Source organism: Vombatus ursinus, unplaced genomic scaffold (genome assembly GCF_900497805.2).
Source record: "Vombatus ursinus unplaced genomic scaffold, bare-nosed wombat genome assembly UNPS02014779.1, whole genome shotgun sequence".
Lineage (NCBI taxonomy): Eukaryota > Metazoa > Chordata > Mammalia > Diprotodontia > Vombatidae > Vombatus > Vombatus ursinus.
In genome coordinates this window covers 32,869,137-32,941,225 of record NW_020954557.1, presented here as the reverse complement: position 1 = coordinate 32,941,225, position 72,089 = coordinate 32,869,137, and the positions used below count along the sequence as shown (strand labels likewise).

The following is a 72,089-nucleotide window of genomic DNA, read 5'->3' as shown; positions in this document are numbered from 1 at the left end:
TGAATTCCCTGTAAAGTTTCTTCAAAGGCAATTCTAATCGATAAAAATGAATCTTGCCAAGGCAGAATCAAATGAATGATAGTATTTGTTATACCTACTACAATGGTATTACTTATAGCCACATTAGAGTAAATTACAGTCAGTCAGTCCATTCATAAGACAATAAACAAAGAGGTCAATGAATTTGCAGAGCCATTGCCTAATCCGATGCTTTAACACATTAAGGAGCCATGTTCAATCCATTAATAAGCATTTATTAAGTGCCTACTATGCGTAAAGTACAGAGCTAATGCTGAGAATATAAAGACAAAAATAAAATAGTATCAGACATCAAGAAGCTCACATTTGAAAGAGGGTAATAATGACAATAATAATACTAGCTAACCTTTTTATAGCACTTACTATGTGCTTGGCACTGTGCTGAGGACTTTACAAATTATCTCATTTGCTCTTCCCAATAACCCTGGGAGTTAAGTGCTATTATTACCCCCATTTTACAGATGAGGAAAGTGAGGCTAACAAAGGTTAAATGACTTGCCTAGGGTCACATAGCTAGTAATTGTCTGAAGCTGGATTTAAATTAATTTGTAATTCTCTTATTGCTTGTGATTTGTAGCATTTTTATATGGTTGGTTTTTTTGTTTTGTTTTGTTTTATTTCCATATTAGCCATGTTGATTAATGAAAGAAAGTTGAAAAAGAAATTAAGTGAAAAAGTACGCTTCAATCTATACTCAGAGTTCATCAGTTCTCTCTTTAGAGGCATTTTTCATGTGGAGTCCTTTGTTGCTTCCAACTCTGCCACACCTCTCAAATCTGTCCCCACTCTCTATTCCTATACCTTCTATTTTGTGCCAGTTTGGTTTAAGGGCAAGCACTGGCAGTCATAGTATAGAAAATGTGCTACTTTTAACCACACACACATACACACACACACACACACACACACACACACACATCCTTCAGAGATCTATGATTTTGCTGGTGTAGGTACTCCCTCCACTGACACAGATCACAACTTACTTGGGAGATGATCTTCAAGAGTTATTTTGTCTGAAAAATCCACTTCCCTGTAGCCAGTGGTTAATGAGCTTGGTGATGCTGGTCCTCAGATGACAGGGGCACAATCCATCACTGGTCCCATATTCAAGGTCTCTCAGTCTTGGTAACATCAGAGAGTCTGCTCTTTTGACTCGAAAGCCCAGGATCCTCTTTATTGAAAAAGTTATTTTTAGGTCTTTTCTCACTCTACACATTTGTGTTGCTTAGATCTCCTCAAGGCCTAGGAGTAGTAGTCAACTAAGTACTTGGCAAATGGAAAATTTATACCTTACATCTATTTTAGATGATTACTGGGAAAGGGGGTGGAAGGCTAAAAAATGGGTTTCAGTTGAACTGTATTATCTTTGTTCTAGATTTATTCTCAAATGTATAGCAGAGACTCTCTATGACAGTCTTCTGCAGATGTTGCATTTTAGCTTGGATGTGACTCTGGATGTCTCACAGGCTGTTTCAGCCAAAGTATCTGAGTGAGAACAACTGCTGCTTTTTTGCACAATATAGAATGAAAAAAAAAATCTATTAGCACATCAATGTCCTAATTAGCCCATGTTGGAAACCCACTGATGTCTCAATCCTCTCCATATCTAAATTCCCCAAGCCTACCAATCACACTGATGGGCTTCTGGCCAAAAGTATCATGCCAGTGTTGCCATCTTATATAAAAAACTTCTGCTTGGAAAAAAAAAAGTACACAGCTTAGATGTAATGTGTTGTCCATTGCTACTAAAGGGGCTACGCGAAGGGTATACCCCAAGGTCACTGTGCTGGAGGGCTTTTTTGGTACTTTTGTACTTCTGTGATCCCCATCTCCTCACTACTCTGTGAGTATATCAACCTTCACAAAAACACAGATAAATACTAAATATATGTTCTAGAATTGTCTCAGAATATATGCGTGTGATTTGTCTTAGCAACCTAAGGAAATAATTATTCTGCCCCAAGTGAACAGTCATATCCTTGGCTCCTTGAAGGCAAGGACTTTGCTTTTGCATTTGTATCTCTACTGCTCAACACAATACATTTCCTTCCTTCCTTCCTTTCTTCCTTCCTTCCCTCCTCCTGATAAAAATAATCAATAATTAACAACAATAATAGCTAGTCTATTGCCTGCTATTTACTGATTGCTTTACAAATATTATCTCATTTGATACAACAACAATGGAAGCTAAGTACTGTTATTATCCCCATTTTACAACTGAGGAAACTGAGGTAAATGGATATCACATGACTTGCCTAAAATCACACAGCTTATAAACGTCTGAGGTAGAATTTGAACTTCAAGGCTTGCTGACTCTATGTCCACTACTCTGTTCACTTCATCAGCTAGCTGCCTCTATGAAATTCCTGCATCCTCACATAGTTCAGATGCTTTAAGCTCAGAGGTCATTTTTGTTTATTTTTAGTTTTCAACATTTACTTCCACAAGATTTTTAGTTCCAAATTTTCACCCCATCTCGCTCTCCCCCCACCCCAAGATGGCATGCATTCTGAATACCCCTTCCCCTAGTCTGCCTTCCCTTCTATCTCTCCCCCCCTTCTCTTATCCCCTTCCCCTTCAATTTTCCTGTAGGGCAGGATGGATTTCTGTACCCCATTTCCTGTATTTCTTATTTCCCAGTTGCATGTGAAAACATTTTTTTAAACATGTGTTTTTAAAACTTTGAGTTCCAAATTTTCTCCCTTCCTCCCTCCCCACCCTCATTGATGAGGCAAGCAACTAAATATAGGTTATATATGTGCAGTTACGCAAAACACTTCCATAGTAGACATGCTGTGAAAAACTAACTCTATTTCCCTTAATCCTATCCTACCCCCCATTTATTCTATTCTTTCTTTTGACTCTGACACTCCTCAGAAGTACTTGCTTCTGATTACCCCCTTTCCCAGTCTGCCCTCCTCGCTAACATCCCACTACTCTCTTGTCCCTTCCCCCCCCCCATTTTCCTGTAGGGTAAGACAGATTTCCATACCCAATTGAGTGTGTATGTTATTCCCTCCTTAAGTCAAATTCTATGAGAATAAGATTCACTCATTCCCTCTTACCTTCCCCCATTTCCCCTCCACTGTAAGAGCCTTTTCTTTTCTGTTTTTTTTTGTGAGATAATTCTCAGTTCTACCTCTCCCTTTCTCCTTCTCCTAGTATAATCCTCTCTCACCCCTTAATTTTATTCTCCAGATATGACCCCTTCATCTTCAACTTACCCTGTGCCCTCTATCTATCTATCTATCTGTCTATATCTATATATACGTGCATATAATTTTTCCCCCTCCAACTACCCTAATACTGCAAAGGTCTTATGAGTTACAAATATCATCTTTCCATGCAGGAATGTAAAGAGTTCAACCATAGTAAGTCTGTTATGATTTTCTTTTTCCAGTTTACCTCCTCATGTTCCACTTGAGTCTTGTATTTGAAGATCAAATTTTCTATTCAGCTCTGGTCTTTTCATCAAGAATGCCTGAAAGTCCTCTATTTCACTGAATGACCATTTTATCCCCTAAAGGATTATACTCAGTTTTGCTGGGTAGGTGATTCTTGGTTGTAATCCTATCTCTTTTGCCCTCTGTAATATTATATTTCATGCCCTGCTGTCCCTTAATGTAGAAGCAGCTAAATCTTGTGTTATCCTGATTGTGTTTCCACAATACCTGAATTGTTTCTTTCTGGCTGCTTGTAATATTTTCTCCTTGACCTGGGAACTCTGGAATTTAGCTACAATATTCCTAGGAGTTTTCCTTTGGGGATCTCTTTCAGGTGGTGATCAGTGGATTCTTTCAATTTCCATTTTGCCCTCTGGTTCTAGAATATCAAGGCAGTTTTCCTTGATAATTTCTTGAAAGATGATGTCTAGGTTCTTTTTTTGATCATGGCTTTCAGATAGTCCAATAATTTTTAAATTCTCTTTCCTGGATCTATTTTCCAGGTCAGTTGTTTTTCCAATGAGATATTTCACATTGTTTTCTAATTTTTCATTCTTTTGGATTTGTTTTACAGCGTCTTGATTTCTCATAAAGTCACTAGCTTCCAATTGCTCTATTCTAATTTCTTCAGTAATCTTTTGGACTTCCTTTTCCATTTGGTCAATTTTGTTTTTTAGGGCATTCTTCTCCTCATTGTCTTTTTGGACCTCTTTTGCCATTTGGGTTAGGCTATTTTTTAAGGTGTTATTTTCTTCAGTATTTTTTTGGGTCTCCTTTAGCAAGCTGTTGACTTGTTTTTCATGATTTTCTTGCAAAACTCTCAGTTTTTCCTCTACTTCTCTTACTTGCTTCTCAAAATCCCTTTTGAGCTCTTCCAAGGCCTGGGACTGATTCGTATTTTTCTTGGAGGCTTTGGATGTAGGAGCTTTGGCTTTGTTGTCTTTTTCTGGTTGTATGTTTTGATCTTCTTTGTCACCAAAGTAAGATAATATAGTCTGACTCTTTTTGCACTGCTTACTCATGATCCCAGCCAATTACCTGAGTTTTAAACTCTTTGTTAAGGTAAAAGTCTGCTTCCAATGTGAAGAGTGTACTGTCCCAAGCTTCGGGGGTTTGTACAGCTGTTTTCAGAGGTACTTCTAGGGACCTTTAAATTTTTAGTTCTTCCAAGGGGGTATGATAAGGGGTGAGGTATTTCCTCTCCACAGTCACAACAAGCTCCACCACACCAGCATTCCTCCTCGCCCCAGGACTGACCCTCAGAACTGTGACCCAGATCCAAGCACTGGCAAAGCAGGAGATTCCTGCCTCAGCGCCAGCAAAGAGATTCCTGCAATCCCCCTCTGATCAGCCACTCGATTCCCCCTCAGTCTGTGGGCCGGAAGCTCAGGAAAATGCCGGGGGGCTGAGACCTAGCTCCTTCTCTCCCGGCAGTCCCAGACTTTTCCCACTGACCTTCTAAATTGTCTTTGGCGTTCGTGGGTTGAGAAGCCTGGAAACCACCACAGCTGCCCGCTATTCAGTCCTCTGAAGCCTACTCCAGGGTCACTGCGGCCTGCAGCCCACGCAGAACTGCACTCCTCTCCCTGCCCAGCGCGATATACCTTTCTGATCAACCATCCAGGCTGTCTTGGGCTGAAAATTTGTATCACTCTGTCTTCTTGTGGGTTCTGCTGCTTTAGATTTTGTTTGGAGCCATTTTTTATAGGTATTTGGAGGGGTTTTGGGGGAGAGCTCGAGCAAGTCACTGCTTTCCCTCCTCTCTCAGAGGTCATTTTTGAACGAACGTTGAAGAACCTTTGATTCACTGAAAAACAGAACCAGCCTCAGCAGTGGTCTAGTGGCAAATCAGGCAGAAGGAAGAACAATGAATCAGAGGTGATAAGCAGGACTTCCTGCATTGAGCAGGACCCATAGTGGGTGAGGACAGTTGGACAGTAAGAATGTCGAGGTTGGAGCAAAATTTACAACAGAGACAAGATTAGGAAACCGGTTCTGTCAGGGATCAAGGCTCCCATTGGACCTGGAAATGGTGCCAATACAAGTGTATTCCCATTGTAGAATGTCAGTATCCTTAGACTATGAAATAGGATGGATTTAGTTGGGGTAAAATATAGGATAAAAGGAGAAGAAATGAAAGAAGTAGAGAGGATAGTAAAATATATACAAAGAAGAGGCTGAGAATCCAGAAAGTATATAAACATATGGATGATATAAGGATCAGGTTAACAAAGTTAACCCAGTGAACCAAAAATTAGTGAAATGCATAAAACTTGATAGCAGTTAATTTTCTGTCTATTAAGAAGTGAAACTAATTTCCTCACCAGAATTAAGGGTGTTGGTTTTCCAAAGCCTTCTTTAAATTTGTCCTGTAGTTTAAAAACAGAGAGGAATTCCATGAAATTAGTTTGGTGTTTCCTTCGTTAAAGGCCCACAGACTTCTTCCTGTTCCTTAAGAATAAAAAAAGTCTTTTACAGTTTTTATTGACAGCATTATAATGGATATGTAATGGCTTCTTGTAAAAAAAAATTAGTCTATAAATTGGCCTTTTGTGGCGTTTATTGACCCATGACATTGGAATATGTATTTGCACCATTATAATGGTTTCTCTTCTACTGTGTCTAAAATTAGTGAATTAAGACTTCCTTAAATATGTACCAATGCAGCAGAATAAATTTTTTTCTATGACAATGAATTTTTATGACCTCTTTGGTCCATTCCAATAACTCTTATTCTAATGGTATTTTTTGAAACCGTTTCAAAACTCTTTCAATTATAGCAAATCATGCAAAGTGTCACCTTTAACTTAAAAAAATGTTTTTGGAGAGACTTTAGCTCGAGAGCTATTAAAAAAATAAGTAAAACAAAACAACCTGTGGACTGACCTTTAACCTGTTGTTCTTTTCATTTAAGATTACTCTATTAATATACTTGACCATGAATTGTTTGATTAGCATGCATGTTTCATACCTTAACATCTTGGCCAAATGATTCCCATCAGCTGGAATCCACTTGCTTTTGTCTCCTAACAATTTGTAATTAGGTTTGCATTAGTTTTCTGTTTTGTTTTGAAACTTAGTTTCAAAAAGCACCTCCTTCAGGCTATGAAAACAACTTTTGATTGTGATTAAATACTAAATCCTATTAAATTGCATGACACTGTGTTTGTACTTTAAAGGCAGCATTAAAATAGTTAAGGATTAGTATCATGCTTTGGTGAAAAAAGTTATGCAAGCAGCATGGATACTACTTTAATCATTTAAAAATAATGACTAAGAAAAAAAAACTGAAGGCTCTGGGGCTCTGTATGTGGAGAAAGGAAAGACTATTCTGCTTTGTTCTTAACTACAGCAGGAAATATGTGTTTGTTTGTTTTGACCCTAGTGCTTCCATACCCAGATTAGCTTTCAAACATAGGCATTTTCATTCCCTTCACCTCCAATAATTGTTACCATGGCTAGTGGAAAGGGATAGTTTGCAGGGTGACCAGGAAGAGTATTCGCATACCTAGTATTTGATGCTATTGTTGTTGTTCAGTAGTTTCAGTCATGCCTGACTCTTTGTGACCCCATTTGGGATTTTATTGGCAAACATACTGGAGTAGTTTGCCATTTCCTTCTCCAGCTCATTTTACAAAGAAGAAAACTGAGGCAAACAAGGTAAAGTGATTTGCCCAGGGTCACACAGCTAGTAAGTGTCTGAGGCTACATTTAAACTCAGGTCTTCCTGACTCTAGGCCCAGAGCTCTATCCACTGTACCACCTAATTGCACCTAGTATTTGATGATGGGGCTGATATTCTAGTATTTTCTGTTCTGAAAAAGGAAATCCAGGTGGACCGTTACTTAGCTATTATGTAGACTATCACCGTTATATAAGATCTTTCTTCAAAGTGTAGCAACAATCAAATGTTCTAGTGGAACCGGTGGTGAGGGTAACCTTAAGGATGTCTGAGGTCCTGTGTTGAGAACTCCAGGCTTATCACTATTATTGTTATTATTATTATTATTTCCCATCTATTAGATGCCAAAAAATCACAGAAAATGTCTAGATAGTCTGTGCTTTCTTTCCAGTTCTTTGTTCTCAGGTACTCCTGAAAGTATAAATAAGATACTTGGTTGGTCAATAAGAAATCCTAGATATGTAGTCACAGCTACCTTTATACTGGGGAATTCTTTTGACTATAGGAAGAGTAATATTTGCTCTAGAGAGGAATGAATAAGAAAAGAAAGCCAAAAAAAAAAAAAATCAAACCACTATTTTATATACATGCCTACAGGCTACTAAATACCCAGAGTTCTTCAAGCCATTTGCATAGAATTATTGCTTATTCATTATAAGAAATGATTTTTTAAAATTCCCTGCCTTTATACTTTCCTTCCCCTTTGGGTTTCTATTGTATGGGGTGCTTTGCTGGGATGTGCTTACTTTAATCAGCCTAAAAACAGATTTAAAGGATTATATGTTGAATTTAAATAAGACTTTAAAAAAAGTTTATTGGTCATTGTCTTATCTTTATATAAGTATTCAATCAGTCAAAAGGAGTGGATTTTTAGATTTAAACCTTTCATAAATTATAGGCTTTGATTTTAAAAGAAATAATAGAATTACTAACTCCCTTATGTAATTTATCAATTTTCTACCCTAATATTAAGTGGAAGCCTCTCATTTTGAGCTCTAGCCTTCTGTTTCTTACCTGTGTGAAATAGGTATGCTTTCCAGTTAGATGTAATAAAGGAAAGGATTGTAGTTCACAGAAGGCAACAGAAAGAAATTGTTTACCAGGACCAAATCCAAAGTCTGGCAGTTATACTGATCTCTTCCCTTTTTGTCCACCTTTGGATTTGCCAAGTCTTATTCACTTTGGCTTTATTTTAAAATGCATTACTGGTGAGTGAGGAAAGGTTTGTACTGTGTTTTCAATGACTCACTCAAAAATGTCTCCATTTAAATGATAAATTTCCCTATTCAGAAAACAGATATTTTTCTTTTTGTTTTAAGATGGGGATGAAGAGAGGGAGGGAAAGGAATGAAGGAGAGAGCAAGAGAAATGCATCAGAAGAAATCAGTTTTTATTTATTATCAGTTTTTTAATTTATTCAGACTTGGGGGATATACAATAAGTATTATTAATTAGATTGTGAACTCGAGGGCAGAAACTATCTTTTGCCTCTTTTTGTATCCCTACTCCCAGTACCTGGCACATAGTAATAAAAGTTTATTGATCAATTAATTCATTAAATGAAACTTCATTTTCTTGAATTTTTACTGAAGTCCCACCTTGATGCTTCTGAAGTCTGGAGATGATCCTTGGTCCCTCTTTTTTTTTCTTGGAAGTAAAAATAGTATGCTTTAATCTGTATTAGACACCATCAGTTCTTTCTCTGGGGATGGATAGCATTTTTCACCAACTTCAACTCTGAAGTGCTTCAGAGTTGTCTTGGATCGTTGTACTGCTGAGAATAGCTAATTCATTCACAGCTGATCATTTTACAATACTGCTGATACTTTGTACACAGTACATTTCACTTGGCATCAGCCTGTGCAAGTCTTCCCAGGTTTTTCTGAGATCATCCTGCTCATCATTTCTTATAGTACAATAGTATTCCATTCCCCAGTTGATGGGCATCCCCTCAATTTCTCATTTGTTGCCCCCAGAAAAAGTTGCTATAAGTATTTTACTACATATAGGTCCTCTTCCTTTTTGTTTTTTATCTTTTTTGGGATACAGACCTAGTAGTGGTATTGCTAGGTCAAAGGGTATGCATAGTTTTATAGCCCTTTGGATGACCCTTGGTTCTTGAAGGCTATAACAACTAAGAACAAACTCTGGAAGGATCTATCAAAAAAGAATGCTTTACTGTATAATTCTCAAAATTTACTATACCTCTCATCTAATGGCATACCAGGCATATTTCTTTTATTTTAATCACAGCAACTCTTAAAACTATCAACTAAAGAAATAGAGTAGTTATTATTATTCTCATTTTACCAATGAGGAAACTGAGTGTGAAGGGACTTGCCCAGGGTCACACAGGTAGTAAATGTTTGAGGCAAGATTTGAACTCAGGTCTTTCTGACTCCAGGCCTAGTGCTGTGTCTACTGGACCATCTAGCTGCCTCTAATTTTAAAAATAATAATAATAATAGTAATTGGTACGTTATAGTAATCATGTATGAGGCAGCATAGTCCAATGCAAAGAACAGTGGAGTCCAAGGACCTGAATTTGAATTCCTTTTCTGTAACTTTGAGCAAGTCATTTGACTTCTGCAACCTTTATTTGAATTCCTTTATCTGTGTAATTAGGGACTTGAATTAAACACTCTCTAAGGTCTTTTTCATCTAATTCTATGGTGATATGATTTCTAGAATAATCCAAGATATCTATCCTGCTTTTATGGAAGATTTCAAAGCTACCAATGAGAACCTAGTATAGCTCTTCATTACCTATTTGTTTAAATATGCATAACTTTATGGATATGTTTAAATATGCTTTCTAATATGCTTAAATTGTCTTAACTTTCTGCTTAAGAGGATGCCATTTGTTATATTTATAATGACTGCAAAACCAAAACTATTCCTGTTAAATAATACTGCTTTATTTCATTGTGGATGAGGTTTACTCTTAACCTGTTGCTCAGAAACACCACAATATTCAGCCACATGAAAAAAGAAGTGTATTCTCAACAAGGTTTCAATAGTACTTCAGGAAATTTAGTACCAGGAAGAAAACAAAAAAATGATAATATGTTAATTGCTAAAATGAACAGTGAAAAATGACAGCTCAAGTCATTTAAAAGCTTAAAATCAAAATGTGCTAGAGTTTAAGACCAACTTATGCAGAGCATTCAAGTGATTGGTATATTGGGAATTGGTATGTGTGTATGTATGTATATATATCGATCTATATGTGTGTGTGTATATGTATACATGTGTGTATATATACATATATACACATATTATATATATATACATATATATACATACATACACACACACACACACACACATATACACATTGTTGTTGTGTTTGTCCTTTGCTCTCGAAGAGGACCATGACATTAGGGAAATGATGGCATGACTTGCAATTGACTTTGATTTGAGGGAGGGAGGGCTGTGCAAGGTCACCAGCCTCACTTTCTCCTCCAGAACTATCTGGGACCAATGGCCAAATATTCATCAGGATGACTGAAGATGGCCCAGGATGCAATGGGACACCTTAGCCCTTTTAAGCTAAGGTCTTTTCAGGTTCTCACTTTGAGTGAGGTAACACCCATTCAGTGAGTAGGCCAGACACACACACACACACACACACACACACACACACACACCAATCAAGGGATTGGTATATTGGGGATTGGTTTATCAGGAAATAGCATGAACAAAGTCACAAAATGGAAATCAGTAAGTATGTACTATGTTGAAAAAACAGTTGGGGTCTGTTTGCAGTGGTAGTGGAGGAAACAAATTCGGAAGGAATGGGAAATACTGCTGGATAGGTCATGCAGGTAAAATTTGGAAGTGAAGTGTGCCTTCAGTAACCCATCTTACTTTCTAGTGTCCCCCACCATCATCTTCTTTCCCTGAAAAAAAAAATACATATGTATATATATACATCTCTCCCTCTTGGTGTTTAAATGACTCTAGAGTAATTCAATAACTTGATTCAACATTAATTTATCAACTTCCTACTGCTTGTAAGGCACTGTGCTAGGTGCTGGGGTTACAAAATCAAGCTGAAAAATAGTCCCTGTCCTTAAGGAGATCACATTTTGCTAACAGAATATAATACTTAAATATATAAGTAAATTAAAAAAATAATTTGAAGAGAGAAAACACTAACAGCTAGGGGCATCAGGAAAGGCTTCCTGTAGGACTTGACACATGGGATAAGACTTTGTTGTTGTTGTTTCAGTCATGTCCAATTCTTTGTGACCCCATTTGGGGTTTTCTTGGCTAGGATAATGGAGTGATTTGCCATTTTCTTCTCCAGCTAATTTTACACATGAGGAACTGAGGCAAACAAGGTTAAGTGACTTGCTTAAGGTCACACAGTTAGTAAGTTTCTGAGGCCAAATTTGAATTCAGGTCCTCCTGACTCCAGGTCTGGGACTCTATTAGCTGCCCTAAGCCAAGCCTTAGTAGAAGATAAAGATTCTAAGAGGTGGCAGTGATAAAATGTATTCCAGGCATGCAGGACAACTTGTGCAAAGATATAGAGACTGAATAAGGAGTTCTGGGAATAGCAATATAATGCACATTATGCATAAAAGGGAGTAATGTGAAATCATTCTCCAAAGGAGGTTGGAGCTAGACATCAAACGACTTTAAATGACAAGGTAAGTTGGTTTTGTCTTAGATACAATAGAGAACCAGTGAAAGTTCTTGAAAAGGAAAGTAACAAAGGTAGATCTACTTACTAGGAAGATGATTTTGGCAGCTCTTTGAAGGATGGTTGAGAAACTGAAGACAGTAATACAGGTGAGAGGTGATGAGAGTATAAACTATGGTGGTGGTCATGTGAGTAGAGATGGGGATGAATGGGATATTCATGATATTTTGGAGGCAAAATCCAAAAGACTTAGCAGCTAATTGGATATGTCCTGGTGAGACACAGTACCCAAGAAGGCCAACAAGATTTAAAACTAAAGTGGCTATTTAGATGGTAGTACCTTTAGTTTGGAAGAGAAGCTTAGGGATGAAGATAAGTTCTACTTGGGGCATATTGACTTTGTCTATTGGACATCTACAGCTGAAAATATCTAGCAAGCAGTTGATGGTGTGGAACTGGAATTTAGGAAAGAAATTAGGTCTGAGTATCTCAGATATAGTCTATATAGAAAGTTGGTCACCAACCAAGTTGGCCAACAGAAAATGCTCATATTGACCAAACCAAAGGTGTTTGAAGCTAGGATTTGTCTAGGATTGATTTGAGGTGGGAGAAATTGCAACTTGGAAAACTAGGTTAGAAACTATTTAAATAATTCACAGATGAGGTTTTAAGACCTCATTATATTCTACATGTGGTATTCTACACAAAGCCATGTTCTTATAAATTCTCTTAAGAACTAAGATTTCCTTTTACTTTCTATAGAACTAAATTTGACTGATTTATATAATTAAATTTAAGTACTCAAACTTAGGAACTTAATATATTCCCAATTGTATTGAGTCACTGTTATCATGATTTTTTAAAAATTTTCCTATTAAGAGTATATTTATGGAAAACATTAATTTTAATTAAAAATGATAACAAATGTTACATCTTGTTCTTCAGAAGCTAGTCACTGGATAAGTAGAAAAGTTTGAAAATACTTATCAGGTTACTTGTAAAGTTTAGGGGAATGGAGTTGCTTTTACATTGTATCTGCTTCTAGATCAGCAGCTGACAGTACTTTTGTAATCTGTTTTGCTTATTCCAGCAAAAATATATACTTAAGAATCTTTACAGTAAACATGGCATCCTCCTTGCTCCCTTCACCAACCCTGTCTCCTTCTTTCCTTGTTCAATGGTTGCACTGACTGTAACACAGAAAGTAGCCAGGATAGTGGAGAACAACCAACCAAGACATATCTCCACCCTCATCTCCCCAAGCATGGAATTAGCGCTACCGAAAGGACTTCAGGTTTAGAAAATGTGACAATGGCCAAATGTCACCTGTGTACCACTCTCTGTCTTCTCCGTGTTAAGTTAACAATATAGTGTTGGGACTATCGAGATGACAAAGTCAGGCATTTTAAGAACCCTAAACTGTTGGGGGGGTTTCCACATAGAGAGGAGCGCTTCATTTTCCTGTGTAAAATGGATTATGAATTTGTTAGAGAGGGAGGGCAGGTAGAAGATGCTTGTTTCCCCGACCCCACCTCCCACCCCCTAATCCCAGTGGGGTGTGAAAGCGCCCTGAATCCCAGGTGCGGTAAGGGGGCAAAGCACCCTAGGTTTGGAGTTGGAAAGCTTGGCTGGATTCCTGGCTCTGCCGTTTGCAAGGAGGCGAAACCTTGGAGAAGTTATTTAAAAATCCCCGGGCCTCAGTTTCCTCTTTTGTAAAAATAAGGAAGGGGGTGCACGAGATGAGCTCGAAGTCCAGGGCAGCCTTTCTGCCAGCTTTGTAGCCAACACCCTGGAAGTGGAATGTCAGTGCGAGTGTCCAGACGGCGGCCGCGGGAGGGACAGCGCCTCCCGCCCTTCCCGCTCAGCACCACCCCTCGGCGCACGCGCGCGCGCTTTTATAGGGGGCCGGAAAGGGGCGTGGAGACGCCGGGGAGGGACGCGCTGACGCCAGGTCCGCGGCTGCGGCGGCCACAGCAACATCTGCTGCAGTCCCGGGGCCGCGCGAGCCTCGCTCGCAGCCGCCGCGTCAGCCGGGGAGGGGGGGGGCGGGGGGTGGTCCGCGGGGGCTGGGGCGGTGCAGCTGTTTTGAAGTCGAGCTCCGGGCTCTCGCCTCCGCCGGCTTCATGTGAAACTTCTCCTGCCCGCCCCCTCCCTCCCCCCGCCCCTCCCTCCTCTCTCTCTCCCTCCCTCCCCAGTCCCCTCCTCCGCCTCCTCCTCCGCCTCCTCCTCCCGCTCCTTCTCCTCCCCCTCCCGGCCCGCGCTGACAGCAGGGCCGGGGGCTCCCCCGCCGCGCTGTCTTTGCCAGGTTGACGGCGGAGGGGCGGGGGCCGCTCAGCCCGAGCCCCCGGAGCCCCCGGCGCGCCCCGGGCCGGGATGGAGAAGCCCTCGGCGGTGGCGGCGTCTGGCTCGGAGGAGGAGGTGCTGGAGTGGCAAGTGGCGAGCCGAAAGAGGAAGGCCTGGGCCAAGTGCCGGGACTCCTGGCAGGCGTCGGAGACGGAGGAGCTCTCCACCGAAGCCACGCAGGAGGACGACGACGAGGACGAGCCGGACCTGGCCGGGGACAAGCTGCCCCCGGCTGCGGAAAGAGGTCAGTCCGTCTGTCGGCCGGGCCGCTAGTCTGTTTGTCTGTGGGTCTGTCCGTCCGTCCGTCCGCCCGTCCGTCCGTGCATCCATCCATCCATTCGTCCGTCCGCCTCCAGGCAGGGACTTTCATTTCTGCCGGGGGGGGGCAGCTTGGGAGTAACGATCCAACACTTTGAATTCAGCCCCCCCAACACCCCCCCACACCCCCATCCCAAGACTGTGAGGCTATCCTTGATTGATAAGGTTCGTACCAAGAAAGGGGTGGTGGGGGGGAAGCTTAAAAAAAAATTATTTTGCAACTTCAAATGTTTCGATTGCCCTCTGTGACCAAGGAGTATTCAAAGTAAACAAAAGTCAAGTTAGAGACTTCTAGCCTGGGAGATGGAGAGCTGATTTTCTTCTTCTTCTTCTTCTTTTTTTTCTCTCAATGCTTCATTTTGATGCGCAGCTTATCGTGTCTAAATATGACCAGTTTGGGACTTCCTCATTGGATGGAAAGTATTTTAGTACTAATGGTCTGCCTCCCCAACTCTTTGTTTCGTAGGAAACGTTCCAAATGAAAAGATCGCTATATGGCTCAAAGATTGTCGGTAAGTCACTTTTAATGAGAAAGAAAGAACACCCAAGGGACTGTATGCTTGCCCATTTTCGCTTGATTCTTCTCAACTTTGAGTCAAAGCAGCCATGACTGATTTTTGTAAGTTGTTACTTTTCCATTTTGCTTGTTTGTAGCAACTTAAAGATAACATGGTGGAATCTTTATGTATCTCTTGTGTTGATTTTTAAAAGAACTGTTGCTTTATTCGAAAGAAGCTTTACAATTTAGATGTTTTTTCACGAGATCAGTGATGCAAACTTGAATATGTTTCCTTCAATATATACTGGAGCAGATGATAGTTAAACTTCTGTGCCTCCACTATGTTTTGGAAACTCATTAGAACAAGTTTCTTCTTGTAGTTTTATATTTGGAGCATGAATTTATTCATGTCACTGGCACTGAAAGAAAATAGCACCTTGAAGGCATTTGGTGCTCTGCAGTAATTTAATTACACTCTTCTGCAATAGTGAAAAATGTTTTGATAAGGTATATAAGGTGAAGCACATTTGTTAGTAAATTTGGCTCCTGTAAAGTTTGCTTTTTTTACATTTTAATTATTTTGCAGGTTACTTGCTTATTATGAAGGTTTAGTGAACCTTTAGCTTCAGAGCACCAATTAGGCCTTGTTTCAATGATCATTTTAATATTTCCAGCTCAGGCAGCTGATGACGTTTTCTTAAAATAGCTCATCCTTTGAGAATGTCCTCTTCAGTTTATTTTTCTTCCTTAAAGGCAGATGAAATCCTGACATTTTTGATACCATTTTTGATAAATCCCTTAGAATCTCTAAGCACTTTTTAACTATGACATTTAATTCAAAAAAAGCAAGATTTTGTGATTCAGTCATAGAATCTACAGTTAGGTACTTTAAAGATCATTTAATCCAATCTCTGTCAGTAGGGAAATTGTGCCTGGTTATAAGGTGATTTCATTTGTCTTCCACCTGCTTAAATTGATAGTGAAGCTCTAATTTGTTTAATAGTGTTAATGCTCAGTTGATATTTTATATGTTTGGGTGGAAGATTTGTGTAAGTATATTTAGTGATTCTTGAGGAAAAGACCATGAAATTCAGTGGGTCAGATTTTATTCACCTCTGATCATGACTATAATTGTTTTGGATAATGATGTTTTCTTACTTGTTTAGGTTTTTGAAATATTCAGTCTCCTCTTTTAATTACAGGATTGTTATTTCTTGTATTTTTTTTTAGAACCTCAAAGATATTTTAGCTTTTAAAAGAATATTGTTAAATTTTATTGCTTGAACTCGTGTGTGTATAGAAAATGTATTTCTTTGGTAAGAGCAAGAAAAGAAATTATACCTTGTTAACTATGATTTGCAGAGTTGAAGCATTTGTAGGTAGGATATGATTACATAGGAAGTAAGAGTCAATATTTTTGGTTTTTAAATTGCAGCCTTTAAAATAGGTGCAACTGAAAAGTGTTTCTAGTAATATGTATTTACCTGCCTTGGACTAGTTAGTATGTTAAGTGTGCCATTCATTCTATACTGATTTTTAGTCTTTCTTTCCTCTTAGATCTCATTCTTCTTCCTTGCAATCACACCTATTGGGTACAGATGTGACATTCTTTTTTACTTGTGAGAGCTATAAAAGACAAGAAGTTTCTCCAAAGTTGGCATACTGTCACAGATTTAGCTGCCTAGAGGTCTTAAAGTAGAATGTCTTGGAGAGAATAAATTTTGAGGTAGCGTCTCAAAATGAATTTTTGTTTTTTTTCCCTGAGTGGACTGTGTGTAATCTAGCACTATGAAGCCAAATAATATAGTATTTGAATATAGTATTTTTATTTTATATGTTCTATAAAATCTTGTTTGAAACTGATCTCTATTGTATTCTGCTAGAATTTTCAAAACAGACACTTCATAAGTCCTATCTTTATTTTAATTACTATTTTATTCTTTGTGGGAAGGGGAAGCAAGAGTTGTTCAGATTTGACATAAACTGGCTAAATTGTCATTTAAAAGAAAAAGCCTTTTCCCCTCCAAGGATTTTTTTTTGGGGGGGTGGTCCTTAATCCTTGCTTGCCATAGAAGTCAAAGAGGGTTTGTGGAAGACTGTCAATTATGCTGAGTTTTTTTTTTTGTTTTTTGTTTTTTTTTTTTTTTGCTATTTACTGTTAGGTGCTTGTAACAGTACTGGCATCCATAGAAATAATTGCCTAAACTAAAAAAGTGAGCATAGGGAAAAATTCTAATTGTTAAAACAAACCACACACAATTAGGTGTTTTAACATGTAAGAAAAATCTTAGTTCTCAAAAGTTTTATTGAGATATACCCTATAAGTAACTTTATTTTTACAAATTGTTTAACACAATTAAGTTTGCTTGATCTGTATTCTGATATACCTAACATTTTGAGGTTTAATTGTTATTTTGATAAGATTTTTTTTCTCTTCAGCTGACGTTGTTAGATTTATAGCCACTCTATAAATTGCTCCAAAAGAACAACTTTCATGGTAAAAGTTGTGTTGCAAAGCAAACCACAAATCTCATGCTATGATTTACTTTTGAAATGTTCCATACTGATTTTAAGTGGAAAAATATTTTTCTTTTTCAAAAAAGAAATTTCCAGTTCATCTGGCTTTAACAAACTAAGACAATACATTCTTATGAACAGAAATCATATTAGCAATGGTTAGTTGTGTGTAGATTTTAATGTTAATATCCAAGATTTTTGACACACATTTTTAAAATAGTCTTTCAGTTATTTGTTCCTACCTTATATTGAAGCCTGAACTTTAGAAGCTTTAACAGATTTTTTTGTAGTCATTCTTGAAGTCTAACAGATATGAAAAAGTGTGGGAGGTTTTTTTTTTTGGTGGGGGAGGGGGGAAGACAGGGATTCATAAAATGTTAGACCTAGAAAAACAAATGAAATTAAGAAAATTGCTACTCGTTTACAAGTAGTGTCAGATTTTCTTTAAGTTTCTGACATAAATAATTTTGATTTACTTCAACTCTGATTTTTTTATTTTAGGAGGGCTAGTCTAATATTTTAAAAAGAATGTCAAGTTATGTCAGTAATATAGTTCTTGCTCTTGATTGATGGCAGTTGAACCAGTCTTAGTGAACTGTTTTCACAATAAATAATTTGTTAATTCTTTGAGTATTACTCTCGTAATCAGTTTTCATTACCTGTGTATGTTCTGGGAAGAGTGTGAAACTGTGGTTTTAAACTTGTCATATTGCCTGTTAAGCAAGGATGTAAGAATTAAGACAGTTATGTGTGTTATGTGGTTTCAGAACACCTTTGGGAGCGTCACTAGATGAGCAGAGCAATATTACACTGAAAGGTAAGAAAAGTAACTTGTCAGTATCATTTTAAAAATGTGATATCTGCTGTATTTTATTTTGGATTAAAAGCATATATTTAAGTCAAATTCAGATGTATAAAATTTGCTGATGCAGATAGAAAGTTTTCCTTATCATCATCAGACTAAATGAGAAGAACTTATCCTATTTTAACCCATAAAAGCAATTATTTCATGAAACTTGCCTCTTTTGCATTTATAAGTCTTAGTTTTCTGATATAATTACATTTGGTAGGAATTTAACAGTAGTAAGAAGTGTTTGTGTTGAGTGAACTGGGTAACCCTTGATATAATAATTAAAGATTTCTTTGCTTATACTTAACTTGCCACACCTGAAAACTTACCACCTGTGCAAAACTGAACTTTAAAGTTCAAAGTACAAGAATGTTCAGGTAGTTGCAGAGCTAATAAAAAGCACTTATAGTATCAGGAGATCTAGTTTGAACTCCTGGGTTTTAATATGAGAGGTTAGGAAGAATGACTGCTCCAGGATCTGGTTTTCAATGAAACTCCTAGATATGTTATCTAATTAAACCTCATCAAAAATAACAGGTTTAAATAGCTTGTAGGTAGGTTTGTGAAAATTTAATGTGGGCACAAATTATTATTTTAAATTGTTTACTTTTTTTTTTTTTTGCTTTTTAAAGCCATTCACTATGTGATTTCAATAGTGATAGCTGAATAGTTTCAGGGTCTGAAATATTTCATTTTATTTTACAAAATATTTTGCTTGGTTACATTTGTTATATTAACTGTAAATATTTAACCAGAATATCATCTCGCTATTTGGAAAAGAAAACACAATACTAAGTTTTCTGAGTTCTCAAATGTTAATTTTCAGGTGTGCTTGTGAAAAATGGAGGAAGTTTTGAAGATGACCTGTCTTTGGGAGCTGAGGGTATGTTTGCAAGAATTATGTGGTTTGAATGCAATACATATGCTTTTAAATAAAATACATCATCCAATATTTACTTAATGGCAAGGAAATTGAATTTACTTTAAAGTTGGCTATCCAATGAGCTAAATTTAGTTATATTAAAAACTACTTGGACTTATCTTCCAACATCTTTCCTGTGTGCTCAGATGTTCTAGTCATAGCATGTAGGATTAGTATTAGAAAGCTTGTGGAAAAGAAATTGAATTTTCTATATTCCTTCCTTGGGTACTGTGCTTAAATTTTGTATGGAAAGAATGTAGAAATAACTGAGAGAAGAGAAGGAAACTAAAATTGATATACTTTGAAAAAAACAAATTGAAGCTGATTTTAGTATGAAGTAAGCGAAGATCATGCTGGTAGCTGCTATTTGTCATTGGCTACTGTTTTCGTGATTTTTTAATTTTCTCCCTCTCCCTGCCCCTCCCTTTAAAAGATTATAGAACAAAGATGAACGGGACACATGCTATAGTTAGAAATTAACAATATGGAAACCAGTCATTTACTGTATTAGTTGTTTTAATAGTGCGCTAATGCCACAATTTTCAAATTGTTTCTTTGTTTTGAGAGCAAAACTTACTAGATTAAAAAAGTTTCGGTGTTTTAGGAGTAAATGCTTATTTTAGTGGACAAGTTAAAGTTGTTTTTAAGTTTTCTAGCTCCCTTTTTGCATTTTTTCAGGTCAAATATCACATTATTGATAGTAGCTATCATTATTATTATGTAATTACTTTTGTGCTGCTTACTTGAGGCTAAAGACAGTTATTCATAGTTTTAAATTGTTCTAAGGTTATAAAAACTATTACACTCATCCATGTAAGTAATACTTTTAATCTTTGTTTGATTTAAAATAATCTACCTAGGCTGGTGTGGTTTGAACTGTAAAGAGTGAGTACTGGAGAATAATTTCTAAAGATGTTATTTGAGTTACTTTTGTCAATATGTTCTGAAGTACTAATTTTTTCAGTGAACTTGAGTTTATTGCTTACCTCTCAGCAAATTAAAAGTTGTATAAAAAATCCTTTGTAAAAATGCATATTATTATTGAGAACAACATACTTTTGCCACTGGTTTTAGCAATTTCTCAGAATTGAATGATTTCATAAGGATCCAAAGTTATATATATTTTTTTAAATTTAACTCTTGTTCTCTTCATGCAAATATTTCCTTGGTTATATTAATAATGAAATGGCTAGACCAGAAATGGAAAATGAATAGTTAGCTGAAATGCATATTGCTAAGCATTATGTTTTATTAACTGTCTTATTTCACATGTGTGTAAAAATTTAAGAAACATGTAAAATAGCTATTTAATGAATGTTTGGTGAATTGAATCATATGTGATCATTTTTTTCTTATTGTGCAATCAAAGAGCTTTAGATTAAAAAAGAAATGTACTGTCAGAATCAATAGGACATGTATATTAATGTGTTATATAGGAAAAGTTGATTGCTTTAAGTGGGTAACTTTTTAGCCTTTAAGAAAAGGTATATTAGAAATATAAATGTTTTAGATTATACAAAGTAATGAGGGCTGGACAATCCCCTCCCCCTCCTTTTAGGCATTGTTTTTTATTTCTATTGTCAACAGTTTCTAATTAGCCCATTAGGGCTATTTTTAATATGTGCTGTATAATCATGTTCATTTATTCCAAATAATTATGTAAAGGCATTCAGTTTGTAGGAATTTTTCCTTCTTTTTTCAAACACTAAAATGGAATATATAAGAAACATATGACTCTCATCTTATCTCTGCATTATTCCTAATGGTATGCAGATTGCTAGCCAAGATGGGAATTTGGAATCTAGGGCACTGATGATCTTGTGGCTAATTTACTTTCATATGTACTATATGGTAGTAATCATGACGAGCAAACAGTTTTATGCACTTTTTTCCTCTCTGCAGCTAACCAACTACATGAAGGTGATGCTCAAACTGAACCCTGGTATGTGCTTTGTTTGGCTTTCTCTTATTAAACAATTTATCAGTAAAAGGCATTATGAAAGGTAAAGTTTCATGTAGTTTGTTTATATTCACAGCAGCAGTGTCTTGGCTAAGGAAAGACGACTTCAGTTCCATCAGAAGGGTAGAAGTATGAATTCTACTGGCTCTGGAAAAAGTAGTGGAACAGTATCAAGGTAACTCAATTATTTTAAAATCATGTGGAATTAAATTGTGTCACAGGTGTCCTCCCCTCCTGAATTGTCTTCCTAATATAACCAAATCAAATTCAAAATATTTCATTTTCCAGGGTCAGCAGACATTTATTCATTCATTCATTTATTTATTTATTTATTTATTTATTTATTTTGGTGAGGCAGTAGGGTTAAGTGACTTGCCCAGGGTCACACGGCTAATGAGTGTTATATGTCTGAGGCTGAATATGACCTCAGGTCCTCCAGGGCCAGTGCTCTATCCACTGTGCCACCAACAACAAGGACAACACAAATAACACCCTGTGGCACGCTGGTTGAATTGAGTTCTGAAGACTGGTTAACCTAGTTAACAGGGTAAAGCAGGGGTTCTTAGCCTTTTTGTGTTTGTCATGGACTGCTTTGGCAGTCTAGTGAAGCCTATGAACCCTTTCTCAGAATAAGAGTTTTATATAATTGAAGACCAAATTTCAGTTAAAATTTAAGCTTACAGACTCCTTGAAATCTATCTTTGGAGCCTTTGGGAATCATGGACCGTAGATTAAGCCCTGGTATAAAGGGAAGTAGGAATTTCATAGTAGAATAGGAGGGAATAGTGTGGAATAGACCACTCATCTGAAGCAGAATACTGAATTAACTTTACTAATTTGCTGAACCTTCAGCCAAACCCACATAATGATTTTTAAAATTAAACTAAACTGAAATTCTGCTAATCACACACATTTCTCATGAACCAATTTGAATTAGAATAAAAGCTATATACTTTCTAAAAAACTCTTGAACTGGAATTTTAGCATACTCTCTGATAACTTTGGTCTTTGTTTTCAAATCAGTTATTCTTTCTTCCCTGTTGTTCACAAAAACAAACCCCAGAATCTGAAATAGTTTTAGAAAGAAACTTATTAGATCGTTTTGGGGGGAGGGGGAGACAGAGCATGTGCAGAGCGAAAGAGCACATGAGCAAACGAGTTGGAAAGATGGGGTTGCTCCTCCCCCGATTCTAAAACGTTTCTATTATGTAGGATTTTGGCAAGTATACCTCCACGTGAATCATATGTGTGCAATTAAGCAGTTTTTGCCCAGAGGACAACTTGAAAGCAAGGTGGATTGAGATGGATATTAGAAAACAAAAACATTCAGTAAAATTTGGGCAAAACCAAAACACTAGCTTTGGTGGACTCTAAACAACTCCTGGGTGTGGTAACCTAAAACTGGAATGTTTTGGGTGGATCCAGAGCCTAGGGGAGTGCAAGATACCTTGTAGCCATCTCTAGCATTCCTAGACAGTTACTGGGATCAGGCAGCATTCTAGGTGCTGATCACATAAAGCTGGATTTAAACAGTATAATAATTTTTCTGAACAACATAATAAATCGTTTTTCCCATAGACCTTCAAAGGTGCTGTCTTGGATTATCAGTGGAAGCAGAGTGGAGGGATGATATGGGTTTCATTGAAACTACCTTTTTTATTATATCCTGTTGTCCATATCTCACTGCTTCCATTGCCTGAGCTGAATTGCTTAAAGGATTCAGGCCCCACCCTATCTTACTATATTTGTCCTTTGCTATCAGTACTGTCTCACTAGAATAGATGACCAAACCTGAAGGACAGCAAAAAAAGCTCTACATCTCTTGGCACCAGAATTCTTTTAAGTTTCATAGGCTGTTTTTATTTCCTTCCAAATGAAGAAATTTCTTCTATAACTTTACTTTCACTTTGCTTTCTCAAAACTTCCCTTCCCTTCCCACCTTGGGGGGGTTGGGGAGAGTGGGGAAAGCAGAGAAGGAACTCAACTGCATTTCGTTAGGGGAAATCCACTAAAATGATAAAGTCAATAAGGTAAGGATTGATTCATTTAGAATTGTGTTGATTGGTTATTTTTTAAGGGTATTTAGTCAATTCCTAACAAATTCCTTGACTCTTTGTTATGTAGTATGCAACATCAAGGACAATGCATGCTTAAAAACCGTTATTAACACCAAAACAGATAATGGCTTAAAGAGAGAATAGCTACAGGAAAAAATTATTTTTATTTTATTATACTTTTTATTTTTAAATCTTAGAAAAACAGGGATAGATTATATTAGTTTTTAACTTGTGTATCAAGTCAGTTTGAGATTTTTGTCTTGGCATTTTGTTTTATTTAACTTCTTCTCCCCTCCCCCCAAGTGTTTCAGAACTACTGGAACTTTATGAAGAAGATCCTGAAGAAATTCTTTACAATCTTGGATTTGGACGAGATGAACCAGATATTGCTTCTAAAATTCCATCGAGATTTTTTAATTCATCATCATTTGCCAGAGGGATAGATATTAAAGTATTTTTAAGTGCTCAAATGCAGCGGATGGAAGTAGAAAACCCAAATTTTGCTTTAACAAGTAAGTTTTTTTTTTAATGGAACAGGTTATGATTTAGCAATCAGAGTAAATAGTTGTTTAATTTTCTGAACATCCTCATTCTTCAGAAATAGTACTGCACATGCACTTGAATGAAATATTACCTTTATATTTAAAATCATAAATAATGGTTCGAGTAACTTTTTATTATCTCTAATAAAAAATTAATAGTCTAACTTATATTCCTATAATTAATTTCCAAACTCATTCTGTGTGTGTCTCTCAAAAATAAGGTTTACTTACAACCTGTATTGCTATTGCTAAGAATAATTTACTTGCAAGAAACTTACCAGTTGTACCTCAGATTCACCTGTTGTGTTTTAGTTCTGGAAATGAGAGGTAGGAAAGAGGGGCTGTTATAATCATTAGATGAAATCATAGTCTAAAATTTCAGCAGCTTTCCTTAATTATTTAAACGCATTGTCTTTGTGTTTCCTTATATGTTCTCTGAATATTTAATAGGAAAATAAAAATCTGCCAGGTGTACCCCACAAACATACACTCTATTGCCATTTTATGTTTACTTTGTTTTGTCATGTCAAAAACGGATAAATTCTGTGCTTTGTGCTAATACATTGTATTCATAAAGGTACAAATAGAAACTATATAAAACTCAGAAAAAAGAAAGGATTGAGAGTTTTTCTTATTTAATGTAACGTCACAAATTTAAATTTATTTTTGTCTTCATGTAGGTCGTTTTCGTCAAATTGAAGTGCTTACTACTGTGGCCAATGCTTTTTCTTCTTTATATTCTCAAGTCTCTGGAACTCCATTGCAGAGAATTGGTAGTATGTCTTCTGTGATCTCTAACAAGGAGACAGATGCCCCTCCACCTTTAACTCGAAGTAACACTGCAAGTCGATTAATGAAAACACTATCAAAACTGAACTTATGTGGGAATCAGCAAGCAGGAGAAAGTACCCCATCCCCAACTGCTGAAAAGGGAAAAATTTCAAGTGTTCCTTGGACTGAAGAAAATGGCATTAAAAGTGATCAAAAATCACCTAAAAATGTAAAAAAGAAAGATAGTTCACCTTTGTTGGCCACAGTGAAAGAAGAGGTATCTGGTAATCCAACAAACGTGGGTAGTGTTAACATTGAAAGATTTTCTGATAAAGTAAGTAGTAATTTAAGCCAAGGAACAGAAGATGATCAGAATAAGGAATCCCGAAGTCATGAAATTAGACAAGGTGAACAATCTGGCATTATAGACTCTAATTTCAATAGTGACTTCAACCTCTCCAGCAATGGAGAGATAGAAAGCAGCAGTGAGCTGAAAAATGTACATATATCCACACCAGATAAAGAACCATGTGTACCAATACCAAACCCATCAATAAAGAACATAATGATATCGCAAAAGGACTCCTTTGAGATGGAAGAGGTAAGTAGAAGAATACTGGAACTGTGTTCAAGTAAAGTGCAGTTTTGTTTTTTTTAGTCATTAATCCCTCGAATTCATATGAACCAAAGAGTTTATAAAATGAAATGTGGCTGATGAATGAAAAAAAAAAATTAAACCTTTCAGGTTTTGACAGTGTTGGTGTTAAAAAAAAAAATTCATCTTATTCATAAGAGTTTGCTGATGTAGGTGTGATTTTATGTACACGTATTTATATATATGTATTAGTATGAATGAAGACTCTGAGAACAGGTTTTGTTGGAGGTATAGGGAAACAGAACATGATAATATTGAGCGTTTGGAAAAAAGGTAAAGTATACATACAAAAGGAGAGACAATAGGCATTTAAAAATTTTACCTCAGTGGCACAGTGGATAGAGCACCAGCCTTGGAATCAGGAGGACCTGAGTTCAGATCCAGCCTCAGACACTTGACACTAGCTGTGTGACCCTGGGCAAGTCACTTAACCCTGATTGCCTCACCAAAAAAAGAAAAAAAATGTTTACCTTATAGTTCTGACTAGGGTTAATTATGTATCTAGTGTAGCAGAATTGGATATGACTTAAAGATTAATTTGATCTGATTTGATAAAGCTTAGATGAGCTTGCTTTGAACAGCAAGAACTAGTAACCTCTAAGTTACTGATAGAATGTAAATTCCTTGAGAGTAGAAGCGGTTTATTTTTGTCTTTGTATTCCTAGCACAATGCCTCAAGTGTAGCAGCATTAATAAATGCTTGTTGATTAATGATTTCTTGCTCTTTGGAAAGCTTTATTGATGCATCGTGCAGAGTGATCTGTAGTAATCAAAAATTTGGTATCATCTGATTTTCTTGCATTTTATGTAGGTCCCTCCATTTCTACTAACTAGCCTTCCAAAAGATTCTAACTTACTCTGATTTTACAAATTTTGTATGTATGTGTGTTTATGGGGGTGTGGGGAATTATCTAATTTCTACCTTCTGAAATTTAGTGTCACGTTCTAATTTATCCTTGAACTAGAATGCTTTTGAAAAAGATGTTAATCTAAAGTAAATTCCACCGTTTTGATCAATACTTTTTAAAAATTAACAATTTGTTACCCATGTTAAAATAGTCTTTAAAATACAATGTTCATTTGCTAAGATTTGGATATACTGTTTCCTTTACAATAATTTGATGGCATACTAACCAGTGTACAGACTATTTGCAGTAATTTATTTCTTTTAGTCTCCTGTCAAAGTAACATAGAACCTTAAACATTGGCAATGGTATTTTTTTTACATCTTTAATTCTTTTAAATTGCAGATGTCTTCTTTATCCTATAAGGACTGATGCTATAAACACTCTAAACTTGGAACTCTGAGATCTTACAGTGTAATATCCATTGCTGGGCCACAGGGAGGAATGTGCAGTCCTAGTAATCAAGTGACTACTAGAAATTGCCAGTCCCAGTCTCTTCTCTGAGCTTCAGTCCTGTAGCTTCAATCACATATTAGACATTTTACACTGAATGTCTGAATTAAACATTTCAGACTTTGAGACATTTTAAATTTGTTTTCTTTCACTCTAAACCCTCCACTCTAGCAAATGTAAATGTTTTTGTCCAAGGCATTATCATTCTTCCAATGTCTTTGCTTTATAATCTTACTTATCGTTTATTCTTCATCCTCCCTCAGTTCACATTTCTAATCAGTTGCCAAATTTTGCTTTTTTCTACCTTCCCTTCCCAACATCTCTTCCATTAAACCCCTTTTCTTTACTCATGGAGCTACCACTTTAGTTCAGGTCTTTATCACCTCTTGTTTAGATTGAAACAGTCTAATTGGTGTCCCTGACTCAGGTCTCTCACCACTGTAGTCCATGCTGCACACTGCTGCTAAAGTTATTATCCCTAAGCTCAGTTCTGACCATTCAGTTCCATACTTAACCAATTCCAGTGGCTTCCTATCTGTGCTAGAATGAAATCAGAACTTCTCTGTTTACAGTGTAGCCCCAGCCTTTTAAGATTTATTACATCTTCTCCTCTGCTCTGTGATCTAGCCAAACTGTTCTTTCTGGTTCCTTACTAACAACATCCCTTTTCCTTCTCCCTTTTCCATCCCTTTGCATTGGCCATCCTCCATACTTGGCATGCACTCCCTCTTTATCTCTGCTTCATAGAGCACCTTTCTTCCTTTATGATGTAGCTTAGACACCATCTTATTCATAAATCCTTTTCTGATAATCCCTTCCTCCCCTTGACCCCAACTCCTAATAACCTCCCTCCCAAAAACTACTTTGTAATTTATCTACTATATATGTGTATATATGTATTTATTAAATATATATAAATATATATTTATCCTGTAAAGAATTTTATATGTGCTTGTCTAGAATGTAAGCTCATTGTGAGTAGGGATTATTTTATTCTTTGTACTTTTATCTTTAGTACCTTAGTACTATAGTTCTTCTGCTAAGATTTGGATATACTGTTTCCTTTACAGTAATTTGATGGCATACTAAAACCAGTATACAGACTGTTTGCAGTAATTTATTTTTTTTAGTTTCCTGTCACAAAGTAACATAGAACCTTAAACATTGGCAATGGTATTTTCTGGCACATGGTAGGCTTTTAATAAATAATTGTTCATTTTTTATAATGGGCATATATAAACAATCATTTATTAATCTTTCTGAAGCAACTTTTCTTCCAATTAAATTGGAAGAAAATTGAAATTAGAAAGAAAACAAAACTGAAGAAATATACTTAGATTTGAATCTTAATAAACAGGGGCATCAAGAAGAGAGTTCTAAGATAACCAATATTCCAAATAGGACTTAATCAGCTTTCTTAATAGTAATTATAAAGTTTCTAACTACAACATAACTGAGGAAGGGAAGCATTAGAGGTGATAGTGAAACTGGGTTGGCTAGGCTTCAGTTCTCTTTTTCTATCTGTTGCAACATGGTGGTCTTCAAGACCTTTTTCTAGATACCAGGTGATCCTAATTTGGGTCTCAATCAGATAATGGGAACCCATGCACTTAAGTGGTGTGTTGCCAATTGTCTTTTTTCCCTTCTTTTTGATTTTTGAAAGCGGGAAAAATTCACCTCAATCCAGAATTTTAGGGTTGGCTCCTAGATAAGAAGAAACAATGTACCATCATAGTGCAGTAGACTTGTAGATATGATTCCTGGGTTTTAATGTTGCCTTAGGTACTAGTTGTGTGATTTTGGACATATCACTTAATCTTTCAGAGCCTATGTCTTCATCTGTAAACTAGGAATTAACTTGTACAATTTAGTGTTACAAGGTTGCTGTGACCAAGTACTTTGCAGGCCTTAAAAGCACTATGTAAATATATTTGTAGTTGCCATTCTATGTAAAATTGTCAAAAACCCAAAATACTCCAGATTATAGTGTTAGATATTTTGGTAAGATCTGAAGGAATTAGAAAACTTCCTTTTCTCCAAAGTACATATATATGTGTATATATAAACCTTGATTTGTTTAGATTAAATTGAATGCTTCATAAGCACATTTGAAATATGGAGAATTAAAGGGGAGAACATCTTTGTTATTCAGGTTCATTGAAATATAGATTTAAAATGACTAGCACTGTATTTTCAAACTCCACTCTCTCTCCCCACCCCCTCGGGATCCTTAAAGAAGGTTTATTAAACAATGGATAAAGACGGGAAGCATGTTACTTTATTTCCTTTTCTCCTGGTTAGATTTGGGGCATATTGACAAATGAAAACAATCCTACTAAAGCAACTTTTAGATCTCAGTGAGCATTCGTTGTAACTTTTTGCAGTCTCTTTCCTTTGAATTTTGAGTTCTATTGGAAACTTGCTTCCTGTGAAGACAGCCAGTAAGTATGAGTAAGAGTTCTTTCAAAAGAGTCTTTTTTTCAGTAAGTCAGCTCTCTTTAGTAGATTAGCTGAACATCAGTCAGTCAGTGCCAGTGGAGGGGAAAGAGGCTTTTGGGTTGGTAGGTAAGGCATTAAGTTCTAAAAGTGACATTGTACCAGGAGGAGAGGAATACTACCAGGGTCAGAGGTGAGAAGCTTGGCAGCAAGAAGTCTGACTTTTGAGAACCTGGCCATTGAGAGCAAAGAGAGACTATATATTAAATGGAAAAAGAGCCAAGAAACTGGGAAGACTAATCCAGGTCTGTAAAAATGCATTTGTTTGCCACATATAAAATAGCCAAATACTATCTCTCAATTTAGTTGCCAGTTTGTTTACATTGAAGTATTTTCCAAACTATTCAAAATTATATTTACTTTTTTTAAACTTGCAAAACCAGAAATTTGTTTGGTTTTTCTATTCATAATGACAAAATTACATATGGCTTCTTTTATTCTCCTTAGACAATTTATTATGAGTATGTTACTACAGCAGTGTACTTTTCAAAGCACCAGAACAGTAATATAAGTGATTGATTGAGATTTAAATTGAAAATTAAATTGAAAATTTATAGCCTCTGATAAGTTGGGAATACATTCTCTCCCACAGAGTTACCATTATGTAACATGAGCTAACTGATCTAGCATTTCTAGAGAGATTTGTTTTGTCTTCACCTACCTCTGCAAGAAGTTTCTGTGTGGTATTTTCCTCATATCCAAGTGATTTGCCCAGGGCCAAAGAATTAGTATGTGAATGTGCTGCTGATGGCATAGCTATTGGCCATCTATGTGAATTTGTGACCCTTTCATTTGTAAAATGTGTCCAATATGTATTTGTGTGCTCAAAGTGAAGTTGCTACTGTTTATAGATTTAGCTGACATTCATTTTTTGACTTTTCCCCTCCTAAACTTTAGAACTTTTTTTGCCAAAATTAGTGTGCTCAAACTTATTTTTAGACTTGTGTTTAAATCCCAGTTGCTTTATCATGTATTCTTTTGTACTTGACTACAGTACATGTGAACAGAACAATCTTCATAATTATTTTGCTCTTGCAGCGTAAGTAATTGTATATTTTGCTTTCTTATCTAGATTGTAAATTTTCTTAGGACAAAGAAAGACTGATCTTTTTAAAAAATAAGATGTTTTCTGCACAGTGATAATTTAGTAAATATTGTTAAATTAACAAGTTTGAATGTTTTGAGCTAAGCTCCCTGCCCTCCCACTTTCTTATTCTTTATAGAAATAGTATGTCTGTGTATAACTGAAGTATTTTTCAAGTTAAAATTTATAGGTAATTATAGGATATTTTAGTTTAATGTGACCTCCTCATATCATCCATTTCCATATCCCAATCTTTACATGTGAAAAACATGTTAAATGAGTTCACAAAAGTCATGCTGCTAGTTGATGGCAGAGCCAGAACTAGACTCCAACACTCTTGCTTCCAATTCAGTTGATGTTTTTTCTACTACTCTCTTACTGCCTTCGTGGTGTATAATATAGTAAGATTTTCTTTTGGATTTTTAGGTACAAATCTAAATTGATTCAGTTTGTTGATATATGCAGCCTTGGTTTTATTTATTTATTTATATTTGTTTTTTGAGGAGATACAGTGTGGCATGGAGGGTAGAAAGATGACCTCAAAGCCAAGAAGACCTGGGTTAATTCTTGCCCTTTATTGCATATTAATTCTTTGACTGTAGGCAAATCATTTAAATCCTCAATGCTTTGGAGCAACTCTATAAACTATAAGTTGCAGAGAAAGTATAAACCTTCCCATCATCACTGAAGTCAGATGTTCAGTCCTTATTTCCTATACTTTTCTAGTAAAATACATTTTCCTTTTATTAAAGATTCCTGATGAAGACCAAATTTAGAGTTAAAATATCCACCTGTTGATAGCTGCTATGTAAAAGAAGACCCAGGAGTGTTCTAGAATATAAAATTAATATTATTAAAATCAGGGCACGATTTTGATAAATAATAGAACAATCAGTGTTTTTACCATTTTTCTGAAATACCACTTTAGAATGTTCATTTTCTTAAGTTGTTTATCTTTCACTATGATGCGTATATAATCTTGGAGGAATTTTTTTTAAGAGAGAGGGATTTGGTAATTTATGAAGTCACACTAATATGTTATATATATCTTAGGAATGTCTAATTCCAGAATGTTGAAGACACCAGGAATTCATCTTTCCTACTGAAAGCCTTTAGAAAGGTTCAAAACAAATAAAAAATACTTCTCTGGGCATCTTTAAAGGATTGAAAATGCTCATTAGGAAAGGGATGTCACCATGGGTCTCATAATAGTTTGGTCCATTTGAGATTTAAACATTTTCCTTTACAAAAAAAAAAAAAATATATATATATATATATATATATATATATATATATGACACAAATGTTCTATTTTGGTAGCCCATAGAACAAAATATTTTAAATTCAGTCATTGTTTTGAGTCTGTATTCCTGACTCTGCTGCAGTGGTTATTAAAAATATCTAATTTAGGAAGTAGAAAATATTGATTGAGATTTTAGCTGCTCATCTAAGTAAAGTAAGACAACTATCAAGCTGGCTTGTCAGAAAAGGAAAGGAACAGTTGAAATTTAAGGAAACTGTTGGTCATAGGATCATGGAATAAACAAGAAGTGGTTTGATTATAATCTTGATGGCTTAAATTTTTTTCTTTAAGAAGGTAGGAATTTGGTCAGTTATGAAATAACAACACAGCTACGTGGCCAAACTGCATTTGGGAAATTGCAATTTTTTTTGTTTTTTTGTTTTTTTAATGATTCCAAGTTAGTTCTGATTAACACTAGTATTTTTCTGATGACAACATGCAGAACAACTGAGAAATTGATTCTGCAGGTCATCCAAAGGGCAATGGAGAGATGCATAGAGAGCATGAGTAGTCTATAGCATGTTACTAATGAAAATTGTGCAGGAAAGTGGTATAAAATACAGTATCCAAAAATATATATAACCAGAAAAGAAGATGGATAGGCTGGTCCAGATACGATAGTCTTTGTTCCATTGGCATCTGTGAAATATAAAGGAATCTACAGGGTGTCATTCAGTGGTCTGTGTACCTCCCAATGAAGGATTTATAAAACTCAAGAATAAGATGAAAACAGGATGAAAGTCATGATTGTGTTGCATTCTCAACCCACCCTAGTGGAAGGAATACACACATTTTTCAGAATCTGTCATGGCACTATCAAATTATACTAAAAGTAGTGAAAATAATTTTTTTAAACTTTCCAGGTTTGTAGATATTATATTTTTATTCTTTCAGTCTTCCTAGTTCACCCATTTTCCCCTCAAAACCTTTGATACAAGCATAAGACCAGAGTTCATATTAGAAACCATTGATGGAAATGGCAGTTGATGCCCACATTTTTGGTCCAATTCTTCTACATTCTCTCTCTTCCATTAATAGTATCAGAGAATCATAGAATGTTAGAGTTGAATGAGACCTTAGAAGTCATCTAGTCCAGTTTGCCTGTTTTGTAGACAGAGACTCTTGGAACTAGAAAATCATGTGACTTGCTTAAAGAGCAATAACTAAGAAATGGCAGAATTGGGACTTTAACTTGGGTCTTCTGACTTTAAGTTCAAGACACTTTTTATTAAATTTATATTTTGACATTGAGCAGAGTCACTTTCACAGAATCATAGAATAAGATCTAGAAGGGATCTATAGGTTATGTGGTACCATGCCCTCATTTTAGAAATAAGGAAACTGAGGCCAAATAAGCTAATTAACTTGTTCAGGGTCACACATCTGAAAGGTGGGAGTGACAAGATTTGAATTCAGGTCCTTCCATATTAAAGCACTCTTTCCATTGTGTACCATGTTTTCTCTCACTTTTACCTTTTTAACCTTAGTTTTCATATATAAAATAAGAGGGTTTATGTAATTTTATATATAAAATATACACAGTGCGTGTATGTTATATTTTGCATATATTGTGTGTGTATATGTTTATATATTTTTCATATATAAAATGAGAGGGTTAGATTAGATCATAGGATTAAAGATTTAGAATTGAAGGGGATCTTAAAGGCAATTCACTCCAGCCTCCTCATTTTATGTATAAAGAGTCTGGTTCAAGTGATTTGCCCAAATAACAAGAATAGATTACATTTATGTAGTATTTTGATTTCCAGATTCCTTGTAGCTCCAATGAATCTAATTTATTTTGGGATTGAGCATTAAGGTTAGAAGAGGAATTTGATGTTGGAAATGGATGTGAATTTTGTCAAATTATAATAAAAAACAACCCTTAAAAATGTAATGTACAAACATTTCAAATAGGCCTTTATTAACTATAGTTGTTGTTGTTTTTCTCTATAGCAGTATTACATTGAAACCTGACGTTGTACTTTGGATCACCTTTTTTCATTAAACTCTTGACTGATAGTTTATGAAGGCCCTAGAAGGGTAACCAGTCAAATTCCGCAGATAGTGAATAGTGTTATGTAAATGTTCCAGTGTTTTTGTAATCATTTTGTCAATGAACAGAATCAATATTAGTTGTAAAACTGGAAGAAAAAAAAACATTTACATGTATTTGGTTGTATTATTTTTTTACTTCATTCCATTGTAGTTTCTGGTACATTTTATACAGTACATTGTTGTAAGTACATGTAATATTTTTTTTAAAAAACAAAATTAATACACAGTACCATATGTAAAAAAAAAAATGGTTAGTACATTTTTTTCCGGAGATTTTAATGAGCTTTTGATCCAAATGTTGTGACAAGTACTATATCCACAATTGTCATCTTTTACCTTATCTGTTAAGAGAGAAGTCTTAATAAACTATGAGTAAAAAAACAAATTAAAACCAGATGCTGGTGATAAAATTTTTTCCAAAAGCAAGAAAAGACTTCAATAATACATATCCATTCCATATCATTTTTGCTTAATGTGGTAGCACATATTGTCATAAAATTATAACATTTTAAATATTTTTTGCTCTGCTTTAATAAGTTACTAAATATTTTTAAAATTTGTGATGTTTTTAAATATTTAATTTAGAAGAATAATTCTTTTAATGTTTATAGAATATGTAAGAAGGGGAGGAATTTAATAGGTATCTATTTCAAATATTGTCTGTTGATGATGTTTTATTTACAGCATCATATTTGAGGTAATGCATTGTTTAGAAATTCTGTTATTTTGTTTTATGACAAATTACAAATAGAAGGATGCTAGCTAGCATTTATAGAGGACTTTACAGTTTGCAAAATGCATTTATGTAATTGAAAAACTGAAATTTTATAGTTTAGTAAATTGTAATGTTAAGTTGAAAGCTGAGATTCCTGGCACATTTTTCTTGTGATAATAGTGCTGAGTTAAAATTACTTAAAGTGAACGTTTCAAAAACAAAAAGTCTAGACTTGAATACGACCTAATAATAGATCTTTTGTTGAATATGAAAATAAAATGCATTTTGTTGGCTTTTGAGTTAAACAAAGCCTTTCCTGTTGAACTTTTTCCTATGTGCGGTTTTGAAAAAAAAAGTTATATAACACTGCAAGTTTTATATATTTACAAAAGGAAAAAGTTAAATCTATTTTTCACATTTCTGTAATTGAAAATGTTATTTGGAGTTGATAGTTTCAAACAACTAGTATCCTCCAAGTATTTTAGATGATCATAAACTGTTGTAGATAAGACTCTGAGGGGATAAAGTGTCATGAATTTTTAGATGTGTGTAATAACATCTTTGCCTTATACAATCCTATAGAGATGAATTTGTTGGTTTTTTTAATATAGAACCAGTTGAGCAAGTCATCTCACCTCTATAAGCTTTGGTTTCCTTCTCAATAAAAGGATAGGTAATAAGTAGATAATCTCTTTAGGTCTCTTCTAGCTCTTGACATTCTGTGTTTCTGTATTTTGATGAAGCTATTGTAAACCTTGGTGTACATATATATCATTAAATTAGATCATGCTACTAATCAGCGTCATGTTTAATAACATGATGGCCTTTTAGATAGTGTTAAGATTTAGATTTAAATAAATATGCCTTTCTTATATCTAATATGTACAATAATGTACAATATTTAATATGTACAATTGGAATGAATCTTATTCTCAGAAGCATTCTATGGTTTAGAACTGCAGACTTAATATATATTAAGAGGCTCTCACCTACTGTTTGGAATATACACACGTGTATGTTTCCTGTTTTAAATTCTACAGGATGAGACCACTGAGATTAAATATCCTTAAATAATGAAATTAGTGTTGAAATTGTTACTTAAATGAATGTTCTTCTCTCTATTTATTTTAAAGATATTTGGTTTTATAAATGATCAGACAAAAAGACATAAGCATACCTTACAGCTAGATTTGTATAGTTTTTAAAACCTTATAGTGGGGGGCAGCGAGGTGGCGGAGTAGATAGAGCACTGACCTAGAGTCAGGAGGACCTGAGTTCAAATCCGGCCTCAGACCAAACACTTGACACTTACTAGCTGTGTGACCCTGGGCAAGTCACTTAACCCCAATTGCCTAAGGAGGAAAAAAACCCCAAAACCTTATAGTGACAAAAGTTTTAATTAGGTGTTATATTCAACTGATGTTTTATTTAGCTCTTTAATGATATTTTCCTCCACTTCACAACTCTATAAATATCAAAATATAACACTAAATAAGTATATACCTTCTAAGATCTATGTTAAAAATTTTCATAGTGTATGTGTGGGGGAGGGTGGGCATCAAGTCTTATTATCAGAGGGGAAGAAATTTAACCTTATTTTGTCACCTTTGTACCTCAGCTACCTGTCTACTACTGTTTTGACAAGATTTTTTTTTATCTTATTGGCATATGTTTAGTAATTGCAGAAAACTGTCGAACAGGTTAGTAGGGGCCATGGTCAGTATTTGGAAAAGGTATCAAGGTACCTGAATGTACCTGAATGAATGCTTGCGTGCATTAATATGCATACATACGGCATCTTAGGTTTGATATGAGACCCATCAAAGTATGCTAGAAGGCATCTTTCTACGGGTTCTTGGTATGAGGACAGAACCGGAACTAGATGGCAGTTGCTGATAATTTAAAACAACTTGTATTCTCCAGATGTTTAAGCTGACCATAAATTGTAATGTAAAACAAAGGGATCTAACTAGGCTTTCTTTTTTTTTTTTTGAGGCAAATGGGGTTAAGTGACTTGCAGTAAGGGTTTAGTGTCTGAGGCTGCATTTGAACTCAGTTCCTTCTGACTCCATAGCCAGTACTCTATCCACTGTACCACCTAGCTGCCCCGAGACCTTCTTTTAATAATACTTTTTTTTTTTACAAATACTTTTATTTACTGCTAGAAGGTACTATTCTTCATGATACATAATTACTTAATCTGTGATAATTCAAGTCCCAATAAACTGAGTGGATGCTAAGAGTAGGGTTACCGTTTCCACACTTTACCTAGAATACATATATGCCATGTCTAGTTTCTAACTGGGTACTCCCAGAAAAGGAGGTTAGGGACAAAATAAGGGTCTTGCCTTTGTAGCATTTTTCTCTAGGCAGCTAGGTGGCACAGAGAATAGAGCATTGGACCTCTTAGTCAGGAAGACCTGCGTTCAAATGCAGCCTCAGACACTTACTAGCTGTGTGACCTTGGGCAAATCATGTTACCATTGTCTGCCTCAGTTTTCTCAACTGTAAAAGTAAGGATGATAATAATAACACCTATCTCCCAGGGTTGCTAGGAGATAATACTTGTAAAACACTTAACAGGGTGATTGGCACATAGCAGATACTTAGTGTTTCTTCTCATCCCTAGGATTGCTTCTACTTAACGGAAGTTTTACTTTTAAAGAGAGACTTTGTCATGGGGTTCTGTATTCTATTTAATATTGATTTTTTTATCATTAAATACAATTGTTTATATGTTCAGTTATTTTTATTTGATGGCTTATGACACTAAAAACTATTATTCTGTTTTGTAGTTATTAACTAGTTCCTGGAGTTTAATTATTAAATTGAATTGTCAGGGATTCCAGCAACTAAAAGATGAACTTTGTTTCATCTCTTTTAAAATATAACAATAACTTTGATGGATGGATTTGTGATTTCATTCTCACAGGTCACTTTCTCTAGCACTAGACAACCCATCCATAAATGTTGTTGGACTTATTTTTAGTTAAATTAGCTGGTGTCCTGTTGCTGTCAAACATCTATTCTCATTATTTGCCTTAGAACATTCTGACTCTTAATGATTTGAATCTCTTCCATAGGTTCAAAGTACAGAGGGAGAAGCACCACATGTTTTAGCCACTTGCCAGCTGGGTCTTACCAAATTAAAAAGAGGTAATCAGACATTATAGCTATTTGTTCCTTGGGGCTACTGCCAAAATGATGTCAGCTGATTTGGAAATGGAATTTTATCTGATTGTCAGCATCAGGAATATATGTATGAGAATATAAGATGAAAATCAAGAACTAATGTGTACATGTTGCATTATTGTTTAGAAGAGGATTTTTTTGTATTAGTAATGAAATTCTTAAGCTCCTTCTCTTTTCTTTTCCATGTCATATTCATTTCTTTTTTCTGGTTAGGCATTAGATTTTACCACCATGGAAAAGTAGGGATCAGAGTGGTAAGGCTATTAACTACCATCTGCATTTTTGGAACTTGAAAATATGATGGTATTCTGCACTTCTTATTTGTTAAAATGTCAGATAGAGCTCCTCGTTTAGAAAATACAGAACCTTGCTCAACACACAACCAGTAGTTAATTAACTTGGTTAAAATCTCTTAAAACCACTGTTACAAGGTGATTGGCACTGAAGCCTTTTTCCCATCCGTATTTATAAATCATTAGCCCATTATAAAGTACCTTTGATTTTGGGGCCTCTTACATTTGCTTTTGAGAATGTAGCTAAAGCAAAATTGCCAGCTCTTTTTAATCCTCAAAGACAATGATACTTGGAGTAAAGGAAGTGGCTAATAAAGAGGTAGGAATCTCTTTTTAAAATCTTTACACATAATTTATAACCAGTTTTCACTATGTTAAGATTCACACAGACCTTTCTATGAATACAGTTACTATCCCATCTCTCTCCCCCTTCACTGCTAAAGTTTTTATGGTTCATTGTGCACATAAGTATATTTACATAATCAGGATTTTCTTTTTTGTTTGTAGTTTAGAATTACTTTTCATTTCAGCTGGTTCTACCTGAAGAATATAAATTAACATAAAGCTTATTCCTAATACTAACATTTGAAAGGATTTCTGACTTGTGTTGGTGATAAATATTTTACTATAACAGGCATGTGAACCCCTTAAGGTTTAACATTCAGTAGAAAATCTAGATCAGCTTTAACTTTTGAAAAAGATATTTTATATAGCCCAGAACAAAACTTATGCTCAATAATATTAGTATCAAAATTATATTTCTGTAACAATGTCTGAATTAAAGATTTTCATAAGCATTTTTTTTTTGGTAGATCAGCTATTGCGTACTGCAAGTCAGCATTCTGATAGCAGTGGTTTTGCTGAAGATTCTTCTACAGATTGCCTTTCACTTAATCACCTTCAGGTAAGATGTTTATAATTCAGTGGTTATCATGATACACTTCTTCTTTCTAAACAAATTATGCCACTACAATTTTTCTTTTTAGGGTCTGGTCCCATCTGGTAACTTTTCTTATTGTAACTTAACATTGAGGCCATAATTACTTCTGGCATTTAGATGAATTTACTTACCCAAACGTCTGCATACTGACTCTACGTTTTCATTTTTTAAAAACTCCTGTTTTGGTAATCATTTAAACTCTCTGTCTGAACTTTATAAGTTCTTCATTTTTGTTTTGGAACTTCTAGAAAGCCAAGATTATTTCAATAGTTTACCTTCTAACAGCTAAGTTATATATTTTATATTATGTTTCCTATCCTAATTGTGTTTTTTGACTTGTGTTTTTTGAGTTTTGATAGTGTTTTTTTTTTCTTAATGAATCATTTCAGGCCCTCAATAACTCTCATTAGGCACTATGTTTTGTATACTAAATGTACTACTTTCTATGATAGGAGACTTGAAATATTCACAAAAAGATAGTACCTTTCCTCATGGAACTAATGGCCTGGTTAGGAGTACATAGTATGTATTCATTAAAAAACTTAAATCATCTTCAGAACAATTGGGGAGTGAAAATTAATGTAGTGATAACAGTAAAATAAACTTGGAGGATATACAGATTAGCAGGAAAGGGGAAACATTAAAGAATGATCAGAATGGGATGGAATGAGTCAGGAAAACCTTCCTTAGCTAAGTTTGGATCCATATATTTAGAGGGAGGGCAGCAGAGAGAAAATAAATAGGAAAAATGGGATGAATGGTCAGAAACATAAAGATGGCATGTATATGAAGGATGAAAAATAGGACTATTTAATTGAAATTGTAGATAATCTGTATTGTGAATTAGTTGTAATAGTGACAAAATATGAAATAGGAAAGTATAGAAAATATTGGAGCTCTGAAGAACAGATAGAAGAAATGAATTTTATTATTTTAAACATTACTATAGAATATTTACCTGGAAAAGGCATAATTGAAAATGGTGTTTGAGAAATATTACTACAAATAGTTGTGTGTAGGATGGATTGGAAAAGAAGTTAAAGGTTCACATATAAGCAAAAGAAGCCTGGTTCAAAAGAAAGAGTGCTGAACATTAAAGACTGAGACTTGGGTAAAGTTCCAATTGGGCTTTTGCTGTTGCTGTATGATCTTAGACAAGTTAGTTCTCTTTAGGAAGGGGTTCTTAACCTTTTTTGTGCCATTGACATCTTTGGCGGTCTGGAGTAATATGTGTGCCTTCTCAGAATGTAAGGATTGCAAAGGAAAACAATTATATTGGAATATAGTTATTAAAGTATTTTTTTAAGTCAAATTCATTACCAAAGGGTCATGCATACCCTTTGACCCAGCAATAGTACTACTAGGTCTATATACCAAAGAAACAAACAAAATAAAATGGAAGAGGACCTATACATACAAAAATATCTATAGCAGCTCTTTTTTTTGTGGTGGCAAAGAACTGGAAATTGAAGGGATGCCCATCAATTAGGGAATGGTTCAACAAGTTGTGATATATGATTGTGATTGAATGCCATTGTGCTATAAGAAATGACAGATACATGGTTTCAGAAAAACCTGGAAAGATTTACATGAACTGATGCAAAGTGGAATGAGCAGAATCTGGAGAACATTGTACACAGTAGCAGCAATAGTGTACAGTGGTCAACTGTAAATGACCTGACTATTCTTAGCGATACAGAGATCCAAGACAGTTTTGAAGGACGTAAATGAAAAATGCTGTCCACCCCCAGAGAAAGAACTGATGGAGGCTGAATGTAAATCAAAGCATGCATTCTTTTTTTTTTTTTCAAATTTTTTTTTTGGGGAGAGGGCAGTCTGTTTTCTTTTGCAACATTACTAATATGGAAATATGTTCTGCATGACTGCACATGTATAACCTATATCAAAATACTTATTGTCTTAGGTAGGGGGGAAGGATGGGAGGGAGGGAAAGAATTTAGAACTCAAAATTTAAAAAACAAATGCTAAGAAATGATTTTACATGGAGTTGGAAAAAAATAAAAGATTAAAAAAAATAAAGTTCATGGCTCCTCAGTTAAGAACCACTTTGAAGCACTCCCTGATTTTACCTTTCTACTCTCCAGATTCCCAGCCAAAAGTGATTATCTTCCATACCTCAGAAATGATTAAAACACTACCTCGGTCTCTTCTTAAACTTTACTCTATTTTATTTTGTATTATGCTCATTTGTTTTACGTTGTATCTTCCCACTCCCAACCAAATAGTGAGTTCCTGGAGAATAAGGACTCTATGTGGTTTTTTTCAACTTTGTATCTCTCACTTCTAGTGCAATACCTTACAGCTATGCTACAGAACAGCAGGAACTGGATGGAGTCCAAAGAACTGGGTTTTAATCCTTGGTCTGTCAGAATTAGTAGTAGTTTAATCTCTCTAAGTATATATTTTTCTTACTTAGGTTTCTTCCTTTCCATATGTCCCTAACCTTTAACTTTCTTTTCAATTCATCCGATACAATTATTTCTAACAATCTTTCTCACACACTATTTTCAATTATACTTTTCTAGGTTAAAAAAATCTATATAAGTAATGTTTAAAGTAACAAACTCTATTCTGCTATCTCCTTCATAACTCTCCAGCATTTTCTGTACCTTCCCATCTCATTTTTTGTGCCTGTACTCCTAATTAATTTACAACACAAATCCTCCACCATTCCAGGTAAGCAAAATTGTTCTCCATCCTTTATACACATGCCTACCTGTGTGCTTCTGACCATTCCATTTTTCCATCTACCTCCTCAGGTATTTTGATTATATACTTAAAGTATATTTTCATCTGCAAAATGCAGATAATTCATTTCTTCATTACTTTCTCTTTTTTTATAGAGTTGTTTTTAGGGTCAAATAAGATTATGAATGGAAAACATTTCACAAATCATAAAATGCTGTATTAAAGCCACTGTTATTATATTCAGTTCAGCAAACTTTATTAACTACTTTCTATGTACCAGACAGTGTGGTAGGCCTCAAGGATACAAATACAAAGAATGAAACAGTCCGTATTCTCAAACTGCTCACGTTCTAATGGGAGAGACAACAAATAAACATACAAGGTATCCCAAAAGTCTTAGAGCAATTTTATGCTTTAATTATGCAGTTTAAACAGTTTAAAACTGCATTAAGACTTTAGGAACGTTCTGTGTGTGTGTGTGTGTGTGTGTGTGTGTGTGTGTGTGTGTAATATAAGGATATTAAATACAAAGAAAAATAAAATGTAGTTTGTTTTGAATATGTTGAATGATAAATCGAAGACATCCCAGTGAAAATGTCCAGTTGGCAATATAGTGAAGCTCGGAAGAAAGACTAGGGCTGTATGTACAGATCTGTGAATCCTCGGCATAGAGTAATCTTACATGTATACTGTAAAGTGACTTCTTGCTTTTTGAAAATCTTTTTTCATATCAGAATCTCATTCCTAGTTACGAATTTTATTAATCTCTTTAATATTGACATTCTTTTTTACTTGTTGAAAGTTGCTATTTTGAGTGGATTCAAACACTAGTATAATTACATAATTTCTCAGAACATAATGCTTGTGTATTTCTATGAACTGTTACTTCATTATATATTGCAAAATCTTTATAACTTTAATTTTAGGTTTTAAACATTTTCTTTGGTATTTATCAATACTAATTTTAGATTAGTATAGGAGATATCTAATTTTGGGGAAAAACTTATTTTATCCCATGAAGTTGATATGTTGTCCTCAAATGTTAAAATATGTATAGGCCTGTGTAGATGTATGCATATTGGAAAAGTACAAAAAGTAATAATTGTTATAAAATTAGAAATACAAAATTTCTTAGTACTGGTGATTTTATGTGAGCTCGTATTATGATTTCATGGGGCTTTTTTTAAAAACCACAATTAGTCGGTGTCCATTATAAATATCTTTACAGAGTTATGACAAGGTACCAAAATAGAGTTAATAAACAAAAACAAATATTTGAAACTGGGATTTGGTTTATTCTTCACTTTTGCAGATTTCACTTTAGAAATGAAATCTTTGCAACTTGAGCAGAAATCTATGCTAATTTCTATCATTTCTGGGTCAAATTTAAGTAAATTTTTGGGAAGTTAGTACAGAGTACATTTTAGCACCTTTCTTCATGTGTAAACTTAGCCACTTTTTTAGTAACAGTTCTTGGAACCAAATTAAAATTCATTTTTGAAGGTGAAACCTATGGTAGCTGTAAAGCACAGCTAGTGTTCATTTCTACTATGATTTAAATTAGGAATCTGTTTAGGTCAATTCCATACTGAAATTGCTTTTGAACCTTATTTTTTTTCATGGCTACAGAACACAGTAGGGAATTACTTTCAGGTATAGGTTAGACATGATGAATAAAATGTGTCTCAGGTATTGTGCTAAGCATTAGGGATGCAAATAGAAGAGCAAGATAGTTGCTGCTCTTATGTTCTAATAGTGGGAGACAATATATATAGAAGGCTTCAATTACACTTGAAGTGGAAGGCAAGGTCTTTTCTTCTACTGTCAAATTGTGATTGTGTAATTTTGTAGCTAGAAGTTATCTTGGAGATCATCCAGTTGACTTTCACAGTTTAGAGTTGAGAAAACTAAGGATGTAAGAGTCAGAGGGACTTTTCATGATTGACAGAATCAGCATTTGACCCCAGGTCTTCTGATTTCAAATCCAGTGTTCTTGCTACTATATCACATTGCCTTATTTTCTCATACGTTAGTAATATTAATATAAAAATCTCCTGTCAGTCAGCAGTTGTATTTTGTATCACTCAGCATCCACTCTCCTTATATGTCCTTCACAGGTTCATGAACCTCTGCAAGCTATGGGAAGCAGTGCTGATAGCTGTGACAGTGAGACAACAGTTACATCACTTGGTGAAGACCTTATAACACCACCTGCGAAAGACCAGCCTTACTTTAATGACTCTGAGGAAGAAACTCTCATACATCTCTTAGAAGGAAAAGAGAAGATAGCAACAACTGTTGAAAAGAGAAAGATAGATAATCAGAACCTCCTGATATGTGAGAACGTACAGGGTAAAGGAAGTGAACGGGTTACCCCTAATCAAGGAGGTTCTGTTACTGAAAGTGAAGATGATTTACCTCCAAGAGAGACACTTACCGTACTGCAGGCCCCAAGTGCTGAAAGTGATGTAGATAAAAGTAATGACTATGAATTTACCCAGTATACAACACACCACATTCTTAAATCATTGGCTTCTATTGAAGGCAAATGTGATCATCTGAACTCTGAAAAAACTATTGGCTCTTCTTCTTCAATTGATAGAGTTAATGTAGCTTTACAAAGGGCTCAAATGAAAATCTGTAATCTCTCTGATCCCAGAGTAGGGCGTAGTCTGATAAAATCCAAAGATTTATTAAAACAAAAGTACCTATTTGCAAAGTCTGGGTATCCCCTAAGAAGATCTCAGTCTTTACCTACCACCTTACTGAGTCCTGTAAAGGTTGTGTCTTCTGTAAATGTCCAGTTATCTCCAGGAAAAGAGACTAGGTGTAGTCCACCTTCCTTTACCTTTAAATATACACCTGAAGAGGAACAGGAATTAGAAAATGAGGCAGTTGAACAAGATAACCATTCTCTAGTTAAATCTACACTTTTCATCTCTCCGTCTGTGAAAAAAGAAACTTCACAGGGTGAGATCAACAAGTTGATGGAGGAATCAAATCATAGTAGGACTTGTAACCGTTTATATATCCCAGCCCCAATCTCACAGTCCACCTGTTCACTTCATTCTGTCCACTCTGACTGGCAAGAAAGGCCTCTATGTGAACACATGAGAACACTTAGTACTCATAGTGTTCCAAACATGTCCGGTGCCTCCTGTTGTGCCATAGGCTTTCCTTTGGGTTGTCCATACTCACACAGACCTAATAACTATTCTTATCGTTCATGGTCTGTGAATCCTCCTTCTGCCATTGAAATGCAGTTGCGGAGAGTTCTACATGATATCAGAAATTCACTGCAGAATCTTTCTCAGGTAAAGAAAAAGTTGGTTTTAAATTTGAATTTTTAAAAATTTGTTGTTGTAGGTCTTATTTGTATTTACCAAATAGCATTTACAAAATAAAAAGTGCATAGCATATACTCAGCTATACGATAATTTATTGATAATTCAACAGATGTTTATTAAGCACCTACTAGATGCCAGACACTGTGCTTAAGAAAAAAAAAAGGAGCATTTAGCTTCATAGGTTCACTTTCTTTAGGATGGAATCAGCATTTTCACAGACAAATGCAAAGTAATTTCAAGGAAGAGCACTAGTAGCTACTTGGGAGATCAGAAAAGGTCTCTTGTATGAGGTGCCACTTGAGCTGTGCTTTAAGGAAATTATGAATTCTAAGAGACATGGGTAGTAGAAGGTAGCCTAAACATAGGCATAGATCCTGGACTATTGTATATGAAGACCACAGATTAGATTTATTGGAATGTAGGGTGGATGAGGGAGAGTAATTTGAAATCAGTCCAGATGGACATCTGGAGCCAGATTGTGAAAGACTTTCAGTGTCAAACAGGAGTTCACATTTTATAATAGAAACAGTAGGAAGCCATTGAGATTTCATAATCAGAAGAGTGACATGGTCAGATCTGTGTTTCAGGAATACCAACTTTGTGTACAACATGGATTAAAAGGGTGTAAGACTGGAGGCAGTTGTAATATTTCAGGCCACAGATGATGTGAGGTATTGATAGTCCTTAAAAGGAGATTGAAAGGATGGATAGCCACTGTCTCACAATGCCCTTTGTTTTTCCTGTAAAATGGGAATATGAATATTGTATTGCCAAACTCAAAGTTGTTGTAAGTAAAATACTTTGTAATTAGCTAGGTAGTATACAAATGGAAACCATGATTAACATCCATAGTTTTTTTTTTCTGTGATTTTGAGTGAGTTACATGTTTGGAAGATTTTGGTTTTGTTATTAAGTTGACCAACTCTTAGTTCTTGTTTAAAAATTTAATTTTAAATTAATTTAAAAATATATTTGCTATACCAAAGCAAAATAGGAATAAGGTAAATGGTATAGATCTTAAATTTTTGCCTTTATTTATAGTTCCTTAGAGATGTTTTAAGCTATTAGGAGATATAGGAATTTAAATTTCACAAATTCCCTTTGTGTAGTATCCAGTGATGAGAGGACATGATCTTACTGCTGCCGTCCCATATTCTACTCAGAGATCATCTATTCTACCTCTTTATGAAGTGAGTTCATAACTTTAAATTATTCTGAGTTCTTAAAAATATGTATATTTTACGTAATTTAGAAGTGAAATGTAAGCCAAAATATTACAGCAAAACAGTTTTATTTCAGAATACTTTTCAGGAACTACAGGTAATGAGGCGAAGTCTGAATTTGTTCAGAACACAAATGATGGATTTAGAACTGGCGATGTTACGTCAACAAACCATGGTTTACCATCATATGACTGAAGAAGAGAGGTAAAAAAGACTATATTGTCTTCTTTTATTCATTTAATTAGACTTTTTGATGTAAAAATAATTGCCAAAATGATGTAAGCTGTTTGCTTATTTTGCTTAGCAAGCTGTATTTTATTTCCTGGGTGAAATGGAGAAGGAAAGAGACTAAACATCTCTTTTATATTAGGTGTCTTTTTGTTTTATTTTGTTGCATGTAGGCTTGAGGTTTTATTGAGGAAGTGAATAAAGCATTAGGTTTTCCTAACCACCATTCCTTATGAAACTTAGAATTTTTAGAATCCACTCTTAGCTCTTTCTAGTTGTTGTCTGTCTAATGTTATCATAATGCTGAAACCTCCCTTTCATTCACATTTTTCCATATAATTAAAAATGATAGATTTGAAGTTGATCAACTTCAGAGTTTGAGGAATTCAGTCAGAATGGAACTTCAGGAGCTAGAACTGCAGCTGGAAGAACGTTTACTTGGTCTGGAAGAGCAGCTTCGTACTTTGCATGTCGCTTCACCTTATCGTTCTTCAGCACTCACGGTGTGTATAACAAAGTGATTAGCTGTATGTCTACAAATGAATTGTTTCTTGTTTCTTTTTTTTTTTTGCATGAGAGTATTAAACTGAAATAATTTCTTCTGATAGAAGAAGAAACCTGCATTATTCTTAAATGATGTTTACTATAGTTCTTATGAGAATGTAGAAAGTAAAAGTTTAGTTGATTTAAAAGCTTCATTTATTCTATTTAAAAAATACATTATTTATGTTTAACATTCCTTTCTTTTTAAAATTTTGAATTCCAAATTCTTTCCCTCCCTCCCACCACTCCCCCACCCATGGAGAAAGCAAGCAGTATATTAGTTATACATGAGAAATCATGCAGAATGTCTTTCCATATTAGCCCTCTCTCTCTCTCTCTCTCTCTCTCTCTCTCTCTCTCTCTCTCTCACTCTCTCTCACTCTCTCACACACACACACACACACACACACACACAAACACACAACACACACACACAACCTGAGAAAAATAATGCCATATTATACTTCAGTTTTCACTCAGAGTTCACCAGTTCTCTCTCTGGAGGTGAATAGCATTTTTCATCATGAGTCCTTTGGAACTGTTTTAGATTATTATGTTGATCGTAGGAGTCAAGCCTTTCACAGTTGATCATCCTTACAACTGTGCACAGTGATCTCCCAGTTCTTCTCACTTCACTTTGCATCAATTTATTTTTTCTGAAACTACCCCCCTCATCATTTCTTATAACGCAATAGAACTCCACATAATCATATGCCACAACTTGTTCAGTCATTCCCCAATTGATGAGCATCTTCTCAATTTCCATTTTTTTGCCACCGCAAAAACAACTACTATAAATATTTTTGTACGTACAGGTCCTTTTCCTTTTTCTTTAATATCTTTGGGGTTCCAACCTGTTAGTGGTATTGCTGGGTCAAAGGGCATGCACAGTTTTATTACCCTTTGTACGTAGTTATAAATTGTTCTTCAGAATGTTTGGGCCAGTTCAAAACTCCACGAACAGTTTATTAGTGTATCAATTTTCCCTCATCCTCTTCCACATTTGTTGTTTATTATATCTGTGAGATACTACCTCAGAGTTGTTTTAAAATGCATTTCTCCAATCAATAGTGATTTAGAGCATTTTTTCATGACTATAGATACCTTTGATTTCTTCTTCTGAAAACTGCCTGTTAATACCTTTTGACCATTTATCAGTTGGGGAATAGCTCTCGTTTTTATACATTTGATTCTGTTCCCTATACATTTGAAAAATGAGCCCTTTATCAGAGAAACTTGCTTTAAAAATTTTTGATATGACTTCATTGTTTGTGGTACCTTTTAGCAAAATATAGTTTCCCTGATTATCTCATTTAATTAGTCTCTTTTTGGTTTTGCTTTGTCTGAGATCATGATTGCTATTCCTGTCTTTCTTACTTCAAGTGAAGCATAATAAATTCTGCTCCAGCCTCTTATTTTAACTCTGTGTATGTCTTTCTGTTTCACATGTGTCTCTTGCAAACAGCATATTCCTAGATTCTTGTTTCTAATCCATTTTGTTATCTGCTTCCATTTTAATGAGTGAGCTCATGTGATTCACATTCACAGTTGTGATTACCGACTGTGTATTTCACTCTGTCCTATTTTCTTCTGTTCATCTTTCTCTCTCTTTTTATCGTGTCCATCCTCAGAGGTCTGTTTTGCTTCTGACTACTTCCTCTTTTAATCCTCCCTTTTTCATCCTCCTCTTTCTCTATTTCTCTTCCCCCATTTTCCTTTTATTTCCCTATTGGGAAAGATAAATTTCTATACCCAGCTGAGGTGGTGTGATCTGGGGAGAGATATAGTCTGTTCTCCTGGTCTTTACCCAGGAAAGGTCCCTGCTCTCCAACAAGTGCTACTTTTCCTCTCTTGCCTTGGAACTGAGAACAGGGCCCTTGCTCCCTTATGGCTGACTACAAGCACTCCTTTCTTCCCTGGAACTGTGACCCAGAACTCCTTATGGGAAATAGAGTTGCCAATCAGTGCCACCTGCACCCAGTACCAGCAAAGGATCCCCCTGTAATTTCTTTCTGGCCCATTGTCTGATCCCCTTACAGTCTCTTAACTCTGCTACCAAATTCCTAGTTGTTTTACCCTGACCTTTTGGTTCTGCCACTCCAAAATTTGATTTGAGGTCTTATTTTAAAGTTGTTTGGAAGGGAGTTGTTGGAAGAGTTCAGCTGGATTGCTGCCTCTACTCTGCCATCTTGGTTCTGCCCTTCTATTTTTCTCAAACAATGTCAGAATGGAGAGTATTAGGGAGGAATGTTAGTATTAAGTCAGTGCAAAGTCAAGGTTTAAATTTAGGAAAAATTGCAAGATAAGCTCATTGTATCTAAGTTCCCTTTCTTTCATATCACATTGACTCTTTATTTTACCAATATTAATTTTGTTTTCCTTTCCTTATTTTGCATGTGTGCTAGATTCCAATCAATTGAGGTTTTAGGCTGAGCATTTTCAAAAGGAACGTACAAATAAAAGAGTGATAAAAGAAATGGACTTTATTTTCTTACTGCTTCTACCTCTGTCCATATTTCTGAATATCCTTCTTGTGAAATTTGAGTCTTTATAGTTTCCCCCCTTCCAACAACCATAATGTATTTTTCTGTGTTGTTCTAAAATGAATGACTTTTCATTATGAATATATTACTTTAACTAGCAATGAATTAAAACTAAGTAGAGCAGAAGAATATAGGATTAGAACTGTTAATGTATTTTATGTAAATCTCCCAACAGCCATAAATTGATTTTCTGGTTCACTTTTAAGTTGGCTTAAAGTAATAGCAAATTACTTTGAGAAATTATATGCATGTCTGGGACAAAATGGAATCATAATGGCTATGATATAATCTTATTTTGATAACAGCTATTAAATAAAAGTCACTCCTATTTAGTAAATTCTATGGAAGTTGAAAGTGACTTCTATTACCCATATAGGCTTCTCCAAATAGTATTCAACCAATTCCTTTTAGTACTGTATAGGAATATTTGAAATTTAAAAAAAATTTTTTTTACTTTTCTAGGGAATGTATGGAAGTAGAAGTGCTGATAACTTGTCATGCCCTTCTCCACTGAATGTAATGGAACCAGTAAGACTTTCTGCTTTTAAATCATTGGGGAAGGCAATGATACAAGATGATGACATTTCATAAACATAGATCCTTGTTAGTGTAGATGTAGTATATTAAACTATATAGAATTTAGGTAAGTTAGAAAATTGCCTGGATTGTAAGTTTGACATTCTGAAAGTCCTGTACCGCGTTGGTTCTTTAGAAAGCTATTTAGTTAACCATAGTGATTTCTCCTTATGGCTCAAAGAATAAAATGCAATATCAAAAGTGCCTAGCATACCTTTTAAGGAATTTGCATATTCAGGCTCAATACTGTATCTTTTAACAGTAATAAAATAAAAAGTTATTGAGTCCGTGAATCATATTCTAATTTTTCTTTTGAAGTTCTTTAAACGACATGAAATCACTTTGTGGAGAGGAAGCATTTTTAATAATCAGTTTTCAACAGTTAGATTTCAGGATGCCTTTGTTATAACAGTAAAGTTACAATAAAACATTGCATTTCATTGGTTACTTTTAATATTTATGTCATTTTGCAAAGTAAGTTTTACTTGTTCATATAAGAAAGGCAATGTTTAGAATGACTAAATTAATGAAGTGGTATCTGTATATATCATGGTTTTGGTTTTGTTTTTGTTTAATATTGTAGCACTTGCTGGGAATTTGTTCCTTTAAGTTGGGAATCATTGTTTTCTTTTCTCTCAAGGAGAGAATACAATAACTCACTCTCTGATTTTCTAGGTCACTGAACTGATGCAAGAGCAGTCATATTTGAAGTCTGAATTGGGGCTAGGGCTTGGAGAACTGGGTTTTGAAATTCCTCCCGCAGAAAGTTCAGAATCTGTTTTCTCTCAAGCCACATCAGATTCTTCCTCTGTGTGTTCTGGTCCCTCTCGGGCAAATAAAAGAGCTGGAGTAGTCCCTGCTGACTCATTTGGCAAGGCCAAGACCCATCTGCCAAGCAAGAAGGTATTTCGAGCTTCTGTGGCCTTAACACCAACTGCTCCTTCTAGAATGGGCTCAGAGCAGACCCCTTCGGCTCCTGAAAATTCTGAGGAAATTGGAGTAGTTGAAGAAGCTACAGAGTCTGTGGAACCTAAACCTAAAATGGAGCAAAAACTTGAAAATGTGCCATTGCTGCCAGCTTCTGAGGAAAGTCAGAAAAACATGGAGCATGATGAGTTACAGCAAGTCATACGGGAGGTAAGTAAAGTATGTTTTCATTGCTTTAAGTGGGTGCCTTGTAAAGGTTGGAGGTTTTATTTAAACTTAGCTCACTGATTTAAGAAATACTTGTGACTCCCTGTGTTGATGTGATTTTCAGAAGATCTTTTAGCTGAGTTGTATACTGAGTAAGCGATCCTTCATTCATCTACTAAGTGGCTTACTATTGCCTCTTGGGTCAAATATAAACTTCTCTGACTTCTAAAGCCTTTAGAGCTTGGTGCCAACTTATCTTCCAAGACTTATTATACATTGTTCTCCTTCCTTCATGCATGGGCTAGCCAAATTGTTTTTCTTGCTATTCCTTACACAACTCTATTTCCTGTCTCTGTGCCTTTGCACTCATTTTTCCACTATGCCTATAATGTACTGCCATCTTTCTTTCCTCTTAGAATCCTTTGTGCCCTTTAAGACTCATCTTAAGCACCACTTTCTATAGGGAGCTTTTCCAGATTCTTACCTGTCCTCCCATGATTCCCCCAAACCCCTGTGTTGTATCTTCCAATAGAATGTAACCTACCTGAGGACAAGAACTATCTAATTTTTTTGTCTTTTAACCCCACTACCTAGTACAGTGCTTGGCATGTATTTGGAACTTAACTAGTGCTTTTTGGTTGATTTGTATCTGTTAAGCCAAATCTTATGATGGGAAAGAAGTTCATGAACTTTGAAAGTGTAATATAGTATGATTCCAGGGATAAATTTCCCAGCACAGTGTAGAAGTTTATGGACTGATGTTGAGTGGAAAACTACTTCTCTTCATGTATTTCTTCATTTATGAGAGTAGATCATCATATTTTTTTTTACTTCTGAAATTTAAACTAACATTATTAAAATAAAGGGAATATACGTATACCACATATACCATAGAAAGGGATGGAAAGAATCTGTTCTATTTAGTTTGTTTTTGTAGGTGGGAAATGGTGTAGGGAGACTTTGAAACCTAACAGCTGAATGACAATAGAGAAGGGGAAAAAATGTGAATAATAGGATATTTGGATTATGTTTTGGATTTATTCCAAAAAGTTGCATTAAATTTGTTCTCATGTTGGAAAGGGAATTTTGTTAGCTGGGGGGAGTCACAAAATTGAGGGTATTTTTGGCAGTCTATAGTTAATAGAACTATAGGAGTATGTATCACTTAACAAAAGAAAAATCTCTGAGGATGGACAACTGTTCTGATGGCTTCAATCCTTATTTGACTTAATGTTCATCTTTGCAATCCACCATTTTCCTTTATTCAGTATTTGCCCAGTGGAGGTTAGACTTCAAAATCTATAAGGCACTAAGAAATTGGATTCTTCTCCATTGGTTGGAAAAGAAGGTTCACAAAATCTCAGGTTTGGAAACAACCCAAAGACAACCCATATCTGTACAAAATTCCTAAGATCCTGATCTTCACTTTGAAGACCTATTGTGAGAGCAAAAGCCATTATCAAGAAGTAGCCCATTACAGTTTTGGGTTGTTCTCGCTGTCAGGAATATTTTTCAATAAATCCAATCCAAATATGCCTCTTGTTCCTAGTTTGTTCACTGTGTCCAGAAAAATCAAGTCTAATCCGTCTTCCACATTATATCCTTTTATATAAAAAGATAGTTTTCATGACCTCTTAACTCTTCAGGCTGAACATACCCTGTTCCTTCAGCCAATTCTTATGTGTTCTTCTAATTGGTAAGTCTTCTATTTCCTTTCCAATTCATCCTCTACGTAACTGTCCCAAGGTACATATCTGACCATGTCCCTCCATACTTAAAAACTTCTAAATGTCTTCTTTTAATCTGGTACATCAGAACATGTACAGTATGAAACCTATCTGCTTCACAGCCATGTTTCGTACTACCCTCCATACATATTATTCCATCCAAAAGTTCCATTCACATTGGACTGCTTGATGTTCTTGGAACTTATTATTCAGTTTCTTACTTCTGCGTTCACATAATTCAGCCTTGTACCTAGAATCCATACTTTCCTCATCTTTCCCTGTCTGAATCTTTGTCTTCTGTCTTAACTCATGTACCACCTTCCTTGACAGGAAGGCAAGAAGCCTTCTTGATCCTATTATTAGTTTTCCTTCTGAAAGGAAAGGAGGGTGGGGAGGGAGGTGGTAGAAGATAAGTCTTGGAGTTAGGAATACCATAGGTTCATCAACTTCTCTACGTACAAGACATGACCAGGTCGAATCACTTAACCGCTCAGTGGCCTAGGAAAATCTCTAAAAAATTAACTATAGGTAATTTGTTATTCTGCATTGGTGAAGGGAGTTTCAACACTTGAAGTTCCCTATACTAATGAAATCACAGATCTTTAGCAATGACAAAAAAAAACAATAAAAATAACTTATCTGTATATCTGTTAAGTTTCTCCCCCTCTAATCCCTGTTAAAAATAAAAAGTTTTTGGGGGCAGCTAGGTGGCACAGTGGATAGAGCTCCAGCCTTGAAGTCAGGAGGACCTGAGTTCACATCCAGCCTTAGACACATAACTCTAGTTGTGTGACCCTGGGCATGTCACTTAACCCCATTGCCTCATCAAAAAAAAAGAAAAATAAAATAAAAATAAATAAAAAATTAAAAAAAAATAAAAGTTCTTTGCAAGCAAGGATTATTTTCCATTTTGTCTTTGTATTCTCAATGCCTTTCACCGAAGTGTTCAATAAGCCTTTAAAGTGAATTGAATCACTATAACCTATAGACCAAATTTTGGGAGGGAAAAAATGGTGATGTTAAATGCATTGCTTTAGTAGAATTCAGCTTTAGTGACAGTACACTTAAAGTACAATATTCCTTTTTAACAGCTTTCTTGATACCCTTGTTTAGTCACTAGACCTTTATCTGATTTAAATTTTATCCTTTTCTATTGTTTTATGTGACCTTATGTTGTGGAGGAAGAAGGTAGAGACTGCCTTAGAATATGTTTGGGTGGATTATAATGTACATGAGCAATGGCCTATAACTGTTTACTGCTATTAAAAAATACAAAGCTACTTACCAGAATAGCTGAATATGTTCCCACAGAAACTAATTCAACAATGTTAAATGTCAAATGCTGAACAAGTAGTTGCATTGTTTTATGAGAATTCTTCCTTGCCTCATTGAAATATTGGTGTTTTGGTTTATCGCTTTTAAGTTTTTTTCTTAAACATCAACTCTGCCAATATAATTTTAAATAGCAGGTGTTTTACTTAGCTTTATTGTAATTTCTTTGTGATATGAAAAAAGCAACTTTTTCCCATGGAAAGGTTGTTGAAATTGAATGATCCATAACTATGTAAGTAATGAGTTTTTTTCCTTCAAATCCATTTTGACAGTATCCTGGCCTAGGATTTAGTCATAGGTTTCAATCTTAGTGGATAGATGTATTTACACATACCAGATTGCTCCTAAAATGGATTTTTCCAATTTTCCCAGGAATCAGATGCTTTCCCCCACTTTCAGGGGAGTAGTCTACTGCTGCCTAAATAGAGAACACTAAATTACTCTAAACACCATAGGGTGTAAGGTTTTTAGAGGCACTTCTGTATGAAGTTATCACTTCCAACACTGAACTGTGTCTGTCTGTGTTTACATTACCTTTCCCATCACTTCAATAAATTGAGTGTTGTCCTTTATTAACTTGATGTATTCCAGTAATAACAGTATCCTATCATTTCCTCCTGGACCCAGTGCTCATTTTTTCCTCTACTGCCGACACTTCCCAATCCTCCATTCCACTTCTTATCACCCCCTTGAATGCTTTGTTATCCAGATTATCTGGGTAAAATCTCTTTTCTCTACTTCCTTTGTGTGAAACATCCTGTCTTCTTCCAATTTATCCCAATAAGTATATTCTTTCTTTCCCTCCTTTTTTATTTCTTGTTATGCTTTGTTTAACCCTTCTTTTATTGTGAGCAAACACTCTACTATCCTAACCCTCTTCCTTTCACCCCTTTGCTGTAATTGAAATATGATTCTCCAAAATTATGTGCTTTACCCTTTCACATGGAAGCCTCACTTCCCAATCCTTCCAATTCAATTGGTAAAGTAATGAGATCATATCCTTGCTTGTCGGTATTTCTAGGTCATTTATCCTCTATCTTTTTGCAACTTAAGAGAGAAAAAATCTGTACCACTCTGTCATTAGCTACTTTTGACTACTCAAGATCCACTGACGTTAGCATTTGACTTAGTCTTTTTCCTTACCTTGTATTCTGGTCTCCTTTCCACAATGCCCCAAAGCCCCTACATTTACTTGATTTGTTAACTTCTTAAGGACAGGGACCATGTGTTACTTAATATAGTGGTATACTCCACAGCATCTTATTACCTTGCCCTACATATAGCAGGTGCTCAATCTGTTGAATTGAGTAGAGTAAAAATAAACTAGTTATGAAGAAAATTGTATTCTCAGAATTAATCCATTGTAGTAGTACCATTACTGATTAAACACTTCTTTTATTTCATGCTCTTTCATTGGAATAGCCCAAATACTTGGGGGGAGGAAGAAAGCAAAAGGGGGAATGTCCAGACTTGTCAGTTCATTGGTAAAAGGAATTCAGGGTGAGTAACAACCTTTTCCTACCAATGCAAATCAGAACTAGCTGGAGCACTGAGAATGTAATGACTTGGTCAGGGTCACACAGCCAGTTTGTGTGTCAGAGGAAGGACTTGGACTTTAGTTATGTACATGGTGTCTTACCCATTAGAATGTAAGCTCCTTGAGAGCAAGAACCATTTTTGTTTTTTCTTTCAATTTTCAATGCTTAGAGTCACAGTGTCTGGCATGATTGGTTAATTCCCGACTTTAAGGCCTTCTATTTATCAGTATGCTATACTGTCACTCTTTAGAAACAGTCAATAATAACCCTCATCATATTACCTTTCCTAATGGAACAACTAAAATATCAAATCAGTTAGAAATTTGATTATTGTCACATAGGACAAGATTAATTCTGGAAGAAATTTATTAGCATAGTTTCTCTATGTTTTGCACTGAACTTGGATTTCAGGAAAGGTTTCTACTTTATTTCATTTTCTTATTTGTGTCTTTGAATTCTTTAAGAACTCCATTTTCACTACTCATATTTTCCTTTTAATTCATTTATCAAGCCTTTTAAACTATTCTGCAGAGTGTTGCAGTTATACTTTCTCATTTCTGGGAGTACAGTTGTTAGTTGCAGTATTTTTCCTTTCCTCTGGAGGTTTCTTCTTACTTTTTTAAGCCTATAGTGTTTGTTTATTATATTAGGGTTTCTTTTAAAAACATATTCCCTATAGCACTAGGATGGTGTAGGGTTTCCTGTAAGCACTCAGGAAATGCTTGTTGATTGACTAGTAAAACGTTCATTAATATTGAAAAATAGTAAAGTTTATAAATGACTTGGCATTGAGACTGGGATAGAGACGGTTTTCATAGAAACTTTAATTACTAACCATTTTCCTTGTTTATGTCTTATAGCTAAGTAAAGAATTCTGGTCTTTACAATAGATATATCTAACACTGATTTATTAAAAAAATTAATTCTGAAAAGCTCTTATTCTTGTCACAAGATCCTTGTTACTGCTTAAAGTGTAAGAGTAGGAAAGGGAATAAAAATATGGATGTGTTTCAATGTAATATGATGCAGATGATTATTTCTTCAGTTAACTTTAGCAGCAATAACTAGTAGGTTTTGCTAGGTTTATATAATATATTTCCACTTGACATGAAAGAGATAGATGAAATACCATTTCTGGATGTTCCTCAATTAAATTCTGTTCAGGATGTACTTAGAAACGCTTTAGGAAATGGATGGGGCTAACAGGAAAGCATAGAAAGTAGAATTTTTAAAAGCTAGTGGAGAGTATCTTAAGTGCTAATTTGGGAAGGCATTATCAGTTTATTTTAGGAAGTACACATTTAAAGCTTCTTACAACGAGCCTATTTGGAGGTGTTGCTATGTAATTGCAAAGAAAGGTTTGGACAAGCATACTCAGTGTCTGACCATCTGAAGAAGGAAACCCTGATAGAATTGCTATTTTTCTTGAGTGTAGTCTACCCCTACTAAGAATAAAATAGCATCTCTGTGGTACCCTGAAGGGAAAAAAAAAGAAAAATGTGAAAAATATACTGAAATGAATTGTCTAGTAATTTATCTCTGGTGTTTTTAGGTATCATTAGAGAATGCAAGGAAGTTTTCTAATGAAATATACTAAACAACAGTTTCTCCCTTTAAAAAAATAGATGGTTGGGGCAGCTAGGTGGCGCAGTGGATAGAGCTCTGGCCTTGGAGTCAGGAGAACCCGAGTTCAAATTTGACCTCAGACATTTGACACTTACTAGCTGTGTGACCCAGGGCAAGTCACTTAACCCCAATTGCCTCACAAAAAAAAAAAAAAAAGATGGTAAATTATAGTAAATAAATATGCCTTTTAGGTACTTTATTTTCATTAGGAACAAATATTACATTTTTGTCATTTTACTACTAATGGTGATTATTTATCAGATGTTTGTTATTTTGCTTATGTAGCTATGAACATTTTAAACCATAAAGGGACAAAAGATATCATAAGAAAAATATAAAAGTAGATTTAGTCTGTTAATTTCTTTTTCATCGTCATGTTGTATCCTAAGAAAAGCTTTTGCTGTTCATTTAAAAAAAAAGTGGTGTTAGATTGTATCCCTTTCTGTCTATAAGCTAATGGTTTTGCAGAATAATCTAGTGCTTTTGTTATAGGCTTATCATTAAGTTGATTTGATGTCACTACGTTTAGTTCAATTGTATAAGTATGTATTAAGCACCTAGTGTGATTTCTACAAATCAGTCTCTGTCCTCAAGGAGCTCAAATTCTTCCAGCTGAAGAAACTTGTACAAGTAAATACAAAAGGATTTCAGTCAGGGAGGCAGCAGCAGCTGAGTGGATCAGCAAAGGCCTCTTGTAGGAGGTGTCTGGAGCTGAGCCTTGAGAGATAAGAATTCCAAGAAGCAAAGGTCAGGAGAAAGTATTTTAGCTACAGGGGACTGGACGATTGTACAGAGGCAGAGTTAGGAGATAGAATGTAGATAGGCCAGTTTGACCTGGAAAAGTAAGCTGGAGCCAGATTGAGAAAGGCATTAAATGCCAAACAAAGGAGTTCATATTTAAATTTTGAAGCAATAGGAAGCTGCTGAAACTTCTTGAGGAAGGCAGTGACTTCTTCCTTTAGGAACATCAATTTGGCACCTATGTAGAGGATGGATTGGAGAGGAAAAGAGGCTAGAGGCAGGGAAACCAATACACTAGTGCAAAATGTAATGAAGGTCCAGATTTGTGGTATAGATAGAAGTGGGTGGTTGAGATGGGTCACTTCACTTCTCTGAGCCTCAGATTCCTCATTTGTAAGGTGAAAGGGTTGGATTAGATGACATCAAAGATCCTTTCCAAATATACTTTGTTGTGGAGGTAGAGTACACAAGACTTGAAACAGGAAGAGAGAGAGGGAAGAATGAAAGATAACAACAGGATTTTGAACCTGAGTGACTGGAAGGATGGAAGTGCCTTGGGCTAATAAATAGGAAATTTTGGAAAGGGAGTCAATTTAGAGGAAAAGATAATTAGGCCTCTTTTACACATATCAAGTTTAAGATGCTTGTGGGACATTTATGTGGAAATGGGTCCAGTAGTCACTGCCACTCAGAAGAGAGAATAGGATTAGCTTTGTAGATTTGAAAACCCATATGGGGCTGATGAACTCACCAAAAGAGAGTATAGGGAAGAGGACAGAGCTCAGGGCTACCATTGCTGATGAGATGTGATGGTTGAGAGCAGTGCATGGGTGATGATCCAGCAGGAGAGAATTCCAAGGATTTGTGAATTCACTTAGCACGCTGTGTGCTACACACTTGGTTCTATTTAAATGTTTATTCCCTTCTTTTACCTTAAGAAGGTAACCAGGAGAGAACAGTGTCAGGAAAGCTCTGAAAGGCAAGATTATCCAGAAGAGAAAAGGTGTTGGTCAGAAATGTCAATGTTTCAGAGGTCTGACTAGAAGGCTTGGGGTTAGTGAAGATAGAGAAAAGTCCATGGGATTTTACCTTTAAGAAATCATTAGTAAACTTGAAAAGAGCAATTTCTGCCCAGTGGTGGGGTCAGAAGCCATATGCACTGAACAATGTTCAGAGGATAAGGCAGATGCAATGAATGTAGATACATCTTTTCCTAGGAGTTTGTATGTGAAAGAGAGAAGGGATAATATGATGAAGGGATGGCAGGGTCAGACTTTTTTTTTAGGACGGGTAAGGTCTAAATAAATTTTGTAGGCAGCAGGAAGACAGAGAGGGTTATTAAGGAAGCAAGTTCTCAAAGGAGATAGGATAAAAGACATAAGTGGAGGGGCTGGCCTTGCAAAGGCAGATTTCAGATGTGAGAGAATGGGAGAGCTGAGTGCAGAGGGGGAGCTCATAAAGGATTGTTTTTGTTTTCTCAGTAAAATATTGAGAAGAGGTCCTTTGCTAAGAGGGATAGAAGGAGGGAATGATGTCAGTGAAGTAAGAAAAAGTTTGGAACAGACTTTGGTGTGGGAGAGTGCTATAGAGAGTCAATCAGGTTCTAGTATAAGTTACCTTTTAAAACCTGGGGGAGATTGCATCTGTAACTTAGATATTCAAGGGCCTTTAAATCTTTACTTGATCTTTTGTATATATAAAATTGAAAAAAAGTGAGTAAAAGAACCTTACTCAAAAAATAGAAATTCTTGATACTTTGTCTATCCATTGTTACTTTTTAACAGTTTCAAATGAAATTTCATGTGAGAAGAATTTATTCTATTTACTAATAAATACTAGATAAAATACTTATATAATACAAAATTTGTATCAGTGATCTTATCCAATGTGTTTGTATTTAAATTGGTTTTTGATGCATACTGTGAATGAAAAGAGACTGTACATTTTGTACTTTGTATAATATTTAACAAACTAACAATTAAATGCATGTTAAATATAGTTTCTAATCTTTGTAGGTTATTTAGATCAGTTCATATTCCCCTTTGAGGTTTCAGATGTGGGTATATTGACAATATTGGCCTCTTCTGAATTTGTGCCTCAATCTTCCCTTTCCCCATAATAAGAATCTATGGTAATTGACTATTTCTGCTTTTTGTTCGTGGTATTTGCCTATTTCCTGACTTGAAAAGAAAAAAAAAAATGAGCTCTCCTGCTGGAATGAAGGGGGCACCTGAATGTTTGGCTCTGCTTACCCAGGCCTTGCATAGGGATTTTTCAGTACTGGTGGATTTCTGTCATCCTAGAGCTTTGCCTCCTGAAGTTGTGCTTCCCAGAGTTGTGCTGAGGCACCAGGTGATTTGGCTGCTGGAGAACGCCATTGCTATGGTGGTTTTCCAAGCTGGTCTACCAGTTCCCCTGTCTGTATCGAGGTTCTTGAGGGTCCTGGTGTTGGCGCTTGCCTGCTCCACCAACCTGGGTCTCAGGATCTCCCCCTAGTATGCTGAGGTGGGGCTTGCCGCTGGTTTGCTGGGACTCCTCCCATCCTGTATGGCTCCCCCTCCCCCAGAGCAAGAGGGACCTTTCCCGTTAATCCCCCCAAGCTTCCTGGGCTACAAGACTGCTGTGCTCTGTCTTTTTTCTGGCTCAGAGTTTTTCCTGAGTTGATATTTTCTGGGCTTTCAGAGGTCAATAAGGTAGGGTGAGAGTGACTTCTTACTCCACCATCTTGGCTCCCAGAAGTGGAAATCTTTGTAGGTTATTTAAAAATTGAATTGTCTTTAATCCTTCCCACACCCATTCTTTTTCATTTTAGATTAAAGAATCTATTGCTGGGGAAATCAGACGTGAAATTGTCAGTGGACTTTTAGCAGCAGTATCTTCCTCAAGTAGGACTGCTAATTCTCGACAAGATAAATAGCCATAAATGCATATTACAGGTAAGTTTTCTAATTTGCTGCATAGACCTCAATTCAAATTAAAGCATTGAAAAGCAGCTGCTATTTTCATAGTAATTGAGACATTTAGTAGGAAATTTTTATTTCTTTTTATCTAACAATAACAGGTAACAGAAATTATCTGGAAGTAATTGCCTTTGTCTTTGCCAATCAACTATAATAATTAACTTAAAGGGACTAGCCAGATTCTTTTGTTGTGTATTATTTTGTTGTATTGACTTATTGCTTGAAATGAATGGCCTTCACATTTTGAGCTCTGATGGAGTGGTGTGATAATTGTATGTGTTATAGTAAGATTTGGCTTCTGAAGTTTATTTGGAGGGTCAAACATAAATACATTCTAAATGTCTTTTTATGATTATAGTTTCTTAGAACTCTGTCTTGTGCATTTATATCCAGATATATCTGAATTTGTCAAAAATATTTTATTCCACAAATATATATGGACATTTAATAGTTTATTCATAAAGACATATATTTTTTCACTATAATGTTGACAGTGTAGAAAAATATGACACTAGCAAATTTGACTCCACACACACACACACACACACACACACACACATACACACACACACACATACATGCCAACATGCACATACTGTACATACACTATGTGAATATAATGTGATAGAGGCAGATCATAGGAATGGTTGATAAAAGTGCTGGGCTTGGAATCAGCAAGATCTGTTTTCAAATCCCACCTCCCATACTTGCTAACCTGTGATCATGAATAAGTCTTTTAATCTCTGTGTACCTCAGGCAATTTGCTAGGATTTAGCTACCAGCCTAGAAATCATGGGCAGTTTGAAACATACATAAATGATGGGTTCTTGTACATCTGTCACATATTCACTGATAACACTTATGAAAAAAGTCTTTCTAAAGACAGTTTGAAAAGTGTTTAGTAACTTACAGAAAATTAGAAGGATTACTATTTTGACAAATATAAATATGGTGCTGTTATATATTTAGATGAAGTCTAGATCATATTTTATTTTTAGAGACCATACCACAGTAATAAAGTGATTATAACTAATCAATTATTTATAGATATTTAAATCCTTGGGCTGAGAGCAATACCATTAAAAAGGAATATTTTTCCTAGTGGTTAATGATTTTTAAATATTAGTATTTGAGAGAAATAGTAATATTTTCTCTTCCCCTCCTCCTTTTTTTCCTCTCCAAAGGTTGATGTGGACCAGATTAACTATGGACTTTTGGAATTATGATGGTGTACACTGGTGGAGGTGTCAAGTTATCTTTTACTTGTACTTCAGGCGACACTATTGCTGCTGAGATGGGCTACTGTATACAATGTACAATGTTTATTTCTTCTATGCATATCTTTTATTTTTTTAACCATACATAGAAATTTAGGCACTTTGTAGAATTTATGGCTTTTCTAAACTATCAAGACTCTGGCAATTTAAAAAAAAAACAACCTAATATTTATTTGTATGTCTATTTTCCATTCGTTTCCCTGTGTAGAGTTATATTTTCAAACTTGAAGACTTCCAGACTTAACAGACTTATAAATAACATATTTCTTTTGTCTAGCTTCTTAAAACACTGACCTCTGTGAGGTATTTACTGTGCAATAACTGATTCATTTTTGAGAGCTTGAAACAACCAATGATTTTTTTTCCCACTGCTGTTACTTATTGCCACTCCCAAGAAGAGGAAAATATTCTTTTGTAAAACTTGCTATGAATTCTTGGGGAAGTTACTAGTAACAGTGTGTTTAGAATTAACGAAATAACCTAAAACTACTTAAAGTTCTTACACTGTAAGCCTTATCTCTGCACAAAACAATTAAACCTAATTTTATTATGCTTACATAGTATTCTTTTTTTTAATTTGCCTTATTTTAAACACTATGCAATTTTTGCATTGGCCATAGTATTGTATTATATTAAGAAAAGTTTCCTTGTCTTTGTCTCGGACAAAATTAATCAATGTCAAAATAATGGAACTTGTGACATGAAATAGATAGAAATGGATGGAGAAACAGTTGTTTTGTGGAAAAATGAAAGTAAATTTAGATTTTTTTTCTGCCCCACAAATGATTTTATTTCAGTTTTTATCATCAAAAACATGTTCCACAGGGGGGGAAATGAAATAAAAGGGGCTTTGTATGTGGTTTGGTTTTGTATGTGGTCAAATCGATGTGTAAAGTAGCATGTGAACATTTGTTGGAATTGTCCTGTGTTTATAACTTCCAACTTCTATTAATTTTGAGTTTAAATTCTTAATAAAAAAATAGCTAAAGTAATATTCTTTTTAAAAAAGTATATCTAAAAGGTTTATAAATGTTTGGATTATCACACAGGCTGATTTCTTAAAAAAAATTAAAACAATAAAGTATTTATTTTGCCTAATTTTTTGTTATTTGTTTTCCTAAAACTGCAACTCTATAAATTTAGGTAGTTATGAGAGGTAATTTCCTGACTAGATGTACATAATCTACTCTTCAGCAAAACAGAAGAATATTTTTTAAAGCAAAGTTTCGGAAGAGACCACCCTGGAGGGAACACCACACACTGTCTGATTTCTTTAGACTCACCCAACTATTCTGTCCCTGATGACAACCATCTGAGCCTAAATAATTCTTCTCTTAGAAGGCTATTTTCACAGCTAGAAAGAAACATTCCAAGTTTAAATATTTTTTAGGTTGTTCAATTATTGGTTCTAACACGTGCCAACAATGCATAATATGAACTTTTTCCCTTTTTGTTTTATTGATGTTTCTTTTTCACAGCATAGTCTTTTCCCAGTATACCCTTTCTTATAATAAAGAAAAGTATTAGTCAAATTAGTCAAAGCTGACAAAATAATCTAGTTTTATAAAGTAAGTGTCATTCTGCACCCATGGGTCTACAATATAAATTTAAGTACCTTACTACTACTACTAATAATAATAGAACTCTGAAAGAGCTTAAATGTTTAATTTTAATGTACCATTTCTCCCAAACCTACACACAAATATGCATGGATCAGTGATAGAAAATAGGAGGGGAAAAAAGCAGTTCCAAGAATGTTCAGTCATATCTAATGGGCTATTGTATACAAATAATTTTTTTCCTCAAGAATCTGTTTCATTAAATAGTAATGGAGTTGAGGTTTTTATCTCCACCACACTTCAGAACTTTCTAATAGATTTTTTTTTATTGCTCTTCTACTCTGTACCAGGTAATATGTAGATATTTCAGGGGCTACCTAAAAGTTCAAGGCATGATTGCTGCCCTCAAATAGTTTACAATCTAGTTGGAGAGACAGTATATGTATACAGAAAAAAAGTAGCATGATGAAACAGTATCTAAATGCCAAAGGAAGTGGTATAGACAAAGCTGTAAGAGTCAGAGAGAGAGATTATTTTGGTTAGAGGTGGTTGAGTAAGGTTTTGCTAAGGGTATGAGATTCACTTTGGGTTAGAATAGATTAAATAAAGCATTTATTATGTTTATTTTGTGTCTAGCACTGTGCTAAACTCTGGAAATAAAAATGCAAAGTCCCCATCCTCAAGGAGCTTATTTTCTAAGGCGGAAAGATAACGTAAAAGGGATGGAGTGGGGTGGATAGTGCAGAAGGCAGGGAGACAGAGTGAACTGAGTTAGAAGTGTGGGTTCTTCCTCAAGTGGAGGTTCTGGAGTTGAACCCACAGATGTAGGGTGGAGGAAGACAGCAAGGCTGAAGGTGTTTCAAACATGTGAAGGCTACTGGGAAAGAGGTAGAAAAGTAGTCTTGTACAGTCAGGAGATAAGCCAGAGAAGTGTTGAAAGATAGAGAAGTTTCATGTAGTTAGAAAGCAGCAAGGAACTAATTTTTAACAAAGGATGTAAAGATAGGAAAGCACAAGGTGCAGTTTTGGAGACAAGTAATCCAATGTGTCTGAAGTAAGAGGTGGTGTGTGGTTTAGAGGGATAGACTGACTACAACACTGAGGCTGAATTGTGGAAAGCCTTGAGTGTTAGGTTAAGAAACTTTAATCCTGTAGACGTTAGGGAGCCATTGAGAGTTTTTAGGGAAACAGGGAAATGTGGCATCAAAACAGTTTCAAGAAGATTAGTCTGATGATGTGTAAGATGGAATGGATACAGAGAGTCTGAGGATAGGGTGACCAATTAAGAGACTACAGTAGTAGCTTATTTTTTAGGTGATAAAAGTCCAGGTGCTAGAAATGAGGATGGAATGGAATAGATAAAAGAATGGGTTAGGGTTAGATGGGAAAGAATGAGAAGATTTGGGGACTGACTAGATATGAAGGACAGGAGAGAGGAGCAGTCTTCCCTCTTCCTCACAAAATGGGGGAGTAAAGCCACATGTCTCAGAAATGTGGCTGGAACATGTTTCCAGGAGTAACACTCATGGTTATTCAACAGTAGGGAGCATAGTAATCCCCGTTACACATATAAAAATGTAGCTTTTGAGTTATAATGCCATTCAAAATGTATATGGCTAGGATTCCATGTCCCATTTGCACAGCTTTCTCTTATCCACAATTACATATGAATAGTCATTTCCTATGTCACTATACCTTATTTTATGTGGAATATATTGTTGAGTCATTTTTCAGTTAAACCCAACTTTTTGTGATCCCATTTGGGGTTTTCTTGGCAAGGATACTGGAGTGCTTTGCCATTTTTTTTCTTCAGCCCATTTTACTGATGAGGAAAACAAGGCAAAGAAGGTTAAGTGACGTGCCCAGGGTCACACACCTAGTGAGTATATGAGGCTAAATTTGAACTCAGGAAATGGAACATATGTGTGTACTTATGCGTGTGCATGTGTGTGTGTGTGTGTGTGTGTGTGTTTATAATACCCTTGATAGAGACCATCAGTAATGACCAAGCATTTACTAAGTGCCAGGAATTATGCTAAGCATTGGGAATACAAACTAAAAACAAAAGAAAGCTAAACACTTTCTCCTTATCACTTACTTGAAAGATGACCTACCATTATGAGTGAAGATCTGGCCTTGAAGCCAGGATGATCTGGCTGCTGACGTATTCTGGCTGTGTAGTTAGATGGAAGAGTGCTGCACTGAGAGTCCAGACGACTCGCATTCAAATCCTAACTCAGTACCAGCTATGTGACCTTGGACAAGTTATTTACCTCTGTCAGGTTCAGTTACCTCATTTGTAAAATAGCAGTAATAATATCACCTACCTCACAGGATTCTTGTGAAGATCAAATGAAGTAAGGTAAAGAGCTTAGCAAAACTTAAAGTGTGATATAAGTGCTACCTATTATTATGTGAGTGACCCCAGGCAAGACAGTCTGACCTAGGAAGGTTGTGCCAACTCCAAAGGATTCTGACTGACCCCAGGAGGCCTTGGGTCCCCCTTCCTGTCAGTGATGATAATCTCTAATGCAAGAAATTCCATTTCCTGCCAGTTGGCACAGACTTAGAAACTCAAGAACTCTTGACATCCCAAACTCACAAGGGTGGCCACAGAGACTTAACAATATCGAGCGCAGGATTGCCTACTTATGCTCAGAGGAAGAAAAAGGGAAATAAGAATGCTCAAAGTTAAAGACTCCTCTAGGGCAGTGCATGTGCTCTTTTTACCACATGTATGAAGTAGCTATTTCTGCTAGGATAGAGATTTTTGCCTGCATCCCATAGGGGTCTTTAAGGGTCCTTCACTGGAATTTTCAGAGAGAGTTATTGTTCACATTTAGGGGGTAAGCATGAAAACTTTAAACCTCTGCAGTGCTCCTACCTGTCTTCAGCAAATTAACTGGGGTGAAGTAGGCACATTTGCCACATCCCTAATTCCAGAAATTCTGGCCTCCTGCTGAGAATTAAGCATTCTTCTTTGAAGTGCTTCCCTCAATATATCTTGCACCATAGAAACACAACATAATCCATGTGGCAAAATTCTGCTTGGCCTCTTACAGTGCCAAATTAAAATGAAAAACAAACAGTTCCTTCAGCACAGTTGTTAAATTAGATAATCTTAATTACCCAGGCTCACAATCCAGGAGTCCACTTTGACTCCTTATTCACTCATCACTTTCCACCCTTTGATCTATTGTCAAATCCTATCAATTCTATCTTCACAAAATTTCTTGTATTCTTCCTTTTTTCTGACAATGCCACTGTTGAGGTCTAGAGGTTTAGGGGTGCTGGGACCCCAAAGTCACAACACGTTACTTCTGCCCAAATAAATTGGCAAGCCTTCTTTCAGCCAAAGACAAGGTTTATTAAAGATCCGCCATATTGGTCAGACACTTAAGGAATCTGAACATTTGTGAGCTGTTGGATAGATTGTAAAAATCTGAGCCCTTGGCTAGGTTGGGAATCTGAGCACCTTAATGGAGACAAGATGGACCTTATATTCAGAAAGACTGTGGGAGGGATCTAGGAAGGATCTTGATGGGAATGACTGGGAGGTCAAGAATGGGGTCTAGATAGGGTCAAGGGTGGGAAGTACCCAGGGGCTATAGGGAGATAATAGATAATGGAGGGGCTGGGCTAGGTTAAGGGTAACAGAAAATTGGGAGATTGGGCATAGACCATAATGAAAGGCCAGTTGATGGGATTATAGCCTTGGAATTCCTTGATCAAGTGGGAGAATTGATCTAGTGGAGACAAGGGATTTAAGGGTAGAGGACAGCATAAAGCTAAACCTGTTAATTGGAGGGTCAGTATTATAGAGGGTGATTCAAAGAGAATCCCATAGACAAATGGGGTCCAAATTCTTTCTGGGGTAAGGAGCAAAGATCTTGGCTTAGGCCTGTACCCTATCACCACCACCCTGGTACAGGCCCTCATCACCACCACAGGCATGGACTATTGAAGTAGCTTGCTGGTTGGTCTCTCTGCCTAAAGTCTCTCCACTCCAGTTCATCTTCCAATCAGCTGCCAACATGATATTAGTAAAGCTTAGGTCTGATCATATAATCTCCCTACTCAAATAACTACAATCATTCCCTATGAGGTACACACCCAATATTTGACAAAATGATAATCAAAGATTATGAAGTTAATGAAATTTTTTGTGTAGTAAGAAATGTTGAAAATGAATTCAGAGAAAAATGAAAGGGTTTATATGAAATTATGCAGTAAAATCCAAAAGAATAATCTACATACATAGTAACTACTATAATGTAAATGACAAGAATTTTTAGAGAAAGTAGAACTTTGAGTAATTGAATGACCAAAGAAGGCCCCAGGGAACAGGCTGCCTTAATCACAGCCAAGAGGCAAGCAGGCACTAGAACAGAATGTTATTGAATACCTTGGAAGACATCATCATTTGTTTTTGATTCATTAATATTCCTTGTTGTTATTCAGTGAGTCCTGTCAGACTCTTCAAGACCCCATTTAGGATTTTCTTGGCAAAGATACTAGAGTTGTTTGCCATTTCCCTCTCCAGCTCATTTTATAGATGAGATGACTGAAACAAACATGTTTAAGTGACATAGTAAGTGCCTGAGACTGGATTTGGACTCAGGTCTTCATGAGTCTAGGCCCAGTACTCTATCCACTGTGTCACCTAGCTGCCCTATTCTTTGTTACCAGGAAAAATGTAATCTCTGGAGGATGGAGAGGGAAGGCACTTCCCTCTCTCCCCAGACGTCCAGAAGTAAATGTTCTTATAAAGATAAAAGACATCAATAAAAATTTTGCTTTTTTTTAAAGATACTCAGTTAGCAAAGCCAGATTACCATACAGAGGTGAGGACCTACTTAAGATTTTTTGTGTTGTTCAGTTGTTTTTCAGATGTGTCCAACTCTTCATGACCCCATATAGAGTTTTCTTGACAAAGAAACTGGAGTGGTTTGCTATTTCATTCTCCAGCTCATTTTTTGGATGAGGAAACTGAGGCAAAGAAGGTCAAGTGACTTGCCCAGGGTCTTGCAGCTACTAAGTGTCTGAAGCTGAATTTAAACTCAGATGAGTCTTCTAAACTCCAGGCTTGGTACTGCACCACGTAGCTGCCTAAATTTATTGTGGACTTAGTCAAAATGGTTGTGTGACGTCGTCAAGGAATGTTCATCATGTAGATGTACTAGCAGAGCAGGTACAACATGGAGGTAATCCAATGTTAGGGTTTAGAAAGTTATGAGTGAAAGTAGGAAAAAGAATCAAGGGATTTAAGCATAGAGGACAGCATAAAGCTGAACTTGTTAATGGGAGGGTCAGTATGATAGAGGGTGAATGTTAGGAAAAAATACAAAGGATGGACTGGGAAAGCAGGAAGGTTTGAAGTAACCAAAGGTTGCAATGAAGATGAAGAATAGTTTTAGAAGGAGTGGAGGAGGTAGGGGCAGTGGCAGAATAATCAGTCTGAGAGAATTATTTCCCAATTCAGGATCAATGAAGACAAATTTTCACAGGTGAAAATTCATATCCTTGTGTGTGTTTGAGGTCGAAAGAAAGTGAAGATGGTGGGATTTGAGGAGATTACTAAATTTGGAACCCAGAGGATGAGGGTGGAGACATTAATATGTATATTGAATTCTGTGAGTAAGCCATTTTCTAGAGATGCATGTTACCAGAAGGAATCTAGAAGACATTTCTGGGGATTATAAAGTCCTGATTATCACGCTTGGGTTCAGAGGAAGATTATGAGCCAGGTGCTGAACTCCTTCTTCAGGAGGAAGAATAAATAGAAGGCCAGTTGATAAAAAGCAACCAGGATCTTGATAGGATGAGATAACAGGTTGGCATATATCTCAAAGAGTTGCTGGAGATGAAAACAAAGAAAGGGTTGTGGTTTTTGGTGACCCTCTACTAAGAAAAATGGAGGAGATAGAGAGAAAATCACTCCCAAATTTCGGTCAAGTCAGATACAGAGAATAGCAGGTAAACCACAAAAAAGAGCAACAATTTATAGAAGATAATGTCCAAGAAGAGGGGCAACTAAAAACCAATGGATTTAGATGTCTATTCACAAACATACAAATCTGGAGTAATAAACAAAGTGAACTATGAATACCAATATAAGAAGACAACACGGGACCCCTGGGAAACCCTGTTACTTGCTGCCATAGGACTCATGATTGGAACTGGAGGAAGTGGCATTTAAGATGATGAAAATGTCCCAATTTAAAAAGAAGAGAGAGAGAGAAGCAAGATGAGAGGAGTCTGCAAATTATATAATTATATGCTGGTAAGCTTGACTTTGAAAAACCTACAGACCAGGAGGAGTGGGCTTTAAATATGCACATTTAGTAACTGGGACTGGACCTTGATTTCATTAGTATGGGGAACTCCCAAGTGAGGAAATTCCCCCTCCTCTGCAACTTAATTTTAGGGAGCTGCTAGAGCACTCATAGGCCAAAGTCATACCAAAGGTTGCACAGCCAATACCTGTCAGAGATGTGACTTGAACCTAGGTCTATCAGACTTTATGGATAGTTCTCCATCCACAGATAAAAAAAATTATCTATTATGGATACTCCTGATGAGATCTAAAGGTTTAGGGGTTAGGGGTGCTGGGACCCCAAAATCACGACATGCCGTTCCTGCCCGAAAGAATTCGACCCAAGCCTTCTTTCAGCCACAGACAAGTTTTATTAAAAATCCTCCATATTAGCCAGACTTAAGGAATCTGAGCAACTGTAAACAATTGGCCAGATTGTAAGAATCTGAGCACCTTAATGGATGCTTATAAGATGGACCTTATATACAGAGGGATCTAGGAGAAGGGGGACTGTGAGGTAATAGAAAGCCAGGGACCTGGAACTCGTGGCCAAGGGAGAATGGAGACTAGCCAGGATTAAGGGTAGGAAATGGCCTGGGGCCATAGGGAGGTAAGACAATGGAGGGCTAGGCTAAATTAAGGGTAAAAGAGAAATGGGAGAGTGAACCACAGCCACAATGAAAGGCCAGGTGATGGGATTATAATCTCAGGAGAAAGAGATTTGGACATATGGGAAGGTCCAGGGTTTTTCCTTTTTAGGGTGCAGATCCCATCCTCATCACTCCCGAATAGAAAATATCTACGAACTTATTGTCTCTCTTGTTTATTTATTGATTTAAAAAGTATGCCATAAGGGGCAACTAGGTGGCACAGTGGAAAGAACACTGGCCCTGGAGTCAGGAGGAACCGAGTTCAAATCCAGCCTCAGACACTTACTAGTTGTGTGAACCCTGGGCAAGTCACTTAACCCTGATTGCCTTAAAAAAAAAAGGGGCTATATTTCTATTAACTGTCTAACTTGTATGTTCTTAGTCCAGTTTCTCCCAGAATACTCTCCTGCCTCCTGCTAGAATACTCTCAATGCCCTAGTAGACAAAGTACTCAACTTAGAGTGAAAAAGATCTGAGCTTGAATCCAGTCTCAAACACTTATTAGCGGTTTGATTTTGGGCAAGTCACTTGACCTCTCTCAGCCTCAGTTTCCCCCTTTGTAAAATGAGGATAATTATAGCACCTACCTCACAGATTTTTTGTGAAGATTGCATGAGATAAAATATGTAAAGTTCTTTACAAACCTCAAAGTGTTCTATAAATGCTAGCTATTATTATTAATGCCTAAAATCACTGATAATAAGTAAATAGTTTATGTGATTTATGTGATTATGATGGAATACTATTGTACTATAAAAAATGATGAGCAGGTTGCTCTCAGAAAAACCTGGAAAGACTTACATAAGCCGACGCAAAGTGAAATGTACTATGTACAAAGTAACAGCAATATTGTAAGATGATCACCTGGGAATGACTTAGCTATTTCCAGTAAATAATTTAAATTTAATAAGTAAAGAGTAATTTTAAAAAAATAATTGGCATGTATGATAAATAGCTTCATTTATTTATTTATTTAACTATTTATGGAATAAAACAAGCATTCCCACAACATAGTTCAATAAAAAAAGATGTTTTACATCTTTTTTTTTAATGTTAGGATTTTTCTTCTCTCATCCTTTTACCAAAACACAGCCCATCACTGTAAATCCCTTAAAATTCACCACCCGTAGTGACTCTCCACTTTATTTACTTGTTTATATTTTTGGAGGAAATTGGGATTAAGTGACTTGCCCAGGGTCACACAGCTAGTGTCTTAGACCAGCTTTGAATGCAGGTCCTCCTGACTCTGGTAGGGGGTGGGGAGGAGGGAGGAGAGGGAGGTGCTCTATCCACTGCACCACTCAGTCATCCCATAGAAAGGGAATGGAGCTCCAAGTTGGAAGAGATCAGCTGAGTTGCCATGTCAATGTCT

The 72,089-nt window shown here is 35.8% G+C and overlaps 1 protein-coding gene across 4 annotated transcripts; it reads left to right on the top strand.

The window, feature by feature from the left end:
• The first annotated feature begins 14,188 nt into the window (after positions 1-14,188).
• ITPRID2 (ITPR interacting domain containing 2) lies at positions 14,189-62,900 on the top strand. 4 transcript variants are annotated; one of them, XM_027865813.1, is made up of 18 exons: positions 14,189-14,402; positions 14,943-14,988; positions 18,260-18,309; positions 19,169-19,225; positions 21,167-21,206; positions 21,301-21,399; positions 23,585-23,793; positions 24,504-25,195; positions 37,347-37,419; positions 38,561-38,652; positions 43,515-44,711; positions 45,854-45,934; positions 46,044-46,171; positions 46,548-46,698; positions 49,744-49,797; positions 50,533-50,994; positions 60,768-60,891; positions 62,100-62,900. In XM_027865813.1, the coding sequence occupies exons 1-17, from the start codon at positions 14,189-14,191 to the stop codon at positions 60,870-60,872; spliced, it is 3,750 nt and encodes a 1,249-aa protein (XP_027721614.1). In that variant the 3' UTR covers positions 60,873-60,891; positions 62,100-62,900. The 4 variants fall into 4 exon arrangements, with proteins under 4 accessions (XP_027721614.1, XP_027721613.1, XP_027721616.1 ...); XM_027865812.1 differs by having other exon boundaries at positions 49,744-49,809; XM_027865815.1 differs by having other exon boundaries at positions 14,219-14,402; positions 21,304-21,399; positions 49,744-49,809.
• The last annotated feature ends 9,189 nt before the right edge of the window (positions 62,901-72,089 follow it).

Coding starts and splice junctions, on each gene's coding strand:
- ITPRID2 (XM_027865812.1), top strand. CDS start 14,189: ATGGAGAAGCCCTCGGCGGTGGCGGCGTCTGGCTCGGAGGAGGAGGTG. Junction 45,935..46,043: donor CTATTCTACCTCTTTATGAA/GTGAGTTCATAA, acceptor GTTTTATTTCAG/AATACTTTTCAGGAACTACA. Junction 46,699..49,743: donor ATCGTTCTTCAGCACTCACG/GTGTGTATAACA, acceptor TTACTTTTCTAG/GGAATGTATGGAAGTAGAAG.